This window comes from Colius striatus, chromosome Z, assembly GCF_028858725.1.
Source record: "Colius striatus isolate bColStr4 chromosome Z, bColStr4.1.hap1, whole genome shotgun sequence".
In the NCBI taxonomy this organism is placed as follows: Eukaryota; Metazoa; Chordata; class Aves; order Coliiformes; family Coliidae; genus Colius; species Colius striatus.
The window spans coordinates 34,270,514-34,322,996 of NC_084790.1; the positions used below are offsets into that span (position 1 = coordinate 34,270,514).

The 52,483-nt window shown below is 42.7% G+C and overlaps 2 protein-coding genes across 5 annotated transcripts; one reads left to right on the top strand and one right to left on the bottom strand.

The window, feature by feature from the left end:
- Positions 1 to 10,934: 10,934 nt before the first annotated feature.
- On the top strand, positions 10,935 to 22,271 carry CHRNA6 (cholinergic receptor nicotinic alpha 6 subunit). 2 transcript variants are annotated; one of them, XM_010204978.2, is made up of 6 exons: positions 10,935 to 10,942; positions 14,967 to 15,099; positions 16,913 to 16,957; positions 18,007 to 18,116; positions 18,226 to 19,213; positions 22,149 to 22,271. In XM_010204978.2, the coding sequence occupies exons 3-6, from the start codon at positions 16,931 to 16,933 to the stop codon at positions 22,269 to 22,271; spliced, it is 1,248 nt and encodes a 415-aa protein (XP_010203280.2). In that variant the 5' UTR covers positions 10,935 to 10,942; positions 14,967 to 15,099; positions 16,913 to 16,930. The 2 variants fall into 2 exon arrangements, with proteins under 2 accessions (XP_010203280.2, XP_061873819.1); XM_062017835.1 differs by lacking the exon at positions 10,935 to 10,942 and adding an exon at positions 12,300 to 12,444 and having other exon boundaries at positions 14,960 to 15,099.
- A 3,427-nt stretch (positions 22,272 to 25,698) lies between these two features.
- CHRNB3 (cholinergic receptor nicotinic beta 3 subunit) lies at positions 25,699 to 44,377 on the bottom strand. Of its 3 annotated transcripts, XM_062017833.1 has the most exons (8): positions 44,304 to 44,377; positions 40,780 to 40,889; positions 36,343 to 36,494; positions 35,274 to 35,318; positions 29,674 to 29,783; positions 28,914 to 29,443; positions 28,558 to 28,724; positions 27,027 to 27,255 (listed from the first exon to the last, which is right to left on the bottom strand). In XM_062017833.1, the coding sequence occupies exons 2-8, from the start codon at positions 40,832 to 40,834 to the stop codon at positions 27,121 to 27,123; spliced, it is 1,194 nt and encodes a 397-aa protein (XP_061873817.1). In that variant the 5' UTR covers positions 40,835 to 40,889; positions 44,304 to 44,377; the 3' UTR covers positions 27,027 to 27,120. The 3 variants fall into 3 exon arrangements, with proteins under 3 accessions (XP_061873818.1, XP_061873817.1, XP_061873816.1); XM_062017834.1 differs by lacking the exon at positions 28,558 to 28,724 and having other exon boundaries at positions 25,699 to 27,255; XM_062017832.1 differs by having other exon boundaries at positions 28,558 to 29,443.
- Between the last annotated feature and the right edge of the window lie 8,106 nt (positions 44,378 to 52,483).

A 52,483-nucleotide genomic window follows, 5' to 3' on the forward strand; every position in this document is an offset into this window, starting at 1 on the left:
TACCACACACTCCACTCCAGGTGGCTCTCAGAAACTGCAGTAGGAGCTGCTGCACACAGAGCAGCTGAAAATGCGGTCATGCTGATACTGCAAAAGCCTCTCTAAGACTCGGTTTTGGAGTTTCAGAAAGCAGGCATTCTTTATTGCAGCACTGAGTGCACAGGGTAGGTCCTCCTATCATACACACTGAGTTCAGAGCAACTTCTGCTTATATTGTTACATACATATTATATTTCTCAAAGTCGTCATACATATTATTTTCTCAGAACTTTATCTACATAGGGTCCATTCCTTTTGTGCATGTGCTCTTAATCACAAAGAGGGTCTTTGAGAGTCTTCAGGACCCTCTGGTGGTGGTCACCTTGATGTTCCTTCAGTCCTGAGTTTGTTCATTATCAGTTTATTTGTATAACTCAATTCTTCTTTTCACAGTTAGTAACCCTTAACCACAAAGTTCTGATATTTTAATTTGTGTCTTAGTCTGAGTCTACATTTACATCCTAGATATCTTAAGATAGTTGACAACTGCATCCTCGATGTCTGTATTTTAGATATCTTAAAATAGCTGAAGCAAGCATTAAGTACAACTTAATCTACCATAAATGGCAAACCCAAAATGTTCTACTTTAAGGCAGTGATGAGTGTATAGTCTTCTTTCAATTCCATTGTCTGTGTTCTTTCAAGGACTTAGAACAAATTTAACTTTGTTATTAATGTAAAAAAAGTTGGTTTTTTAATAGCATGGTTGCTAAATCACATGGCTAAATAAAATTATGAGGATTTCAAAAGTATCACCTTACTTCTACATGAGTAGGAATAGGCAGACATCAGAAAGGAAACTTGCAAATTCTGTGCTCCAGTAATGGTAGTTTTGTGTGCTACTGTTCAAAGAATGTTAGCCAGTGGACCTTTTGTGGCATTGAATTGCATTTCAAGGTGCTAAACAAGAAGAGGTTGAATCTAGTCACTTTCAACTAGAGAAAAGCAAAAGCCTGAGCTGCAACTGCAGTTTCCAAGTGCTACAAGTTGCAACAAGCTTTGTGTCAGCTTCTGTTTTGAAGCTGATCCAGGAGGAAATCTTTATTATTTATAGACCTGTTTTAAATTAGTTGGTTAACTTAATAATTTGTCATAATGCTTGGTAAAGAGAGTCCAGCAGACACAGTGAGATTTTGTGTGAATTAAAATTGTATCTGGTCTGACAGCAAGTTTTGGAAATCTATGATGCTTGTCACATTAAGGTCAATGATGGCTCATAAGTTTGGGTGAGATGCCAGTCAACATAGCGATTAATAAAAGTTTAGAAGCCTGCCACAAAAAAATGGAAAGGCAGAGGATTTACACATTCTCAAACACTTGTTTGTTCCACAGGATATGGATTGTAACCAACATTTTGTATGGGCTATGGACAGACAGAGGCAAAAATTATTATAAATCACAAAGTCCTCTGGAAAAAGGAGAATGGCCACCCTTTGAGTCCATTGAAAAGCTTTCATTGGCTTATTTTGTCTAAGGAAGTCAACAGTCCTCAAAACTGTATTTATTTGCCACTTTGAGAAAAAATATAGCCTTAATTAGACTTCTTGTGATTATCACATGAACTCATGAGGCAACTTATTATAAACTCTTTCAGTTAGGAACCACGTCAATAATTGAAGCAGGTGAAGAAAATCAAGGGCATTGAGTCACTACACCTTTCAAAACAAGGAATAAAGATGTTTTTCTCTGCCATATCATCTTCTCAGCTGTATATCCCATAACCAGTCAAGAAACTGAACTTCAGAATTGAATATTCTGGATTTCATTCTACCTTTACTCCAGCAAAGCTATGGTTTGTCTCTAATTCCTTTTATACCCATTTTGTATAAGACCTAATTAATGTTTAAACCCTTACCAAAGTCTTCCATTAGAGATTTACTTTATTTCTGGGAGGCATAGAGCCATCAGAACTAACATGTATCATTTGTTTGACAGTTTTATGGTTCAGTTGGAACAATTTGCAGAGCTGTCCATCATTATCTTCCCCACAGCTTTGCATCCTTTCTATTTTAGTCATGAACTGCAGAACAGAGCAGAGTAACAGGCCACTAAGTGATATGTAGAAACTGAAGGAATGAAGTTCAGAAATACCACTGGAAATACTTTGCCTGATGATTTATTAATTTGTTTTACTTTGTTTTGGAAAAGCTTAGCTGTAGTGCATTAGAAGAGGAGCTGTGCTTCACAGGCATCTCCTCAGCAGACCAGGACTTGCAATACATTTGTGTCATGAGTTTACACAGTTCTCCCCTTCAAGTAGTAGCACTAACTGTTGCTTCTTTGAAGCTGAGCAGAGAGTGACAAACATCTGTGCGGTCTTAGCCTGAGCTTGACAGTGCACTGTGGAAAGCTGGTAAAAGATTTTTTGCACTCTCTGAGTGTGTGAGTATCATCTGGTAGGGCAATAAAAGGACAGAAGAGAAAACACATTAACTCCAGCTATTGGGCAGCTCTGCGGGTGCATTGTCTTGCAAAACAAGGGAAAAGCCTGTGCCCTTGCTGCTCCAGGACTGGACAATCTTCATCAGTCTGTGGAATGGCTGTGCCTCTCCCATATGCTTCCCAGAGACCTCTTTAGGTGCCTAGAAACAAATGCCCAGACATACCCCCTTCCCCACACTACCTGACTTAGATTCACAACAGGCCTTATATCCTGACAGATTGACCTGTAGTCACAGTTAAACCATGAATAAATGGTGACAATTTGTGATAACCTTCCTATTTCATTGCCATTCCAAATGATAGTGTGAGATATTCATGCCAGCACTTCATATAGCTTCCACATGAAGCTCATTTGTCTTCTAAAAGAACAGTGACCAGTCCTAGGGCAGCAGCCTCTTGCCAGCTGCTCCACCATTTTATACAGTTCTCTCTAGAAGCATTTTGCAATGGCAGTAGGAGCCAAACAGCATGCTCCCATGTGAAAACAAAAGCTTGGAATTTGCCTCTCAGACTTGTATTCACACTTTGCCTGTTAGAGAATGAGAGAAACAAGTCCTGAAAAGTACGTGTGCGTCGTGGTACCCAGTGTAACACAAGATGAATTTGTCGAGTTGCATGAAAGATTGTTGCTGTTCTTGCCCACAGGTTTCAGGCCAAGGAGAAGGTATACGTCATACTTGTGGGCAGGTAATTCATGGGAATATTTCTCAGGCAAGGTTTCCCCATTTGTTGAGTGGTGGAGTGGATAAGTTCAGATTAAGTACTTATTTTCGAGAAACAGGACTCTTAAAATAATACATTAAAACTGTCTATTTTTGAAGTTCAAACAATATCTCAAAGCAGAACACAAGGTCATCTGGCTTTAGGGCTTTGCAGATCCTTCCTAAATAGACTTTGTGAATTCTTTTGCACAGTTAAACTTCTCAGTTTTACCACTTTCTGGAAATGAACAATTAAACTCCTTGAACTGGATCAGAAGTGCTTTTCTCAACAGTCCAAAGCAGTTTCAGCAGCTCAACAGACATGAGTGTTTCAGTCATTTGGGATTTTATGGGCATATGATTCTGAATATTATATAGGCTATGACAGAGCCTAACCTGAACAGGACAGAATCATCAGAGGACTTAGATCAGCACAGTCCATCAGATTCAAGTTTGCCTTGCACTCTTAGGGCCTTCTCAACCTATCAACATGATTAGTGAAGGTTTATTTGTGTGCATACACACAAACTGATAGTTTTTTATGTGACAAGCAACAAAGTATTCTGTGAGTATAGGCTACAAAAGCAGTAAAAGGCAGTAAAATCTAAAGATGTTTATCAGACTGGCTTTAAATTTTAATTTTTTTCCCCTCTCAAAATCAACCATTGTCTTTTCAAAGAACCTGCTCCAAAAAATACAAATTAAGTTACTTTAGAAATTTCTACTGGCCATGGAGGTGGCCAAGGAAAATGAGGTGTCTTTGCAAAGAATGTGTCTCTTCTTTCCATATGTACCTTATTTCAAATTTTGACCTTGTCTGGCTTGCAAGGCATCTAGATGTCTCTGAACTCAAAAGTCCTGTTGCCTGAGCCAGTAACTCCTGTTGGCTACTGAATTTTACCACTGAATTTGCACTCCTGAAGCCAACAGGTGTCCTGCTAATTTGTATTTACCTTCACCACTTTTTATTCAAAACTGGTGCATCTTTTGTAGTATGCATGAATGAAAGTTGGAATCTGCCCAGCCTGCTCTGCATATACCAGCTCAAGACATTCTTCAGCTTTGTTTGTTACTACATATTTACATTCCTCCTTTACACAGGTAATGCAGGCTTATTTAAGATGCTCTTAGTAATGAGCCATTGATAGTCTACCAAAATGCAAATCACAACAGTTAGTACAAGATTCTGCTGCCCAACTATATTGCTGATTACTATCAATGTTTTGTATCTGTTTTTGCATCATTAGATGTTCATAGGGGTAAGCCATAAGTTCCAACACAATAGATTACAGTATTATAGCTGCAATGCCTGAAGGCACATAGCACAGAAAGCTAACATAAGATCTGCTGCACAGTCTTTCAAGGCCTGCAAAGGAATTGTCATATTTTCCCACACTTCTGTCACCCAATTTTCTCTCAAAGAGAAGACAATTGTCATCATTAATGTAAGTCGGTCCTAGTCATTGTCCATCTGAACATCTTCCTTCTTTGGAAATTTTAGAGGGTGACAAGTGTTACAAGCATACAGCAATGGGGAGTCTGTGGCAGTCTCAGAGTCTGGAGAAGATCTATGAGGAAAAGCATTGTTATTCTGTTGTGTCAGATGAAACAGAGTGGAATGTCTCTAGCCTAACCTAATCTACTCAGAAAGCAGAGTTAGCTAGTCTCTGCAGAGCAGGTTCTGAGATGTCACTGTTCTAAGTCAGGCTTGGCAGCACCAAATCTTCCAGAGAGAGCCTGGAAATGGACACCTCATTTCTGTATATCTAGAGTTAGATGGAATTATTCCCCCATTAAGAAGATTACCTACTTCTGCCTGAGGCAAAACCAGGAATGGCTCAGCTCTGCCTAAACATAAGGCCTCATTGCAAAGACTGTGGCATGGCTACTGACAATTAGAAACTTCTGTGTAATCCCAAGTGTATGCACAAATCTTGTAGCCTGTTCCCTTCAGAGGTTGCCTTGTTCATCGTTAAGTTACATGGTAATACTTATGTAATTAAAGCAGATCATCTTCTGAAGGCTTTTTTCTACTTCCTTCCTCTCTCGGTTACAATACTTATTATGAGGTTGCTGTTATTCTCCTTTCTTCCTTTCAAATGCTCTTTCAGAGCACGACAGAAAAAATAGTTTCAGACCATAATGATATTAGGCTTTCTCCTTACACTTTTTGGCCAGAGGCACAAGAGTTATTGATGGCTCAGCCTGTCCTAGAAATGCCTGGATTCATAAGATTCACAAAACTACGCATTAGATTAAGTGCACAGCTCTGTGTAGCTGTCAGACGCTCATTTAGCAAAAATAAAGCATTGCTACATAAAGAAGGACAGGCAACTTTGTTGATGACCTCTGTGCCTCACTCACTAATATAAAGTCCATAGGAGAGATGAACAAGTCTAAACACCAACCAAAAGCAATATCCTACCACTTGCCTCTTGTTAACCTGAGTGCACCCATCTGTGCTTTCAGTTACAGAGTTACTGTTTTCTTATTGGGATTGCTCCTCACATTGCAGAGGACAGATTTTTAAATTTTCCCTTCTTTCTGAATTACCAGAAGATTCGAATCTTAATTTGTCATCCACATAAATGGGAATGGACAGCTAGTTTCCTTTGGCAGCCTTGAAGAGCTGTCCTTCCAGGTACAAACTTAGGGGGGACCCAAAAGGTTGAAAAATCATAGCTCAGGCTTCCCAAAGTAACATGTTTCAGAATCACTGGAGTTTTGGTTCTGGAGTTTGGAGTACCTTTGTTGTTTATACCTCTGCAGATGGTGATTGATTTAAATTCTATTAGTCCCACAGCTCTGTTTTTAAGTATGCTTTGAGAGATAGTAATTGATTAATGAATAAAATAGATTAAAAGTATTTTCAGCTGAAGTCTGGATTTTTGTCTAAGTGGTTCCATTTTCAGAAGGATGGCACCATTTTCTAAGGATAAAAGAGTTTTCTCCCTGCCCTTCATATAAACCAGCTTAGAATTGAAATATTTCATGTAGGAGTCATATCATAATGAGACTTCATGAGAGAGGTCAGTTTGGTCTGCTTGAAGATCTGAAGCTGCTGTATGTCACTACAGTCATGGCATGCTACTCTTCTCCTTGTGGGAGCTCTAACAGGGAGTTTAGGTTCATCCAGATACTTGTTTTTATCATTTCTAATTTTTTATCTAAAAATAAATTTAAATGTCTTGTGAAAATGTGTGAGGTTTTCCGACAAACTGTAGGCATGGCTCAGAAAAATAGCTCTTGGCTATTTAAAACAACACTGCTAACAAACGGCATAATCTAAGTGCAAGTTCTGTGGCACAGCACAGACTCAGTTTTAGCCCTAAAATAACACTTTTCACTTTCAAAGAGGACAAGATTCACCGGAATCTTGAACCAGTTCCTTCTGGAGAACAAAAGTGTTCCCTGAGAAGAATTCTGACCAAAGTTCTCAGCTGGTGGGAAATGCAAGCACACCTAATATGCTCTATTGCATGTCAAGGGTGTGACATCAGTGCTGCTCTAAACCTGCATGCTTTTATAGGCTTTCATGGAATCAGAAGAAAAACATTTACACAACTTCTTGGTTCCAGGTGGAATTTTAACAGGACTATTGCGGTTTGACTTACCAAATTCCTGCCCGTTTCCGTCATACATTTTGCTCCAAAATTTCTCAAGATTTTGCATCTTTAGTTTTTGCCAGAAGGACTCCTATGGACCAATATCCTGTAAAGTCTGGTGAAAAGCAGAAACAGGAGCTTAGTTTTAGGTGAAATTATGATTGTGAACATACCTGATTATCCAGGGAGTATCTCTTTGTGTTTTGTGTCCTGAAGCTCATATTTTCCAGGTCATTTTTTGTTGACTCTCACGACTGCTCAGTGCTTTGGTTGCTCCATGTATTCAGGCAACATAAAGATTTTTTCTTCTGTGCCTTGTCTCCTATGCCAGTTTAGATATTGACTCCTTTGAAGAAGAGCTGTCTCTCAGTGTGTTTGTGCAGACCCCATGCAATGTCAATCATTTTGACACTTAAATACTTGGCTGCCCCTTCATTATAGGGTGGCATCTTCACTGCCCATTGGCTTTGAGGAACTCCAGAAACCTTTAGTGGCATGTTGAGAAAGTGGGTGGTCATCGTACTCACTACTGTTGTCTTTTCCCTAACAATATTGCTACTTGAGCCATAATCCTCAATACAGGAAGAGGACATTAGGAGAGCCCTCTATGCTCATTGAATCCCACAATTAATCTTTTTGGGATATTATATCATAGCATCCCTTTACACATTTCTATTTATGCTTCTGCTTGATTTGTTTTTTCCCTACTTAAGAGATGTTAAATTTCTTAGAAGTAAAATGCTGGCCATATTAACATCTCTGGAGTCAGTGCAGATATCCATGTAGAAGTAGGTAGCTTCCAAGGGATGCTTCCCAAAATGGTGTGGTCTTTATGTTATTTATGTTATCACAAGTATATGCATAAATGAAGAGATTGTCTATCTCCATTATACCTCTTCAGAGCTGCTTCAAAATATGCCTTTATTTTCATTTTGGGATTCAGAAGAAATGTCATCTATAGCAAAGAGGTCAAAAGAAGGTACAGAAACATCTAATCCACCTCTCCCTACAATGTAGACATCTGTTTGCACCAATGAAAAGTACTTACATTAGTGAAGCATGGAAAGATGTATTTTACACATCAAAAACACACTTCCAGACTTGTTCTTTAGTAAACATTCCAAACAAAGATGATCAGTTTGAGTTTTAGTTCTTTGAAACAGATTAGGTTTTCTCAGCCTATGTAAGCCTCCAACAAGTTGTAAGACCAGTTTGTCCAACCTGGAAGTTACAAACTAAAAAAGTGATGTAATTTGACCCTATATGTACAATGGAAGATGCTTTGAGGATGTTGCCATCAGTGACACTTTAGCTTCTAAAAGATTGATCTTTGTGTTATACTCTGAGTACTGCAGTTGCAGTTGCATAGCAGCATCCTGGGAACAAGCATTCTCATTAATGTACTTGGCTACTCAGTGTGTAATGAACTGCCTGACTTGCCAGACTTTGTAGCCAGGATATCAGTGAGAGTCTGACAGCAGTGTTGCAATTCAGTCTCTTTAAAACAATTGAAAAAAGAAGAAAGGGCTATATCACAGAGGAAGCTACTAAACTGAAGATATCCTGTGCTCATCATATGGAAATGCTGTAATCTGTACAAGCTACAAGGCCTCTTCTCACTCATCATTTTAAAGCTAACAAAAAAATGCTTTCATAAAATGATTGTAAAGCATGAGCATGTTGCTGTGCACATTTGCACACTGTAGCTGTTGAGGTTCCATCCTCTCTCATTCTTCATATCTCTTGCACACTAGAAGCCATTGGTGAGTGCCTAGTGAATCAGAAAGCAAGTGCTGTGGGCATGAGGTCCCAGAGCTGAAGAGATTCCAAAGGGCTTAAAAATGAGTGAGATGTAGACTTTGCTGCAAGGAGTGCAGGAGATGCACCAGCTATATGAGTGTACTGCTCAGGGCGTGAGACTGAACTGTGTTAACACTTAAGTAAAGAGTAATGACTAGTAAGTGTTTCTGTGGTAGCTGAATGTCTGCCAACAAGGCAGTGAAAACTCCATTCCTAATATTCTCCTGATAAACACTCTAGTAGCATGATTTATTGTTTGTGGTATTCAGGAGTCAAACAAAACAGGGGAACCCAACTATGCTCAGCACTAACACAGGTTAATAGAAACTTTCTGCCCTGATGAGCCCTGATGTGATCAGCACAAATCAGGCAGGTACAACATGTGAAAGGTGAGAGCCAAGATCAATATAATACTGTATTCTTCTGTCTCCCTGGAACTGCTATGTCACTGCCCTATGGTTCTCAAGCTACAGAAGAAGAATTAAAGAAAGAATGGAGAACAGCAGTCATTGGTATTGCTTCTATGCAGCTATAGGAAATGATGTTAAGTCTCTAAAGAATGTAGGTTTTGGCAAGCCAGCAGGATTTTCATGTCAACCATTTATAGAGAATCATAGAATCACAGGGGAGCAGTACCAGGGCTCCCTCACCTTCACAGCAGAGAAGCTTCTCCTCATGTTCAAGTGGAACGTCCTATGTTCCAGTTTGTGCCCATTACTGTTGTCCCAACACTGGTCACCACTGAAAAAAGACTCACCCCAGCCTCTTGATATCCACACTTCAGGTATCTTTAAGTGCTGCTAAGATCCCCCCTTAGTCTTCTCTCGGCTAAACAGATATTCCAGTCCCCTGATCATCTGTTCCTGCCCTGGACCCTCTCTAGAATTTCCATGTCCTTCTTCACCTGGGAAGCCCAGAACTGGACACAGGACTCCAGATGAGGCCTCACCAGGGCAGAGTAGAGGAGGAGGAGAACCTACCTCAACCTGCTGGCCGCACTCTTCTTGATGCATCCCAAGATGCCATTGGCCTTCTTGGCCACAAGGGCACATTGCTGGCTCATATTTAGTTTATTATCAACCATTACTCCCAAGTCCCTCTCTGCAGAGCTGCTCTCCAGCAGGTCAATCCCCAGCCTGTACTGGTGCATGGGGTTGTTCCTTCCCAGATGCAGGACTCTGCACTTGTCCTTGTTGAACCTCATGAGGTTCCTCTCTGCCCAACTCTCAAGCCAGTCGAGATCCCGCTGAATGGCAGCACAGCCTTCTGGGGAATCAGCCAGTCCTCTCAGTTTGGTGTCATCAGCCAACTTGCTGAGGGTACACTCTGTCCCCTCATCCAGGTTGTTGATGAAGATGTTGAACAAGACTGGCCCCAGAACTGGCCCCTGTGGAACCCTACTGGCCACAGGCCCCCAACTTTATTGGTAACCACCCTCTGGGCTCTGTCATTCATCCATATCTCGAACCACCTCGCCATCTACTCATCCAAGCCACACTGCCTGAGCTTTTTGCTGAGAATGTTATGGGAGACAGGGTCAAAAGCCTTGCTGAAGTCAAGATAGATGACATTCACTGCTCTCCCCTCATCTAGCCAGTCAGTTATACTCTCATAGAAAGCTGGTCAATTAGGATTACCCCTTGGTGAATCTGTGTTGAATCCCCCTGATAACCATCTTTTCCTGCGTGTATTTTGAGATGTCATCCAGGATTTGTTCCATCACCTTTTCAGGTGTATGTCAAAATGTCAAATCATTCCACTTTGGAGTCATCTTGTTTTCAAATTGCATCTGACTATGTCATGATATGTCATCTTTCTACAAGTACTGGACTTTAACAGGAATGCATATGCTATGACTACAGCAAGCCACAGGAGTTCTGTGATGCTGCATGGCAATGTAATTCTGTTAGCCACAGTGCACCATGGGCAGAGTAAACTGAAGGAGGAAGTACAAGCTGGGTTGGATAAGGTGAGAGAACTGCAAGGCTATGGACCTGGATTGTTAACATTGTTCCAAGAAACTTTGTAACCTGGGAAAACCAGACACAAAGCAAAGCGCGTTTTTTGTTTTTTACTTTTTTGTCTTTGGAAAATGTTGGCAAAATGGAAATTTACATGAAAAAACAACATGCTGAAAACCATATTTTTACCTTAAAATCATTTGTAAGAAGAATTTATATCTAGCTTCAGATTGGAGATTCCTCATAGCCATTCATGCCTTGCAGTCTCTGCTTCCAACCACATTAGTTTGCTGCTGCTTTTGAAAGTGTAAGATCACTCCCAGCTCCTCAAACATTCTGGGGGTTTTTATTTATTTATTTGCCCATCTCTCTACTCAAGGCTCCCTGTCTCTAGCGAGCTCTGGAGCAGGGCTTTGTTTAGTACTCCTCCAAGATGGCCTTTTCATCCTTCAAAACTTGTCATGGGCAACTTTGTCTGCTTCTTCTTTATGTAGATCTCTTCTCTATACATACAACTCTTTCCTCTTTCTCCAGACTTCCAGTATTTTTGTACTCTTCCCTTCTAGAAGTATTTTAACAGCTTGTGTAGGAGATAAATCACTTTCCCATCCTGAGCTACAGAATTGCCTCTGTGTTCTTTAGTATGAAGTGTTCACTTTTCCTGTTTATGGCTTTCCTCGTCTCTCTGTACTTACACAACAGTGTAACTGCCTGGAAATCAACAGGGTTTCTGTTTTAATCAAATCATTCATCCAGTCACTCAGACTTGTTCATGCTGGACTGAACACAGATAAAGGAGATTCCCTTATGAGTCCGTTTCTGGGAGGCTGGATGGCACCAGGTAACTTGTGTTACCTTCCCCTCCTCTGCAGTCAAACAGGACGCTCGGTTTCTCAGACCCTTTGCCTACAGATTCTTTTCAAGCATTCCTGATGCAAGGACATGCACACATTTTTTAACTTCTGTGATTAAAAGTAGCACTCCATCTCAGTGAACTTGGCTGTTTTGGTATTTCTGTAACAGCGCCTGATGTTTTTCCTTTGTTCTACTGTTTCGTTTCCACACTAGCAGGATACTGGCATGAGTCAATGCACACACACACACAAAAATTGTAGAAAAATCAATGTTGTGAGCTGATGTGTCTGAGGGGAAAGAATCGCGGAATCACAGCGTGCTTAGTTCTTCCTGTCAGGTGGCAGTAATAAGTCTACTTGCCTTAGATATATTCACTACGAGTACTGTTAAGAAATTTTATCAACATCATGCTGTGCTTATTTCAAGGTTCAGATGGTTTCTGGTAGAGATGTTATAACTGTACAGCATTTCTCTTGCTGCAGAATTTGTACTCAGACAAGAAACCAAAGTTGTTTCAACTCTACGTATTCTGACAGACCCACTCAGGTGAACACCAGGCACTAGCTAAAGCAGATGCTTTTAAATGAGCAGAAGGCTGAGTGAATTCCTCCCCTAGCTCCACACTGGCAACCTTAATTGTTGCCTTCCCTCTCTCAGCACTCATCCATTACCCCAGAGGCAATGGTGCCGGTGACTGCAAATGTGAAAGTCACCTGACAGGATGGCTACCCAACTCCCTTCTCTCAGTACAGCATAAGATCTCCTTGCCTGGTGATTGTGGAAGCAACTCTGCAAGGCTTTGCTGTGGGCAGCAGACTGCGGAGTTTATCGCAACCGCAAAACTGAAATCCATCTTTGTACTGCCTACTTAGCGCCCAGGGGGCTCGTGTGTCTTCTTGCCTTCTATTTCTTTCTTTCCCCAACCTTTCTTCTCAAAAAGAAGCTCTATTCTGCTGCTAGCAATGCATCCAGAGAGGTGGCTACATCGTTGTTACCCTGGTTTCTGTATGTGGGCATTTGTGTTCATATCCTTGATTAAAGGTAGGCTCTCCTTGATACTAGTCTCTATGTTCTTGTCACTGTCTCTGCTTTTGTTTTCCTGGAATTCATTCAGTGTAAGGCTCCTATCAGCTATTTCTAACCTGAAGTTTGTAACACTTCAATAGTATTTTAAGAGAGCTAAAGCAATACTGATTTCCACATATAAAGCTCTTTATTTTGGTTTGATAACCAATTGAGGAACTAGTTCTACCAGGAATGAAAATGAAATAGGAGCTCTAGTAATTTCATTTGATGCTTGAATTTTGCAGTTGCTTAAATAATGCAGGCTAAAGGTGTGCACATCAGTACTCACACCTTCAAAAATAAGAACTTAATGTATTCTTGTTCACTGTTAGTGGTTAAATATGTCGGGGTGATTTCTGTGTCCAGGTCTCACTGATGTTCATCAGGATCTTTGCTTCTTAAGATACTACATCTTTTTTTAAAGTCTCACCTGCTGACAATCAAGACATGTATGAGTTACACTGCCTGTTAGCAAAGTATAAGGCTTTGCCTTAAAGGGGCACCAATGGGAAAAGAACCTGTAAATGAAATATAAAAATGAAAAGCCTAAATACTTGTCTGTTTCACTTATGTTATTTTAAAGCCTGGGTCTGTTACAAAGCCAGTGTGAAAATTTCAAATGAAATATTATTTTAGACTCATCAGCTTTTTAGTCATGAGTGTTTGGTAAGAAACTCTTGTTCTAACAGTTAGATACTTCTAGTCATAGTGTAATGGATGACGATGAAGAAGTCTGAAACTGAAATTGCACTTTTCATCTTGAATGACACAGTAGGTGACACACAAACATCCAAACTTTACAGATACTCCCAGTATCTTCTCTGGATGATGCTAAAATCATATAATCATGGAAGTTTTACTAGAATTTTCTTTCTGTACATGCAAGTCACCAGTAAACAACATTTCATCTTTTAGTTGTGGTAATCCCTGGAATCTGACTATGCTTTGTATCACCTTAGAGGTAGAATGTCATTTTTTTTAAAACATGAAAATGGTACAGTATACTTAGACTAAGCAACTTCCTGTGGGATATCTGAGCAACCACAGGCCCTTCTGCTCACAGAAAGAAATGTAAATTGCAAATTTATGTTCTACGCTGTGCCAGAGTCCACATTGCCTGACACAATCCACTTCTATGTTTAATATTTGCAAGCATAAAGGTTTTTATCACTATTGCATTCCTGATATGTTCTAGTGCAGTCTGGGACTAATGGAAAAACTTATGACATGTTTCTGAAAATCCAATTTTTTCCTCAATTGTATCAGTAACATCTTTGGCATCATCCTGTAGCTTTGATAATATAGCTATGCTCAATGTGAGGTGCAATTTATCTTTGCCTTACAAAGTATTTTGAGTTTCAAGTGCTGAGTTATAGCAATGTACTGAAGTAGCAATTATTCAAGGAAAATTTTTCTCAGCTGATGTTGCTGGAGTCACAGAATCACAGACTCTAAGGAGTTGAAAGGGACCTCAAAAGATCATCTAGTCCAGCCCCCCTGCCAAAGCAGGACCACCTAGAGTAGGTAACACAGGAACTCATCCAGATGAGTTTTGGATGTCTCCAGAGGAAATTCAACAACCCATCTGGGCAGCCTGTTCCAGTGCTCCATCACCCTCACAAGGAAGAAGTTTTTTGTTGTGTTTCTTTGGAATCCCGTATGCTCCAGCTTGAGTCCAGATCTTTCCTTTTGAAATCAATGTCTATAGCCTTTGGCATGGTGAAGATAACTGTTAAAGATTTGGGCTGTCTGTAACAGATTATGAGCATTCTTCTTGACATAGCAGTGAGGCATCTCAATGCCTGTTATGCACCTTATTCTCACTAGGCCATCTGGTCTGTCCTGCATTGACTGGGCATTACAGCTACAATCTGCTTAGTCCCAAAGAACAGCTCTGTGTTACAAACATGTATGTCATTTTATAAGAAATTTCAATACTTGTACTTTTTTTTTCTCATAGAAGTCAATAAATTAATTTCCTTCAGAGCAAAAAATTATGCTTTCTAGAGAGTTGAAATAGCAAACATGAGGATAAAATGTAGTCATAGTTTGTAAGACTAGGAAGCATCATTATACTCACCTAGAGTCCTTGACACAGGTTTCAATCCAGTAGTTTCAGTCTCAAGCTTTTTAATTTCAGAGTAAGTAGCTATGCTTTTACATAAACTCTCCATAAGAACTGGCAAAGATAAAATCCAACACATTTCTACTTCACACTATTTGGTCTGATATCAGGCCAAATGGATGGCCATAGGCTAGATCCAGATTAGGAGATATTTTAGTTCAGGCCATACACTTTCAGGAGACAGGGAGCAGTGGGCAACATCATGCAGAATGCTTTCAATTGTCAGCTTCTCTTCTCTGTGTGGTCCTGTGTTCACATGTTACATGGTCACAAGTGCAGAATCCAGAAATCTAGTGTGGATTAGTGTGTTATTCAGCACCTTCTTTCCCTCTTCCTTATCTCTGACATGGCTGTTCTTCAACACAGATACCGTAGCCTGCGAATCAGAGGAACAGTTATTTCACAAACTCTTCTCCCAGTACAACCAGTTCATCAGGCCAGTGGAAAATGTCTCTGATCCTGTGACAGTGTATTTTGAAGTGGCCATTACCCAGCTTACAAATGTGGTAAGACTCATTGCAGAGTGCGGCTGAGATTTGGAGGTGGCTGCTAATATAAATAAATCGCTAAAGCAGCAGTTATAATTGTGATGCATGCACCTACAACTCTCATAGCTGACATTGCCAACTGTGCATATGTATACACCTTTGCTGTTCTTTCTGTCAACTGAGTTGCTCAAACAAGCAGTTTAAACTACACAGGTTTGTTCGCCTGGTCTGTAGCATCAGACCCCTCTGCTCCAGGCAGCTTACTCTGATACCCAGAGCAGCAGTACTGAATGTTCACATCCACTCTCCACAGGGTTAGCCCACTCCAGAGATACCTTGCTATGACCATCTGGCATAGCATGTGGCCCAATTCTCCTGCAAGGCCAGTGTAATTTCCCAGGGATAAAAATATTTCTTTTTTTTCATATTTTTTCAGTCTGTTTTTGTCAAAATAACAGGAGACATGCAGCCTTCAGAGTAGTGTTTTATAGCACAAAGCTGGAGTGCACTCTATGCAAAGAGTGAGTGTGTCTGAGGCGACGGAGTTGCTGTGCAGGGCAGACGGACTACAGAAAAAGAAAAAACCAACCTTAACCACTGCTAAAGTCTGCTCTATGAAGTAAATTGTCACAGAACAGAGGCTGAGTTTCGATGCTGAGATCCCTAGTTGAGTCAATAATGAAGTGGCACGGAAACAGTAAGGAGCAATGCTCAGCAGTAGCCAGGGAACTAGGGTTGTGTGAGAGTATAAATGAAGGCATTGTAAGTCCTCATGGTGAAGACAGCTTTTGTCTTCTGAAGTTCCTTTGTCAAAGTATTTTGATGTATATCTTGGCAGGTTTCATCAGTTCTGTTCCACATTGTAGCACCTGGCTTACACTACTGTCTTTGATTTTTTTTTAAAAAAAGTGTGTGTGGGATGTTAATAAGTAAATCAATTGTTTTTTCTCAAGAAAGAGTCACGATTTTTAAGAAAACTTAGACAGTTTAACCCATAGACAGGAATCCTGTAAGCCTTTCAAGATATGTTTTATCTTTAGTACACAATGTTGAAGATTCACCTACAATGTTTTCTATCTTTGGCTTGTAAATATCTTAAATTTTTTGAGTCCACATCCTTAAGAACTAAGAACTACCCAAAGGAATATTCTTGCAGATATTTTCATTGTGAATGTCAGCTTGAATTCATACATATCCATAATATGGGATTTTCTGAATGCTTTTAGGCTGAAGGCTGGTTAGAACAGGATCTTTTGTGCCTCTCACAGCACTTTCCTGATTCATCACTGATTTGCAATAGCAATAATTGCCTGAAAAAATACCATCACAATACAATAATAACCTAACTTAGTGCTGGTTGAGTTCATCTGCTCTAGAGGTTTGCTTAGAAATGCAAGAACGTTGTGGTATGGGTGCCATTTTCCATGAATCCTGACCAATACTGCACTGTGTAAACAGAATTTTTTAAACAACCCAACAAAATCCAACAAAACACATAGCCACCAACAGAACACTATTCCTCTGGTACTGATCAAACCAATTATAAGTTTTATGTTCTCCAGGTACCCAAGCCCCTGACAAAATAGTGCAGCTCTTTGTATGTCTGATATTTGTAGAGCATAATTTTTCAGTAGAGCTTTAATTTTTTTTCAGTAGAGCCACACATGTCTGTGCACAATATGTAAGGCCCCTGAAAATATCCAGAACAAAATCTGATATGAGTTAATGTGGAATTCTAGTTTCCACTTTCATGAGAATAAGCTTGCTGGCATCTCAGGATACTGTAACTGATTTATGGAGTAAAGATGTGTATGCTTGTGTTTCTTTCTAGGATGAAGTCAATCAAATTATGGAAACAAATTTGTGGCTAAGACATGTAAGTATTTCTGATACATTTTGCATCAATATGATTAAATGAGTGTTACCTTGTAAGCTATATCTGTAGAAGGTGTGTGTTTTGTAACAAGGATTTTAAGGTAAGAATAAGATCTATTAATCAAATCCACATTTGAAAAAGTAATTTCTTTATTTTTATTTCCAAGAAGTTTTGTCTCCCATTTTTCATGCATGTTATATTCTCCTCCAACTTCATGATGATTGTTTTATCTGGTAAATCTAGTTGGATGTAGCCAATAAACAGTGATTAAATACACGGCTTGGCAGTCACAGGTCATCTGCATAATGGAGATTCCAATCAAAACATTTATTAGCAAAATGAGCATTTCTCCATTTTGTCCTGATAGTTTTGGCATTTATACATTGAAAAAAAAGACATAAACTACTGAGAAAAAGAAGCCAACTTCTACCAAAACCAGTTTCCTTCAGGCACTGAAGGCTTCCTGTTAAAGACACTGTGTTGAGGAACAGGGTCTACAGGGCAGGCAGCAAGAGCTCAGAGCATGGCCCCCTGGCAGGAAACTAGACAGCATTGCAAGAGAGCAGCTGGACATTCCCCACTGCCCTGGACTTCATAATTTTCCACCCCTGTGGAACTAATAATGACCCCTGGCAACAACTGCCTGTTAGTTTGCATGTGTACCTCCTGTCTCCTACTGGCCTCCTTTAACCTTCAGGAATTACTCTCAGGACAGCAGCATCAAGACCTGTATTTATTCTCTGCAGTGAAGAGGCACAGGGAAGGACCTCTGCTGATGCAGCAAGACAGAGAGGAGATCTCAGCATGTAGCAATGGATAATAATTGGCATTCTATCCCCTAACACACAGGAGGGAGTAGCTATCAACACAAGAAATATTAATATATGTCCAGTGTTTCTCCAAGCCATGGCTTTGTTACTTTTCAGACCCCTTCTACGTATGCTGTACTGTAAGCTTTTTATATGGCTCATCATCATACAGGAAGATTTGAGAAGGACATGTTCACTGATATTAGAAGGTTTAAAAATATTTGTCCATTCTTCTTTCAGATTTGGAATGACTACAAATTGCAATGGGATCCCAGAGAATATGATGGCATTGAATTTGTTTGGGTACCAGCAGATAAAATTTGGAAACCAGATATTGTCTTGTATAACAAGTATGATGAACCCTTTTCCATTTAGTCCTTTCCCTTCTCTTGCAGTGTCGTTGAAAGACATCTTATTTTCATGGTAATTTTATTGTCCTTGCCCCATTTGTCCTTCTAGTGCTGTTGGAGATTTTCAAGTTGAAGGCAAGACCAAAGCCCTCCTTCGCTATGATGGAATGATCACCTGGACACCACCAGCTATTTTTAAAAGCTCCTGTCCTATGGATATTACTTTTTTTCCATTTGATCATCAGAACTGTTCTCTGAAATTTGGTTCGTGGACCTATGACAAAGCCAAAATTGATCTTCTGATAATTGGATCCAAAGTAGATATGAATGACTTTTGGGAAAATAGTGAATGGGAAATAGTTGATGCTTCTGGCTACAAACATGACATCAAATATAACTGCTGTGAAGAGATTTACACAGACATAACATATTCCTTTTATATTAGAAGGCTGCCAATGTTTTATACCATAAATCTAATAATTCCCTGTCTCTTCATCTCATTCCTAACTGTGTTAGTTTTCTACCTGCCATCTGACTGTGGTGAGAAAGTGACTCTTTGCATCTCTGTGCTCCTTTCTTTGACTGTATTTTTATTGGTGATCACAGAAACAATCCCATCCACCTCTTTAGTAATTCCTCTCGTAGGTGAATATTTACTTTTCACTATGATATTTGTGACCTTGTCAATTGTCATCACAGTGTTTGTCCTGAATATACATTACAGGACTCCAACCACACACACAATGCCCAAATGGGTAAAAAAAGTCTTTCTTAGTCTGCTTCCCAAAGTCCTGTTAATGCAGAGGCCACTAGAACAGCTGAAAAAAAACATCTCCAGAAAAAACAAAAAGGGATTAGCCAGTACGTCAGGCAAGTCAAAACACAGCAAACACAAAGACACCAAATTACACAAGGAGCAGGGATGCAGTCACTGTGAAAAGACAGCTGATCTCACTAACAGCAAAAGAAGACAATTGAGCCATCAGTCTTTGAAATGGATGGCAGAGCACATGGAGTACTCCCCAGAAGCAAAGAATGTTATTAGCAGCATTCAGTTCATCGCAGAGAACATGAGGTCTCAAAATGAAACCAAAGAGGTAAGGCAGGTAACCACCCTGCATGGCATGGAGCCATGCATGCAGCAAGTGGAAACGTGATCTAGGAGGAAATGGAGTTGTAGGGTCTAGAGAAGAAAATTTTGACATCCATGAATGAGTTTCTTATAGAAAGGGAGGAGATTAATTAACTACTGGGGATGGAACAAGTAAACTGTTCTCACCTGTCCTTCTTTGATCCTCAGGGGATAATTAAAGTAAGCAAGATAGGTTTAGGCTAGACATGAGGCTTACACTTCCAAGGGGAGGAAGAAAAGCATAAGCCTGTTGCAGCCAGGAGGAATGAGTTTTGATCAGCAGTGGTCCAGGCAGAGCTCATTCTGTCTTAGGGCTGTGGATAGACTAAATGAGGCCTTTCAAGATCTCTTAGAACCCTATGTCTGTAGATTCTCAGAAGCAACCCGCTTCATCTGCTCACCAAATGCTCAACTTTAGTAAGCAGTGATATCTCAATACTTTGTGTGCTATTTGCCAAAGTGAGATGCTTTTCTGTGTTAGTAATGGAGCAAGGAAATTTGAGAACTGCTTTTTAAAGAATGGGGATTGTCTAGCAGCGTAGAAGTTAATCTAGGGAAAAACTATTCTCAGACAGTGACAAATCTGATAAAGATACTCCTTTCAGGATGCTATCTATGTAGTTTGTTTCAGTCTGATGTGTTCTGATTTTTTGACAGTAATTTCACAGATTGTGGCTTCAGCAATATGGTATTTTCAGGTGTGACAAATATGTATTGAAATAAAAGTTGAGTTTAGGAGGAAGACAGGTGAACAAAAACACACAATAGATGCACAAAGACAGATATAAAAAGAAGAAAGAGAGAGAGTGGTTTAAAAATAAGTCTAAAAATAAGAACTAATCGATTGGCTTGTATGAGGTTATAAATCTTTCATCCTGAGATTACTGTCATAGAAAATTATGCACATTGGAATTTAGAGAATTTTGGGGCAGGTCCTCAGGTGTAAACACAAGCAACTAAAAGCAGCTTCAAGAAAGATTATCTGACACCCCCCCACGCCCCTGCCTCCAGGCCTCACAAGGAGCAGGATTTATCTAACACTTCAAGATGTTTTTAAAAAGATCATAGAACATAATGAAGCATTTATTTTTTTATTTGTCATGAAGTGTTTCTTTTGGTTTTGAAGGTTTTTAGATGCTCTATGGTGGCAAAATCCATTTAAAAATTAAATACTACCATATTTGTATTAAAAATGTAAATGCTTTGTGAGGGAGATTTTGAGGGATATTTATTCTTTCAGAATATTTTGTGAAATCAGAACAAAATCACAGAGCTCCTGTGCAACCTAAAAAAATACATTTTCCCTTTTTTGTGTCCCGCTGAAGTTTCATCTGAAAAATAAGTACATCCCTTTCTGAATAACAGGCTACAGCTAAGGCCTGGTAACTGAATTCTTGGAATGAGAGGGTAATACATGCTAGCCCAAAGTAAAAGACAGCTAGAGGGATTGTGGAGTCTCCTTCCTTGGAGGTCTTCAAGACCCACCAGGACATGTTCCTATGCAACCTTAACTAGGTTGACCTGCTTCTGCAGGGGGGTTGGACTAAATAATCTCTAAAGGTCCCTTCCAACCCCTACCATTCAATGATTCTATGATATCAGCACACCGGAGAGTGATGACTGAGCTGAGCCTTGGTTAGTACCTATGCCCCTAATGTTTTGCTTGACGCTAACATTTGAGCCCTTTATTCATGTCCATATTCATCTGATTTCTCCAATGTACTCCAAAAAGAAGAGGCTTTGTGTGAAGCAGCCCAGATAGAATGGCACCTTGATTATATAGTTCGTGATAGCTCTTTCATTGCCAGTTTTGCTGATTCACATTTTGCAAATCTCTCCTGCCTCATGGTATTGAACTTTTAGTCTGATGTGTGTATCTTACCTTTCCAAACATATTAGGGATGAGAAGCTGGGTTTTTCATTGGAGAGAAATCCTGTCTCTGGGGAAAAAGAAGCACTTTGTTCTCAGGAAAACACTGAAGAAATGATTCTGCAGACTGCTTCTGCCCCAGTCAGACAAAAAGCCATAGGAGTGATACTATGCACTAGTCCTGTGTAAATGAATGCCCTTTAAACATTGCAGCAACATTTACAGCATCTGGAGTTCCTGTTGCATATTCTTCCACAAGAAGTACAGCAGTAGCCTCTTGGAGGAAAACATCAAGAAACTGGGAAAACAAGTGGAAGATCTCTCAGCAGACAGCTCTTAACACATTACTAGTTTTATATGAGTGAACACTCTTCTGATACAATGGTCCCTGTATGTAGGTGCAGTGTAAAGGACGGCATGTGGTTCTGAGGTGTATCTCCCAGGCACAAAAACAATCCACTCTGGCCTGCTTAGCACACAACACTATGGTTTGCCCAGTCAAGGCCTTTGCTTTGCTAATCCGTGTGTCCAGCCATCCAGTCTGCTGAAATTAGTGGGAATCAATTGGAGTGACAGTGTGGCAAATCAGACAGGAATAGCAAACTGTTTCTTGCATGGCCTGTCAGGGTGAGTCCTTTGGCAGGGTCTAGTGATGTGCAGCTATGGTGATTCTCTCTGTTAAACCACCCTGCTCTGCACCCACCATGGGGTCGGGTTCCATTTGTTAATGTCAACGTCACAGGCAAAGCTTGCCAACCAACTGGAATGTTCAGAAAAAAATCAGCAGGCTAGGACAATGTTGACTATTCTCAGCCAAAACTGGTAAATACTATTAGAAAATCAGAACACTCTAAAGATATTTGAGTACTGCAGCAACTATAAGCATGACAAGCAGCGTTCTTGACTGCATATATGTTCTTCCTTACTTTCAAAAGCACAAGGGACGCTTCTACTGTATTACATCAACTTGTAATTGTATGTAATATTATGTGAAGTTTATAATTTTTTGTCTTTTTTTTTTCTCTTGCAGGTGGAAGATGATTGGAAATACATAGCTATGGTGATAGACAGAGTATTTCTTTGGGTATTTACAATCCTTTGTGTGTTTGGAACTGCAGGGCTCTTTATCCAGCCACTAATAGCAGACACATGACTTGATCTACTGCTTTTTTACCCACATGTTTCATTTTTGGTTCAGAACTGTCCCTTATATTTTTCTCCCCTTACATGATGCCTCTGCTCATCACCTTCTCTGCCACAGAGGAAGGAGAAAGAAAGGGAGGGTTCTCTGGGAGTGCAAACAACCTAGAACTGAATGAGATCTGAAAATAAGAGATATGAATGTGTCATCTTTCTATGGCCGAATGCCTAGGCATTATCTGAATGCACCACGGAAAACCAGAAAATACCTAAACTCTCTGTGGCTGCTGTCTAAGGCATCCACATTTGAAACCTAAATGTTTCTAAGACTTTTAAAAACTAGTTCATCTGCCACTTAAGTTTGTACATGACCAGTTCCATTTACTTCCTGATACTGAATACTAAGACCTTGATGAGATACTCTAGGATTTCTAGACCACTTTCCACTCCACAGGTTCTGCTCTGAAAATCCTTGTTTGCTCAGGCTGAGATATAAACCTGACAGGGAAGTGTTTACTCCTACTTAGCTACTCATCATGGACAAAGTTGGCTTGATAGTACTGGATTGATCTAGGTTTTCCTGTGTTTTTAAAATCCCAGATCAACTTGGATTACACACATCCCAGTGCAGGAAAAGGCTGGCTGTCATGAATCCTGTGCTAAGCTGGGTACCTTGAACCAAACAGCTCTGCAGCAAATTTCCACTTGCTGTCTCCTTATGGGTCATTGCTGTGTATGCAAACCTGTAATGATAGGAATGCTTCCTTTGGGGCTGAGTCTGCTACTGTGTAACTGGCTTCCCAGTCCTAGTGCACTTAATCCTGATATGCTTTGTAGGTGTGCATCTGATGCGGTTTCTGTACTGCGTGGACAGTTTACCCTTGAGGCCCTTGACTGTTTAGATTTCTATTGGTTTTGTGCTGAAGGATGCTTTTTAAAAGGCACCATTCCAAGTAAAGCAAATGTCTTCAAAAGTAAAAAAACCTTCTCTCCTAAACAAGGCCCTAAATTTAACTGTACAATGTCACTGCAGCATTTTTAGTGTCTGTCATGCATGAGTCTCTGCACTGACCATCACTAATCCTTGGAAAGTATGACTCTCTGTTTCTGAAGTCCTTGACTGGCCTTTTAGTCTTTTCTGATGGTTTGTAATAAAGAGAATAGAACTGAATCAATGTATAAGTCAGAGATAAAGGTGAATATAACAAGAACGCAGCTGTCTTAATCCAGTAGTTGAAATACGTAATGTCAAGAGTTTCTAGAAGAAAACCATATCTTCTGTAATCCCTCTGAATGTTACATTATTATGTGGTGACCGACAAATGTATGAAGAAACATAATTTGTTTTGTCAGCCTGTCAATTAAATATCACTCCTGGGATATACTTTCTTGAAGAATTTGTATTTTTTTTAAAAAAAGCTTCCTGATACACAATGTGTTTAGAGATGGTACTAAATGACATTTACTATACAGGCTCTTTAATCAGAAAAGACAGGAAGGGAAAGAAAGGGAATTTAAAGAGGAGATCTGCATTCTGAGCCTGAAAAATTCATCTCTGCAGGAAAGATATCTGATTGACAGCATTCACTGTTGAGTCTATGACAATACAAACAATGAAAATACTGTGGCTAAAGGTGTACTGCGTTGGTGTGTTTAGGCATGACAGCTATGTTCTCAACCAGTAAGCTGACTTTAGCAAAATCCCTGGCTTTTTGTGAAAATATCCACAATTGTACAGCACCCCATCCCCAGGTAAGAGGCCTACATGCCCCAGCACCAGCTCTCTGTCTTTGTCATTTACAGTACACAGTTCTCTGTCTTTTCTCTATACCTCAAACACAAGGTCTGGACAGGTTAGTTCATCAACCTGGTATCCTAAGAAAGTAAGACTTGCAAACTTATGTTCTGGTTTTTCTGTGTACTATTTCCCCCTCCTTCCTCATATCCAATGACTTTTGGGTCCTTTTTTGCCATTCTCAGTTGTGTTTGGCACATTCAAGTCTGTTAGCCTTGCCTACTCCTGTCAGCTTTGGGAAAGTAGTTGCCTGATGAAAGATAGTGAGAGTGAGCTACACAATAAGCATCTCACCTGCAGTAGAAGGCTGTTCTGAGCAGATATGGAAGAGCTCACACATTTTTGCTTATCCCAGCTCCTGTTGGGGAACCTTGTAACTGAAATACCAAGAAAAGTTTCAACCAGAGCTGGTGCTATCCCAGACACTGAATGGGGTTGTACACCACACACATCCATAGCAGAAGTACCCATGTTCATTACAGGGCACACAAAATGATGTGTCTGTTCTTGTCCCATCAGCTCCAAAGTCTCACCAGCAACACCCCCTATGATACGTCCCAGTGATGTGTAGCTCTGGCAGCAAGAAATCTCCTTTCCTTCTTCCAAGTGATGGCATCTATGAATTCATTTTAGAAGCACAGCCATCTTGGTGAACAGATGATATATATGGTCCTGCCAAGCAGTGCCAAGGCCCTACCAAAGCAGTGTCCAGAAATCAAGGTAGCACATGGAGCAGAGGAAAGGAGATCATCAGAGGAAAGTCTGCCTGAATACCCTAGTTGTGTTTTTACAGTGGCAGGCCAAGTTGTGGGAATGCATTTGTGGGTCAACAACAAATAGATTCAGGGAAACTCAGAAACAGTCAATGCGAGGAAATAATAAGTAGAGAGATTATGTATGTAGAAGTCTCAGATGCAAAATAGAGGCCAAAAGCCATACCTGTGCAGTGCTCATATACATTTCCCATTCCAAGCCCTGGTGACTTTTACCAGTATAAGTCAGAAAAACTAGCCTGTCATCAGCCACAGCTGCATGAGATACAGCAATGTGTTGCCTGTGGGTAAGCAAACAAAATGTCACAACATGAGCGCAGGACCATCTGCCAGATAAACACCTGAAGCACCTGCCCAGAAGAGGATTTTGTCACCCTTCATAGCTAACAGGCACATCCCTGGAAGCAGCACTCAGACGGAAAACCTATCACTAATTGCTTTCAAGAGTCTATAAGTGCTGGAAAGAAGAGCTTCCTGGCTGTTTTCCTATGGATATTTCACAGTATTGGCCAGGGAACAAACTGACTTAAGCAATACAAGAAGAGAGAAGCAGCTGGTAGCAAGGTCAATGTGTGTTTCATATCAGTGTCTTATGTTGAAACATCTATCTGTATGTTAGACTAGATGAGTCTGTTCTACATTCCTGAAATATAACAGATCTGAGTGCTCCTTCCTCAAACCCACACAGAGAGATAAAATTTCTAAGTACTTCCCAAGAATGTGATAGCCCCTCCATTTGAATAGCTTTGAGACAGGACTTTCAAAATGGGCCACAATCTAGATGTCATTGACAACAAAACAACAAAGCTCAGCTTATGAGTAGTCTCACCCCAGGAATCATTTACTAAATACATGTTTATTAATAGTGATTTCGCAAGTGAACAGAACTTTCTGCAGCATCTCCACAAGATGGGATGATATTAACTACCAGATGCCTGATGTGTATACATACTCCAAGCACAAGAACGCTTCTAACCTACATCCCAGTGAGGGAGTTTCAGGGCTAGCTAAAGCTTTAACACCACATTCACATGCAAGTTGTCAAAAAATTTATCTCAAAATCCCTTACTAGCCTTGAAATATCTGCACGTTCTGAATGGTGTTGTCTAAAGCACTCCATGTTAGCAAAACTTTGCCCCAGCAAAGTGGTGAGAGCTTCAGATGCCCAACTTTTATCAAGCCCTGTTTAAACATTTAAGAGCTGTCTCTCTAATCATGCAGGAGGATGAACCAAAGAGATGTCATTCTGGAGTTCATTAATCACTTGAGGAATGTGAATAAGCCCACACCTAAAGTTGTATCTTCCTGGTAGCCAGGAAGATACAGCCCACAGCTCTCAGGAGAAACTCTGCACTTCTGTGCCAACTGCAAGTTTCATTTGCCGAAAAGGGCATCTGCAGCTTTCCTCCAACTGAACCGTTTCAGAGGATCACTGCTGCCTTACAGCGCAGCATAGTCACCTCTCTCCATGCGATATGCTTTGGGCAATCTTCCACTTGTGAACAAGCTGGTGCAGGAATCATAGATTCTAAATGCAGAGCATGGGGAATATCTTTCATTGTTCAGCCTTTTGGTACATTACAGAGCAGCAGCGAGAACAGAAATATAATAATACTGAAAAGTAGGTAACAAACACCTTCCTGCTTCCTGGTGGCCAAAAGGAGAGACAAAGTGTGCATACATAAAGACTGGTAGTACAGTGGTAAGATACACTGTTGAGCTGAACCTTCAGCAAGGTGAGGTCACAGAGAGGAGGTTTTGAACATACCATATAAAGAGATATTTGTACTTTTTCTGATGTACCTGCTGTATGATTCTATGACAGTTCTGATGTGCACAAAGTGACCTGTAGAGACCCTGTGGTTTTCCCTTGGAAACTTAGATAAACTGAGCATTGATTTGTTTTCCTACTATAACTTCTTTTATAAGGTAGATTTTTAACTGACAGACCTACCTTTTAGGTATAATGATTGTGCCAAATGTATTATTTCCAATTTCAACTAATAATTTGGGCTTTATTGTAATATTACCAAACTACTACTAAAACAATTGTAACTCAATTGTGCAACCCCAGTTCACATTAGGACTCACAGCTATGCACAAAGACCGTCTTTGATCTCACCCAAATCTGTAACTTGTGGAGCTGTATGAAGACAGAAAGCACTAGCCAGTGCCCACTGTTCCCGTTCCCTTCCCTTGCTGTTGCTTCCCATCCTATATAACAGAGATTGAGCTCGCAGGCACCATCATCCTTTGGCATTGCGCTTGCTGTATTGCTGCCACGTGACTGTTTTCTACAAAGCATTGTTCAGCCACATCTGTAATGCAGGTGTAAAGATGAGAACTGAACCCGTCACTGACACCACCAGAAATAGCCACAGGAAGATCCGATCCAGGACTTGAGCTATAAATTTCCAGTCTTGGATAACCTGAGAAAGAAAGAGGGAAAACAAACAGAAACGCTAATGAGCCTAGTACTTTGACGATACTTCTATGTATATTTCAGGTCTAAAAATATGATTTAAAAAAACCAGAAGTTCTTTGTGTACTGTACTCTAAAACAGATCACCTTTTCAGCACCTATAGCTGCGAGTCACTCCAAACCCTCAAGCAATTCCATAGTTTTACACACAGTAATCAGTCTTCTTTCAACCTGTGCAAAAGCTTTCACAAAGCGCATATGTGAAAGTTTGCATAGTCAAGACTGAAGATGGTTTTATAGTGAACTGGGTTTTTCTCCACAAAACTTGACCTCCCTTAAAGTGACAGAACTGGCTCTAGCACACCACTTTGATGTAGACTTTCCTTCCAGTAAATGTGGTCCCATTGGCTAGTGTTTGCTTAAACGCTCTGTCCATTCAGGTTGCGTGTGCTCAGGAGGAGGGTTTTGCATTGGGACTACTGGCACCACCCTGCACACACAAAAGGGCTCTTTATAAAACCAATTCAAGGGACCTTTTTAAAAAAAAAAAAATTTCAGCTTCAGGCCTCAGTCATGGACACTGTATACTCACATGCTGCATGTTTGACTTACTGTCCGTCTTTCTGCTGAAGTCCTCTCAGGACAGTTTGAACAAAGCCCTGGCTTTTGCTAGGAGGATGCTGGCAGAAGTTCTCCTCTTTCCATATACTGCTAGGTGCATTGCTCTGCTACTCTCACATAAGATGCATTTTTTATACATACAGTAATTTGTCATTTTAATAGCCATGTGGGTTCTTGTGAGGAGGAGAGAGATGGTAGTTAGAGGTGCATCTGTACTGATGTTAGCAAAAAATCTAGAAGACTCAAAACAGAGCAGCTACACTATGTATAGTTGCTATATAGACCAGGACTGAGACCTGGTAACTGCTGCGGGACCTGCCTCTAAGTTTTCTGAAAGACATACTTTCAGAGCATGTGATGGGATAGAGGTTTTCCATATTAATGTCCAATGCCATCTTAAGAAAGACAAGGTTATTCAAATAATCCCAAAACACGAATTGCTCCAGGAGAGGCTGCAGTGGGCTTTTGTGTCTATGAAGAATGGGGACTGTCACAGCATAATACGGTTCTCCTTGAAGCAATGTATTTTCCCCAAAACCCATATTATTTATGAAGCTGTGGAAGATCCCAAGACACATGATGAGCACAGGAGGAAGAGGAAAAAAGAAAGGCATGCAGAAAGGGAGAGAGTTTGGAAGCTATTGCTGTCAAAGAAACTATGATCCCTCCTTACTCTCTCTTTACCTACCTGTCTGATGAAATGCTCCTTTTTAACATGCCTGGAAATATATCGGATGGAGTCAGATGCCTTCTCCAGAAAAGCAACAATAACTTTTTCTCCTTCTTCTTCCTTGTATTTTTGCTTCCCTGAGAGCTTTGATTTCAAGGTGGTTTCTTTTTCTTTTTCTTCAGTCTCTGAGAAAGAGTAACGATCTATATGGCCCTTCATGCAGAGCAGCTGAGGCAGCTTCTGAAGGAAGAGCCTTTTAACCCAGGGAGCCATGGGATGATAAGTTGCAGAGGAGCGGTGGTGGACGTTGATAACAAACACAGTCACAATAATAGAGAGGGTCACAAAGATCATGATGAACAGCAGATACTCACCAATCAGGGGGATGACTTTGGAAGAAGAAGGGATTATTTCCTCAATCACCAGAAGGAAAACAGTGAGGGAGACTAGAACTGACGTGGACAACGAAAGTTTTTCTCCTTCATCTGAAGGCAGGTAAAACACCAGGACAGTAAGAAAAGACAATCCCAGGCAAGGGATTATTAAGAAAAGGGTGTAAAACAGTGGAAGGCGTCTAAGAACAAAGGAGTAAGTGACAAATGGGTAAAAGTACAGCCCATTCTTCCTGTTGCCTTTCATACCTCTGGCATTTAAGATCTCCCACTCCCCATTATCAAAGAAGTCTTTCCTGTCTACATTTTCATCCACTAAAACCAAGTCCACCATATTGCCATCATATGTCCACGACCCAAACTTCATGGAGCAGTTCTGTCTGTCAAAGGGAAAGAAGGTCACGTCCATCGTGCAGGAGCTCTTATAACTGGCCGGTGGAGTCCAAGTCACCAATCCGTTGTACCTCACTATGGCTTTGGTCATCAGAGATCCTTCAAAACGTCCATCAGCACTGGGAGTTGGACAGCAGAAACATTACCAAGCTCAGGACTTAGTTTTCCCAGTCCTAACCATTTCTCCCCACCCCCTGCTAGATCTGCTTTCCACCCATTACCTGGAGCATAAGGCGAGCCAGCATTCATAATGCCTAAAGAAACAGCCATCTGGTAGCACACACAGGTGTCACAGGGGCTGACATGCCTTACCCAAGCTTTGGCCTAAGATCAGAGAAATGCTACTCACTTTTCAAACAAAACAATGTCAGGAAGCCATAGGGACTCAGAGGGGACACGGATGGCGGTGATCCCACCATATTCCTCTGGATTCCAGGAGAGCTTGTGGTCGATCCATTCCTGTAACAAGCCAGCAGAGTCCTCTGCCCACTCATACACGCAAGAGCCTCATTTCTCCTCATACCACCTGCACTAGTGAAGCTGCAATGTGCAGCTCAGTGGGCAGAGCTCGGTGTAAGAGTGCTCAGCTGCAGGAGGAATGCCTGTCAGGCACAGCTGAGAGATGTTCAGCCCCACAAGCACTATTTCTCCAGCCATAAGTGAGCCCCAGCAACCCATCTCTTTGCAGGCACTCTGATAGAGCATGTGACTCTCCACCCTGCCCAGACCACCTGAGGGTAATTCAGAAGCACCCAGCCACTTCCCTTCAGTACAGCATCTCTCCTTGCCTCTGAGAACAAGTCCATGGTGTTTTTGACTGGCACTGATACCACAGAAGAGCCAGCTGGGATGCCTACTGTTGCCAAAGTGACAGAAGAGTAACCTTTAATTAATTTGCAGTGGAGATTTGGGGTTTTTTCAGTGAACAGAATACAACATCCACTATCTGTACACTGTCCTTGCAAACCAAACCATTGTTCTTTCATTAGAAAGATCTGCACATTGTTGTAGGAAAAGCACCACAGCTATTGCTACCAAGTAATATAATAATGCTGTTGTTTACAACAATTACAGTCCTGAAGGGAGAATGCTGAAAAAGCCAAAGGAGGGGGAATGCTGGTTTTTTCCATCTTTTGGAACTCCAGAATATTTTTGTTTCGTTTTTCAGATGAGGAACACCTAACAAATTGGTTCTAGCAACGTAGGTATTTCCAGAGAAATGCAGTGGAATAGCAGTTTTCGGATATCTGTTCATTACTGAAGGTGATTTTCCTCACAGGAACAGCAGCAACAAGGATTTAAGAGCTGTAAATTCTGGTTAATACCAAGAAGCAGAAGATGAACCACTCTCCATAAAGCGCCAGCACTGAGAACTCCCCAGGGATATGAAGGCCTCAGATTTCTCTGAGCAATTTCCTACATGACTTAAGGATGAACCAAAAAGCAATATTCTCTGCTTCTACTCCCATCATATTTTTCCCCTCTTACTTCCTCAATTCATGGAATCATAGAATCAAGAAGGGGTTTGAAGGGACCTTTAGAGATCATCTAGTCCAACCCCCCTGCAGAAGCAGGTCCACCTAGGTCAGGTCACACAGGAACGTGTCCAGGCGTGACTTGAAGACCTCCAAGGAAGGAGACTCCACAACCCCTCTGGGCAGCCTGTGCCACTGCTCACTCACCCTCACAGTAAAATAGCTTTTTCTTATATTTAAGTGAAACTTTTTGTGTTCCAGCTTCATCCCATTACCCTTTGTCCTGTTGCTAGATACAACAGAAAAGAGTGATGTCCCACCCTCCTGACATCCACCATTTATGTACTTATAAATATTAATAAGATCCCCACTCAGTCTCATCTTTTCTAGACTAAACAGCCCCAGTTCCCGCAGCCTTTCTTTGTATGAAAGATGTTCCAGTCCCCTGATCATCTTGGTGACCCTGTGCTGGACTCTCTCAAGCACTTCCCTGTCCCTCTTGAGCTGAGGAGCCCAGAACTGGACACAGGACTCCAGATGAGGCCTCACCAGGGCAGAGTAGAGGGGGAGCAGAACCTCCCTTGACCTGCTGGCCACACTCTTCTTGATGCATCCCAGGATGCCATTGGCCTTCTTGGCAACGAGAGCACATTGCTGGCTCATGGTTAGTTTATTACCAATCAGAACTCCCAGGTGTCTCTCTGCAGAGCTGTTCTCCAGCAGGTCAATCACCAGCCTGTACTGGTGCATGGGGTTGTTCCTCCCAGATGCAGGACTCTATGCTTGTCCTTGTTGAACCTCATGAGGTTCCTCTCTGCCCACCTCTCAAGCCGGATGAGATCCCACATGCTTTTCACAGCTATACCTACAGGCATTTGTTTTTGCAGTCATTTACAGTGTAACAGCAAGCCAGAGTCTCAATAGAGACATAAAGATAGACAGTGAAATGAAGTGTCTTCCTCTTCAAGGTGCAGGGAAGCAATGGGTAGAAAATCATAGATAGGTTACTGTCCAAAAATCTGGCTCAAGGCACAAGCAAAAGAGGCAGCTGTTCAGAGTGGTACCACGGCAGGATTAACAGCCCCACTATCTGCATCAGAAGAGAGAAGGACTCACTCTCTGAAACATCCAAATGGCTGACATCAGCTGTCAGGCACAGCCCTCCAGCCCTAGCTCATCCTAATGCTGAAGGAGGGATGGGAGCTGTCCACCTGTGGAAAGAGGGGTCACTGCTGCTTTTAACCTTGGCCTTTAAGCTTAACCTTTAAGCTTTTCTCTGTGGATGAGTGTCTACCAGATGTGTCCAGCAGCCTGGGCTGTAAGGTGGGCACAGACTCACATGTGCCCTAGTTACATCTTGTGCAAGGTACAAGTGAGCTTAGGTTGGAAATATACCTTTTTATACAAGGGAACACTCAGGGCAGATAGCATCAGCCTGCAAAGTCAGCTCATAGCCCACATGAACACAACAGAAACAAATACCCTGTGAGCCACCTTGAGATTTGATCATCCCTCCAGAGCTGAAATGGAGTAGCCCTTTGGCTTGGGTTATTTGCTGTATCTGCAACACTCCTCCTTCACCTCTGCCCTGAATTGATTTCTTTCCCAACTAAAGTGCTCTTTCATGTCTGCAAGCCAAATGCTTCTGTGTCTTCTTACCAGAGCAGAAAACAGATTGAGTGCAGATTTTGAAGATGAGCAGTTTAAAACAAGACTCTCCCTATGAGGATATGCTGACATGAACTGTAGCAGCAGATGTAAAATGCCCTTTCCTTTCTTCTCCCTTTATTCCAAGAGGCTCCAGACACTCCCATTGTTCTTCCTTTCCTCCAGTTCTGCCAAATCCGCATCTCTGGGCTTCCATTCAAGTGCTTAATCCAGAGCAAGCAGACCAAGAAACACTGGACCCTAACTCTCTGTCCTTGCTAGTAGACTCCATAGCTTGCCTGAACTCAAGTACCTTCTCAGCAACCACGAAAATTTCTTTCACCTTGTGTGTGTGGCCGTAAGCAATAAGTCCAAAAAAAAAAAAGAAAAAAAGAAAAAAAAAAAAAAGAACCCTTGGCTATAAGTTTTGCTCAGCTAAGAAAAGCCAGACTCTTGCAGAGAAATTATGACTCTGATTCCCCCTCAATTCCCCCTCACACAGTCAGGGTGAGGACCAGAATTCCCTGACCTCCCAAGCTCCTGCAGAAGGAAAGGATCATTAGAGTTCTGGACTGTTTTAGTATTTTTCACTTTTCCCTACCTAAAAGAATAAATTCTTTTAATTCTTCTTAGTTTTATGGGCCTTTTGCTAGCTGTTGTGAATGCATGACTCCCAAATCAGGACACCTGGGTCAGGCCATGGGTATTTACTGCTCAGATTGACCTCCTAGGAACATATGCATATGTGACAGTCACAACCCCTGTCTCACTTATTTTCCACTCCCTTTGGGCCTTGATGTTCTCAGCCCCTCATGTGGAGAAGGTTTATTAGAAATGGTCACAACTAGTAAGAACCCAACTCACCAATTCTGAAAATCATGGTGCTGACTTATCCTAGGGAGCTGCCCTGACTAAAATCTGAGCATGGTTTCCAAAGGAACTCCAGAAACATCAGTGTGTTTACAGAGCTGACTCCTGGGAAGGTCCTTCTTTTAGCCACAGTATAAGGCAGAAGGGTCATATAAAGTGGCTTCTTCCCATCCTTGTCCTCCCATGCACCTGAGAGGTAATGAGTGAATGATGACACATCCCTACCTCCTGCAGCATATTTTCAGTAACCTGCAGCAGAATTTGACTTCCCACACTAAGAGTAGAGACACAGGCTCCAACCTATGACTATGGAGAGGTCAGTGCTGCAACACAAACAGTGTGTTTGATATGGATAGGCTAACCTGAGGCATCCCCATGCAGGTTCATGCAGAGGATGGGCAGATGTCTGCATAAGCATCACAGGCCTAATACCCTTAGGAGGCCAGGACTTGCATTTGGTCTGATAATGCAAGTCAAAACTTCAGGTCCATCTCCTTTGTTGTCACTGTAACCTGGGTGAAGATGTCATTCAGCATGAGGGATTAAGGCTACCACAGGGCATAGGAGATTTTGTTACATTGGATGGAGCAAGCAAACAAGTCTTTCTAAGAAGAAGGACGTGGTCAGCCCCGGAAATATTCTGTTACAGGCTGCAAAAAAAGATGTGACATTTTTCTGTGTACTATTAAAAGAACAGAGAATGAGGAGAGGGAAGTGCGTTGATTCCACACCTGCAGACTGCAGGGTTTGGACCTGCAAGGGAGATGAATGCTGTAGCCTGAAAGGAGAGAAGACGGAAATGGGGAAAGCACAGATGAGGGAGTGAGAGGTCATGCTTGTAGGAGGACTCTGCTCCCTGCTCAAGGGGCTACTCAAGCAGAGTAAGAAAGCCACGATTTGGCCCTGTGCACATGAAGGGCTCTGCAACTGTGGCTGAAGCTGGGAAAAATGTAACCTCACATCTTTTTCAGGGCAGTCTCCTAGCAGCTAGATTCAGATTAGCAGCAAATTTCACCAGCAAAAGGGGAAATTCCTATCCTCCCTGCAGTGAGGTGAAGCCTGAGCTTCTACCCCTTCAAGGGAGAGACTGTCTTATGTGGCCTTTAGGGGTCCTGTTCCACCCAGAGGCTCACACTCACCGCAGCACTGCAGATACAAGACAGAACAAAAACTCAAGTGGGTTTCTCCTCCACCAGCCCTGCAACCCCTGGGAAACACTTCCTATGGCATCATTTCAAGCACAGATTAGATTTTATGTCTTCTGCCTAGGATGACCTGACATGTTTATAGATACTAACATGGCTAAGAGACATAAAATACTTGTCACAAGGTCAATAAACTGGTGCAAGGTAATCTAAACCAAATACAGACTTCTTTGGGAGTGAGGAAAGGAGATCTAACAGTTTGACTTGCACTTTTCCTCTATTTGTATAAATTATTGTCACTTTCAGAAGCAACTATATTAGAGAGATCTGATTTGTTTACCACAGACTTCACTTGGGAGTGGGAGGTAAAGTGGATGTAATATGCTGGTATTTTCTTTCTCTTAAGCTGAAGAAGAAATCTATCCAATACACCACTCAGGTTGGGCAAGAGAGACAGTACTTGTGTGATCTCTAAGTCTGAGATGGGATAGTCCCTCAGGACACATACAGCATTCCAAAGATAGCCACTGGCCTCTCATGAGATGTTGCTTCCCTGAAATACAGCTAGCTTGAGCACACAGATGGGGCACAGGCCAGGGAGAAGAGAGTACTCTGCTTCCTAAAGGCACACCTAAATGATTTTTTTCCACCTTTATGCATTTGCTGAAGTGAGAAAAGTAAAAACTTCAGGAAAGGCAACATGGTGCTGCTTTTGTCTGGCCACTTGGCATCAAGGAAGGGGACCGAAGGCAGGGTGAGCACACATCCAGCAGCCTCACACTGAACTGGGAGGTCTGATTTCATCTATTTACCTGCTTCAGCCACACGTTGGTTGTCATCAACTGATTCTTCTCATCCTAGGGTGACACAAGATAGAAAAGACTGTAATACCAAAACAGGCAGCAGAAACAGACTCGTTCTGAGTCCAGCCCTGTGCCAAACAGAGAGAATCCCTATGGTCCTGTTTCCCCATAGACCCAGGCTCTTCAGTCACTGTCGGAGGAAGTAAACCAATTGTCTAGGTGCTGTTCCCACTCTTGCTGAAGCTGGAAATCCAAAGTCTGAGGTTTCACAGCAAGCCGAAGGAGAGGAAAAGAGCAGGGAGACAGCAAGTCTCAGCCAACAAGTAGGGCCAGGACACGGATATTTGCAAGCCCACAGGGTAGCTCATCTCCCCACACTGCTCAGGCTGTAGTGAGTTTGGGAAGACACAAGCTGAAACGTCATCCTGAGTACATAAACAAAGCACAAAATTAGAGTCTCCCACATCACAAGGGGATACTGTCAAGGGCGGGGGGATATGAGCAGCACACTGTTAAGTGAGTACCTCCAGGCCCCGTGAAAATTCAACCGTACTTTGGAGTGATGGAGGGGAAAGGGAAGGCAAACTTTCCACATGGGCAAAAACACATGGAATTGTCTGGTCTGCTTCTGGTCTGTCTTATATAAGTGGCCAACTGGGTCAAGATACAAGCTGCCTTTGGTCTTAATACATGCTTGCTTAGAGTCAACAATGTCTAACCAGGTCTACTATTCCTCACTCTATCAGACAGCTATCTTGTCATTAAATTGCAAATGTGGGTGCCAGGAACTGTCTGGTATGGATTGTTTAATTAATATTTGATGCAATGAGGCCTTATTCCCTAAGACCAGCAGGGAAAAAGGATCTTCAGGTTTGCTGCAAAGCAAATGAGTCTTGCAGTCTGTGCTGTGTGTGGAGCAGGAGGTCATATATCATCACACAGCATTTTGCTGCCCAGTCATCACTTTCTATTTCATGTGTCAGGAGGCAAAAGTCAACAGCATCACTAGCCCTCCCAGGCGGTTGTATGACTGTCTATAGAAGAAGGAATGTTTTAACAAGTCAGATACAAGACTTACCACATCCACAAGCTGTGATATCTTTAATCCAAAAAGGACTTTGATAGTGTTATTGGAGTTTTCCACAGGGCGGACCCATTTCTGATAGCCTTCAAATAAGTGCTTGAGGAGTGCGTCCTCATTCTCAGCAACTGAGCTGAAGGCAGCCACATCTAGAAGACAGCAAAAGAGAGTGGGGGCATGCCAAAAAGCAGATGTGAGGAAAGGCATGCCCCAAAGTGAGGCAGAGCAATGATGTGAGATAAATTTACCTCTGGGCATCTCATCAGTCAAATCTGTAGGAATTCAGATGCACAGACTCTCAGTACAGCCAAGGTGAGGGGAGAATACGGCAAGTTAGCTCAAGCCCAACACACACACAAAAAAATAATTGACCACAGCAGTAAATACTTTGTGCTAGGTTTCTGTTTTCTGTTGACTTTTTGTATTGAGTCAAGGTACTAGCCCAGTCATACTTATTACCTTTTAGAAAATCTGGCAGCTCAGAGCATCAGGTGTTCTCTTTCACTCTGAGTAGCAAATATCCAACCTGAAAAATGCCACCATGAGAAAGACTTCTATTTTTTCCAAATCCTGTGGTTTACCACACAGAGCTGAGGCCACAGGGGAAATCTGGTTAGGCAATCCATGGCTGGCTGCCTTGCAGCTAGAAACAGCATGGGCATTTCAGGGCCCGGGGATTTCATTTGCACTTGTCTGGATTCTATAGCCTCTCTGAGATGGAAACTGCCCTGCACAAGGATCAGGCTGGTGGGAATCTGGGATCATTGGAAGCTACAGGGCCTGTAAGCCAGATCTGAGGAAGCCTCATGCAGCACTTGGGAATCAATTCTCTTTCTGGGGCTAACCAGAAGAAAGCAGCTGAATTCTCCCAGTCAGAGAGTGAGCTGAGTGAGCAACAGCATCTGTGGAGCAAAAATCGAAACAAACTCTTTTGGAAGCAGCAGAAGCTGGATGATGCAGTCAAGGTAAGGTCTGCCTACAACCAAGCACAGAGCCATCATGGTCTGTATCTACAAGTCAGGACTCCATCAGTCTCCACCACCGCACTCCTTCCCCCCCTTGCCACTATAAAAGGGGAAGGGAATTTCAGACTCTACATCCTTTGCCAAAAGCCAGCCCTGCTCCATGATGTCAAGGTGCTGATGTGACCTCTACTTCTTTTGTGCACACACAGAGCACTCAGAGATGAGAAAGATTCCACCTCTCCTCAAAGGCATCATGAAGGAAGAGAAAACTCACACTCATTGGCCCTGTGCCACAGCAGTCACAGTCAATACTGCCATGTCAGCAGTCAAAGGGGACTCACCAGACACTGCCTGGGGCCTGCCTCATCTCTCATCCCCGTGCTCTGGCAGCCCCACTGAAAACAAGATGCCTATGCCTGGTTTGCCAGGCAGCAGGCACAGGAGGGGTTTGCAGGCAGACTGTCAGGGCTGAAGGACCAGATGATGAGAGAGCTCTGGATCTGGGCACCACTGAGGGGCTCATGCAGGCTGTGCAGTGAACATTGGGATGTCAAGCAGCCCCCAGCAGCAACCCTGTGCCATGGAAAGAGTGGAAAGGGTATCCAGGTCCAGCAGCACATACAGAGAGAAGGCAGGAAGCAGAGGGTAGTGCTCTACCATGTGCAGACGAAAGGGCATGACCATGGATCACTAGCCCTGTCCACTTTTCCCCAGCAGCTGCTGCCTGTCTCCTGGGTGATAGAGACAGGATCTATATGAGGCCATGGAAAAGGGGAGACCTGGCAGGAAGAAGCACAGGTGAGGGACTGCCTGAAGGAAAACCTGCTCCCACATCACAGCTTCCCACTTGACAAAATCATTCCCTAATGTTGCCTGGGTTCTTTCAGCACAAGGTCCATTGTCATCCCCCCGCTTCCCACCACAGTAAATGCCCACTCCTCTTTGAGAAGCTGTAAACTCTCAAGCTTAATGATTGCCACTCACAGGGTAACAATTACTTCATTGTCAGGTGTTCTAGTATAGGCTGTGGGTGTCCTCTGCTCTTGGACATGAGTTGTGGTAAGCTTACCAAAGCCTGGGGAGGTGGAGGCAAGCTGTTCAGAGGGAGCTTTCAATGCTCCTTTCTGCCTGCACTGCCCCACAGACATGGATGGGTTCATGCAGCTGTCACTACAGTTTACAGCTGCCCCTGTGGTCACATTGTGTCTTTATGCTCTGCCATGAGCCTCTGAGGTATGCTTTTATCAACTGGGAAATGACAAATACCACTTCTGCTTGCCCCAGGGTTTATTCTCATGCTGGGTTTAACCCTAGCTCCACAACAGCAAATGAGGGACAGTCTCCAGGAAATTTGAATGGCCTACCAAAACAAGCTAGACAGGCATTGCTTCTGCAACAAAGAGAAAGAGCATATTTCTCTCCCATCACTACCCACAACCTCAGTGGTTCAATCCTCTGACATCTAAGAGTCTTCACAGAGCCCCTAGTTCCCATCTTTTTTCACTTTCCCTTTCGGAGGTTGACAAGACTGCATAGTTGTTAGACACTGGAAATTTAAACACCAGAAGGCCATTGAAGAGCAAAAAAGTATAGAGCCAAAACATAAAAGATCAACTCCTAGCTTCATCTTAATGCTGGAATGCATTGGTCTGTGTTAATTCAATGCTAACTGCCTGCACGGGCATCCCATGGGCATAGTGTCGATTGCCGTCTCACAGCCCATACCTCCCACAGAGCACAAGGGCCCCCGTGCTCCAAGAAAGTATAGCAGAGGAATGGTAAAGTTGGCTTTGGGAATGGATATGTTCATTCTCTGCTGCTGGGGAAACCACAGAAAAAAGTGAAAAATACTTGAGAAGTCTCGCAAAGAACTAAGCCAGTAGAAGCAAGAGTGCTGTCTTTATAAGAAAGTCTCACTGCAGTAGAATAGTTTAAAATCATAGAATCAAGAAGGGGTTTGAAGGGACCTTTAGAGATCATCTAGTCCAACCCCCCTGCAGAAGCAGGTCCACCTAGGTCAGGTCACACAGGAACGTGTCCAGGCGTGTCTTGAAGACCTCCAAGGAAGGAGACTCCACAACCCCTCTGGGGAGCCTGTGCCACTGCTCCCTCACCCTCACAGTAAAATAGCTTTTTCTTATATTTAAGTGGAACTTTTTGTGTTCCAGCTTCATCCCATTACCCTTTGCCCTGTTGCTAGCTACTATAGAAAAAAAAGGATGTCCCAACCTCCTGACACCCACCCTTTAGATATTTATAAATATTCATAAAATCTCCCCTCAGTCTCATCTTCTCTAGACTCAACAACCTCAGTTCCCGCAGCCTTTCCTTGTATGAAGACATCCAGTACCCTGATCGTCTTGGTGACCCTGCGCTGGACTCTCTCCAGAAGTTCCTTGTCCATTTTGAGCTGAGGAGCCCAGAACTAGACACAGGACTCCAGATGAGGCCTCACCAGGGCAGAGTAGAGGGGGAGAAGAACCTCCCTTGACCTGCTGGCCACACTCTTCTTGATGCATCCCAGGATGCCATTGGCCTTCTTGGCCACGAGGGCACATTGCTGGCTCATATTTAGCTTATTATCAACCAGGACTCCCAGCTCTCTCTCTGCAGAGCTGCTCTCCAGCAGGTCAATCCCCAGCCTCTCCTGGTGCATGGGGTTGTTCCTTCCCAGATGCAGGACTCTGCACTTGCCCTTATTGAACCTCATGAGGTTCCTCTCTGCCCAACTCTCAAGCTGGTTGAGATCCCGCAGAAGTATGTAATGAGAATGAAGATATATTAAGTAGGGAAAAAAAAAGTCTAATAATCAAGCCTCATCTAATATTTAAGCTAAATAACGCCATAGAGAAAATGCTGAACAAAGTAGCACTGCCTCTGAAAACCACAGGGAAGTGGCCGTAGGACAGATGCATCCCTGAATTTAATATATGGTGCATAGAGAAAAGTTGGGGAGCTCCCTGGCAGGTTGCTGCACGTATAAGTAACTTGGCACTGTTTGCCATCTCCCCTCTCCCCCAGATTCCCATTTCTCTCTGTGGTGTGAACCAGGAGTTCCCCGCAGGAGTGGAAGAGATGGAGCAGGGAGTCTGCTAAACAAACATACAAAACATGGATAAATATAAGCAGGACACTTAGCCTTTCATCAGCTCCCCGGAGGCATTTCAGGTTTCCTCCTGGTGATAGAGGCCCTCCTGTAACACTCTTTAGGAGAGAGAGGTGAGATTAGGGTTTTTTAGTTAACTTCTACCCCACTCCAGTTATTAAAACCTTGTTGCCAAACTGGCTGTGTTGACAATAGAAAGACTGCAGCTGATACAACTCTGTATTGCAAGTCAGACAGTGTTAAAAAGAGGACCAGGGGAAGCTGGCATCTACCTTGTCTCAGCAAAAAGTAGATAACTGGCTAGCAGAGAAAAAGATTTTAAACATCAGCAATTGGCTTGGAAGGAGAAGAAATTGCACTTACCTGAGCTGCTCAAACACAGTACAATCCATACAAACAGGCAAAGCATGGGCACCATGGTGGCTTTTTCTTTAAATCTGGTATTTTGTTTTCATAAGCAAACCCTTCTGATCCTAGGAGGAGGTGAAAACAATCTAGTTAAAAATCAAGGCAGGCAGGCAAAAGAGCACCTTTCAAGCTTATCTTCCCTCATTATGATGCTCTCTAAAGCACACTTCATTGATTTTCAGTCAGCTGTCACATCTCCTAAGGCTAAAACAGGACTCTGGGTCCTAAACTCTGACTGATTTGTCTGTGGCACTACTTGGGCAGCTATAGCCACAGCAGTCTAGGAGTAGAACTGAGGCAAGGTTTTTAAGGAGGAGAAATGTCTTTATTATGCTGCCAGTTCCAGCTGGGGGAAAAAACGGCCTGCAGATCAGACCTAAAGATAGATTACATGCCTGCAAGATTGTTTGCTCCACTTATATCAGTTGATCTGACAAGAGGCAGCCTCCCTACAGACCTAATTTAGCTTATTCATTTTTCATATTACACTTGCTGTTTCATAGCCATAAAATGGATTTTGGGAGGCAAAAAAACCAGTAAGATATAGGTGGGAAAATAGGGCTGATTTCTAAATTTATGTCTCATCACTCATATATAATACATCACAGAAAACAGCACAGAAATGCTTGCACAGTACTGGATAGAGGCACTTCTCTAGGATGACAGATCATGGCAATGTACTTTATAGAATGGAATTTCCCTTTAAGCAAGGACGAGACAAGTGTCAGGGGAAACAGGCTCTGGGGTCAGAAGAAAGGGTGAATGCTGAGGCCATAGTAACACTACTGAGGTTGGGATGACCAGGAACCAGCAATTTCATTGTTTGAACCTGACTACTCTGCATCATTCAAGAGGGACCAGAGAGTGATAAGGAAGCAACCTCCTGCTTCAAAAGGCCCAAAGGCCTAATTACATAAAGTCATCAAACATCTGCAGTAACTGGGGGAAAAGTAAAGGCAGCAGGGGGAAAATTGCAACAACTAACTCAATTGAAGACTAAAAAGATGTGCCCTCCCAAGTATTTATACGGCAAGGGAGGCTAATTTAAATAGAACTAACCAGTGGAGGAAGGAATGGTAATGACTAACAAGTGAGAGTAAATTTAGGCAGAATCTTGCTAATTAAGTGACAGGATAATTACATGAAAATTCTGTTCTGTGGTGTGCTAGCTTTGTGGAATGACCATCTAGTACACATCTCAATACAAATATGCAATGAAGCAATACATCAGCTCTGAGTGTAGGTTGGCTTATTGAAAGCCAGGCACTGAAGCCCACTTTGTCAGGCAACATTTCCTCTGTAGGTCCTCCCTAGTGACACCTTGGACAGGGAGCCTTTCAGAAACCACCAGAAATTGCTGACATCAAAAGGGATATGGGTTATGCTTCTCCTGTTTCCCTGCCACTTCTCTCCCAAGGGATATCAGAATCTTCTCAGTTTTCTTCCCAAATGAAAGTGACTCCACCACTTCCCTCCAAATAAGAGGTTCTATCCTTGAACTTTTAAACTCAAAGGAAGAGTGGTGTAACATTCTTCTATTGTGCACCCTGATGTGAAACCCTTCCTGCTTTGGTTCATTCTTTGGATATTCTTTCTGCCTCCATGCTGGCACAGTAATCCCACACATTTGCTGCAAACAAAACTATCCATGGTTATTTACAGATCCTTGGAGTTTGTTTTCATGTACTGATACACATTCATAACCCAGAGAAATTTAATTGCTTGCTGATTTTTATACGGGAAGCTGGGGGGTTTTTTCAGCAACAGCTGGGCCCATTTCTTGCAGTGGCCCAGATTTTGCCACAGTCATAAGATATATGACTCAGATTTGCCTTATCTTAGGTTCTCACAAAGGATTGATAACTGGCAGCTGTAACTTTATCAGATTATTCAGCTTCGTGTAACAAAAAAGATGTTTTTCCAATGTGGCTCAAAGTCGTGCTGCTGCTACAAGCAACCTCTGTGTAGCATCCCGCCATTTCACTAGTGCTGCTGTGCCCTTACAGCCTGCCTCATCTGTAGCTCTTGGGCAGGCCACCAGCACCAGCTCAGTGAGTTTGCCTTTTCAATTTCTGTCCTACACACAGGAAATCTACAAGGGCCCTAGTTAGCCCCTCAGCTCTGCCAATGTTCACCTGGCAAGGCTGGAGAAGCACTTGGTTTTCTCTGCACCTTTCCTCATCATAACTCCAGAAAGCAACTCAAAAACAACAGTGCTATCAAGAGACTGTCTTTAATAAATTGTCTTGTTATTGGCAGCTGCTGTCACTTCCAGACTGCTCAGTTTACCTATTATACTTAGAGCAGACACAAACACATGACTTTTTGAGGAGCAGTCCTTTTTTTTATGTTGGCATCAAGAGAGCAGAAGACATTTGGCTGGAGTAGTATGGACAGACACCACCAAAACCTGCCATAAAGTTAAGTCTGGACTAAGCACAATTATCCTGCCAGATGCAAGCTTTTCTCCAACAAAGCTACCCCTTTAAAATGTTCTATGCAGGCTACACTATGCTTCCCAGCAAGGAAGTACAAGCTCCTGTACAAGGCTCAGCACCCTCAGGTATCATCCACCATCTTTGCTGAACCACAGTTTCATGACTGCAAGCCCACTGACATCTCTGATTGTAATTACTGCCTGAGATTACACCCAGGCATGGCTCTGTTAGATAATGCCATCTCACAGACTGGAGAGAAGCTTGTTTTCATAAAGCTTTAGACTGCTGCCTTGATTTAAAATGAAGTAAATCTATCAGCTGGCTATAGAAGTAGGTTTTTTGCTACTACACAGTAGTTTCTTGGAGGAAAATACAGTGCATACGTTGCCTCCACTCACTCTCTAGATTGTGACAAAAGGTAGTGAGCTAGCTTGCCTGACCTTTGTCTTCCAATGCTATCTGGCAACCAGGGGAGAAAACTGAATAAATGAGAAGCATGACTGGGGTGCCAGTATTTAGGATGGAGCCAGGCTCCCTGCAGCTTCCAGGGGAGGATTGAGTCACCTTTGTGCCATCTTGCAGCAGACAGGGTGCCAGCAGGCAAGCATCAGTTCCAAAGGGCTGAGACAGTTTCTGGAGCTAATGTATGGTGGGAAAGGGCAACACTCTCGGAGCTTCTCCTCCCACCCTCTCTACTCTTGGTCGTCACTGTCAACAGACACCTCTTCCTATGAGCAGTTTCCTAAAACGTGCATCTTTTCCAGGTGAAGGATGTTTTTAAATCAGCTTGCCAGCAACTTTTGCAGCACCAGGCACTTCCAGATGCCAGAGGGCACAAAGCTTGCAGACAGCCAACACCCTGCCCGTACACCCTGAAGCCCTTCTTGTCTGCTCCAGCTCCCTGTCCACCCCAGGCCCCTTCCTCCTCAGCTTGCTTACAAGTATCACTGACCACAACCCCTTTGAGCTTCTCTCTCCCTTCTGTCTTCCCTCCATCCTTTCCTCCTCCCCCGCACACCCTTTTCCCACGGGGAGCTGCACCTGCTTCCCAGCGTCCTTCATCTCCAATGCAGCCGTCGCTCTCGTCGTCCTCTTGTTTTTCTCTTTTCTGACGCCGGCAGAAGGCCCCGGCACCTACTCGGCCCTCTAGCCGGCAGCCTCCTGCTCTCCCGTGCGGCTACAGCACCACACCCCGGCAGGATCTGGGCAGTGCAGGCAGCACCGCCTTTGCTGGACTGCCCGTTTGGAGGGACCTGCTTTGTTACAGTCTGTGGATACCTCGGGTCCGTCGGACCTGCTTCGGCTACAACGCAGATTGCATGCTATGCGATCATTGTTTAGGAGCCCGATATAGCTCATGAACTTTTGGAAACCCATGCTTTGAATTACGTATGTGTAGCTGGAGTGCTGCATAATGTTAACTGTGGCTAGATAATGAGCTCTAAAGGTAAGAAACAACTTTGCTCTTGCTCATGGACTTATTTGTGGCATTGATTACAGCTTTCCTCAAGAGATTTAAACTCTTTCACAAAGCAGGCAAGGAAAAAATAAGGTCTTTGTGTCAATTAGGGAACAAACAGCCGGGAAGCAGAGACAGGGCTGATAGGAATTTGTGACAGAGGCTGCCAGAACTGCACTTCCTGTTTCCATGACATTTATGTGAATGCAGGCTTGAGACAGCTTTGAGTTGCTGTGCCTTCTGACACAGTCCACACAACTGCTCGTTGCCTGTAAAAACATTCTGCTGCTCCACTGGGACAGGAGACAACGCCGGAAGTGTGATCTTTTGGAGGTGCACAGGCTCTTCACCACTGTATGCACGTTAGCATTTATAATGGTTGGTACATTCCCCTCTGCATTAGACTCTCTGTTGTCCTTCTTCAGTTCTGATTTACAGTGAGGTCTCATTCAAGATACAGCACCATGCCTTGAGGTTCTGTGGTCAGCTCCTGCATTTTTGTGTCAGTAGCTAACTGCAAAATATGATCATTTTGACAACTGTTTAGTCTGAGTTGATAACTGTAAATGAAGATATAGCTTGGCTCAGTTGTTTTCTCAGTTTGTCTTTCCATTTTATGAAGTGCATACCTGCTTTGCTAATTACTTCTCACAGCCCATATTTCACCTGCAGCATCATTGTCTTTCTGTTCACATGACAAAGCTTGAAAGACTTCAGGGGTCAAGACTTTGCAGGGTATGACAGAAAACACTCTTTTGAAGACAACTGCTCTGGGAATGACAGAATGTTCATGTCTGTCTCTGCATTGACCTCTCAGCTTCTCATTTTCAATGATAACACCTGGTGGCTGGGAGACCATATCCCAACACAGTCTATGACAGGAGAGAGTGCTGTTGTCCTCTTTTCTGCCTTTTCCTTCTGAACACACATCTTTTAACCTAAGGCAGCTGTAAAACCCAAAGGGCAAACTGTGACACATCCTAAGATGCCTGAATCTTGGCAGCAGCTTTGTTCATTTCATCCACTTCTCTTGGGATGCAGTAGCACTACCACACAGCCAGAATGGTGTTAGTTGACAGACTGCCTTTTTGGAGACACTGCATCTGGTATGGGGGGGTGGGGGACTCCCTCAAAGGTACCATAGCAAACCAAATGCTTTGTCAGATATTGCATGAGGTCTACACTTTACAAAGTGGGAGTTTTGGCACAGCACTCAGGACACTCAGTTGAATGGGGCAGCTTCTATGAAGGGCATACATTTTATTTCAGACCATCTCTGGTTAAAAAGCACAAACTCCTGCCTGGGTTTGAGGGCATTTATTGTTTATAATCTTCTCCTGTGTTAGCAGAGATGGTTGCTTTGCAGGTCCACATTGTCAACCCATGATTCACAAGATTTCTTTTTAGCTTTAGAAGTACATCTTCACAAGCATTATAACTCTCTATTGATCAAAAAGATGAAAACACGACGGATTTGCTATGGATTCTTGGTGGCCCATATACTTTTGTCTCTTTCTCCATTACTCGGTGTTGTTCTGGTGCTTGTGTTTATTTTATGATGTTTCAATAAAAAGAATTGCAATTGCTATCGTGCATTTTCCTCTGCTGCCCTTTGCAACCTGCTTAGACTACAGAAAGAAGGTTATTTCCACAGTTAACAAGATATCCATCTTGTGCATTTTCAGTATGTTCATTGGGAGTTGCATTTCTGTGGGGAAATGTTACATACTATACATGCAAATCTGCAAGTACACAACAGTCTTCTCAGAATGTGCTTCAGGAATACAGCTGTCATACTCAGGGTTTTTTTTACATTGGGAGTTGTTCTAACTTCTTTTTCTTTTTTTTAAAGCTGCTGCTTTTACAGAAAATGCAGCAACAGCACCAATTGTCTCAGATACATTCAGCCTCGTGAAACCTGGGCTCAGAAACATAGCTACTCCACACGGGCCAATAAGCTGCAGGACAGATGTCCGCACCTTCACCTTTAGCTTTCAGAAATAAATTGGAAGAGGACAGGAGGAAAAAAAACCTAACAAAAACATGTGTTATAATTGCTGGCCAAGGTGGCCACTCTTTAGTTGATTCAAACTTACTCTGACCATTTCCTTTCACCCTGAGGGCTCTTCAGAAACTTTCCCCTACCATCCTTTGGGTAGCAGCATGCTTTGTTACCCCTTACATGCCCCTCCTCTCAAAACCAGAGACAGAAATGTTAAAAGGCTCCCTCTGTCTGACAAAGTGAAGTATGGACACCTCATTCAGGCACTGCTTTGTTAAGATTTTACATGCCTCACTTTATAGGTGCCAGCCAAATAAGACAATGCTGAAGTTCTGTAAAGGGAAAACAAGCCTGTTGCATTCAGAAATGCTTCATTTCAAAATAGAGGTTGGGTTTGCTTCAGTTAAGAGCCACTGGCCATGTAAGCATCTTCAGTTAACCAAGATCCAGGCTATTTGGTCCTCCTGTGAGCAAAGCCTGTGATGTTTAAGATGCATCTGTATTTTGCATTATATCAAATGGCTGCAACTCTTGCTCAGAAGCTCTGGGACTCTGGGCTGTATTCAGCCTACACTCATATTTTGGAAGGCAAGAGCAAAATCTCCCTACTCAGCTATGTTACAGCCCAGAACTTTACAAAGTGGGAGTTTTGACACAGCACTCAGGACACTCGACTGAATGGGGCAGCTTCTATGAAGTGCATGCATTTTATTTTAGACCATCCCTGGTTAAAACACACAAACTGCTCTGACAGCAGCCAGTTAGCAGACTCCTGTCACAGTGGTCATGTTAATCAGCATTGTAAAGCCAGTTTTTCCAGGGGAAAACTGTGGCAGAGGAGTTTGCAAGAGGTTCTCCATTTAACACTTCTCACTAACTCACTTCTGTCCTCTAGTCAGCCACAGCAGGGCTCAAGTCAGCCCACTGCTGTTCTGAAGACTGCCTCCCAGTGGTTTGAGCCGGTATGTGAGCCTTCTAGCCAGACATGCCTGCTTGCCATGACGACTCTATTGCTTGGGTTAATATCAAATAATTTATAAGGAATAATATTTATTCATTTTAGAAGTTTCTTAAGATTAGATAGAAACATTCCCAGGTAGGAATCAAAGATATAAAATGCATAAGACCATTGTTAGGAACATCTGTGGCATATTTTGGGCTTCCATTTTCACTGGCTCATGAACAGGATAGTGCTTTTAAATATAGACACACAAAGCAGCTTTCACATACAGTAACTTCCAAAAGTTCCTATCCATAGTAACTTATTATATGAAACTATTATTTCCATATCAAAAGGAGATATACTCCTCTTGAATGCCTACCAATGTAGTGTTGTCTATGTCCAGGTATTTGCTTAATATATTAAAGTTCTTCACAGCTGTGCTCGTAGATATATATCAACAAAATTCAATTGGACTTAGTGGGAGAAATGGAACAATGGATATTGTTGATTTTTGGAGGTTTTTTTTCAATTTTCATACCACAAGTCCAAGAGCATTGAGTATAGAAGAAATAATAGCCTTGGCCATACATGCATAATAGCCTTTATCTACAATAGAATAGTTCTGAGTGAGACCTATTACCCTGAGTCTATGTAAACACTTGATATTAAACATGAGTATACACAAAGTACAGTGTATCAGATGCCTTGTGCTTTCCAAGTGGAGCCAGAGTATGGTTTTTATGTTACCTGCAAATACTACCTTTTAGGCCACATATAATCATAGCAGAAGAGGTGTGAAGGTCATGCTAGCTAGCAGAATGCCCTGTAATTATTTGGTGGCTTATGTAACCAATAAAATAAATCTTAAAACTGTCTAAATTCACCAAATAAAGTTTTAAGAGAGAAAACTGAAAGGTTGTGAGATCCAAAAAGCTCTCTGTGTTGGATGTCAACACTGATATCCAACATTTACCTTGCCTCTGACAAGTCAGAGAAGCTGAACAGAAACATCAGACATTTACAGCTTTATCTCACTAGAAAGTGTAATGGATGTTACTTTAAAAAATGTTAAAAACTAGATTTACCTTTTTTACCGTGTCAGAATAATTTTATTTCCTATAACTGTTGTAATGGTCTGTCTGTGACCATTCAGAAAAATTAACCTGACTCAAGGTATTTAGGTAACTTAATCTAATAGCAGACAAAGGCTGGGCTGGAATAGCTTCCTGAATAGGAAGCACAGCCCAAGAGTTCATGTGTATTAGTAGGTAAAGGCATGTATAACACCACAGACAAAACGCTCTGTGGGTGTCCTGGTTTAGGCCCATCAGGGAACAAAAGACCACGATTAGCCTCAAGTACCAAAGACCTGAGGATTGCCAAAGGGCAGGGAGAGCTTAATTGCCACTTAAGGTTCAGGACAAAACAGACCAGGCCACTCGGCTTGGGGAAGAAAACAGAAAATAATGTAATGCAACATCAACTAAAACATAACCATAAAACCCCAAAACATAACCAAAATAAAACAACACAGGGTGGTACAACAATGAAGAGTCCGACCAGCCCTTTAAGACCACCTTCTCCCCACCCCTCCCCTCTTCTCAGGCTCAAAGCCCTGATCCCGGTATTTTTACCTCCTCTCCCCCTGAACAGCCCAGGGGGGCAGGCAGTGGGGGTTTCAGTCAGTCTATTCCCTATAGCTTCTGCTGTTTGTCCCTCCTCAGGATAGGTGGGCTCTGCACCATTCCTCCCTGCAAGTCCATGGGGTACCTCACACACACAGCAGCCCTGCACGGGCTGCTCCGATGTGCATTTATCCCAAAGGCTGCAGCTCATCTCTGCCTCTCGTGTGGGGCTGCTCTGCGGCGCGCAGGCTCTCCAGCACGGCCTGGGCCATGGCCGCCTCCTCACACAGTCCCTCGACCATCCGGGCTCACTCACACGGACCTGCTGGTGGCTCTCGGTCCTGCCATTGGTTGTAGGGGTACAGCCTGCATTCTCACCACAGCTTGGAGAGGGGTCTCTAGTCTAGTGCTCCTCCTTCCTTCCTTCTTCCTTCTCTGACTGTGGGGTCCACGTGGTCACCTCCATCTTGTATCACTCTTACACCTCCTGACAGCACTTCAAATTCCCATCCCGTGATTGCAGAGGAGCCAGATTGGCCCAGCCGAGCCGGAGGTGGGTCTGAACCCAGGAGCCTGGGGAGAGTCCACAAACTCTTTACCGGCTCTTCACCGCAACCCGCTCCCCCTGTTACCAAGTAAAAGCTGCTCCTTGCTAAACCATGACAGGGGGTTACTCCCATGGTGCAGGGGGATTGGGACTGGGAAGAGGTCCAGCTCTGTGAAGGAGAGCTGACAAATGCAGGGCCAGACTCCGGCAGGTCACTGGATGAATGGGAAGAGTACCAGGGCACAGCTTGCAATGGCTCTTGTAGAACTTGCAGAACAAGTGCCACCCCTATTAATTTCCATTAAGGCCCAAAAAGGCCTTTTAACTGCCTCAGACCCTAACAAAACAAACTAGGCTGCTGTTACCATTCTCCATGTTATTACTTATTTGTCCTCACCTTCACTTCTAATGCAATGTTTCTGCCTGAACCTACATTTCAGTCATCCAACAGACTGGTTTCATAAGGTTTGCAACATTTCAAGGCTCTCAGCAAGCCTAGAGGGCTTGATGCATTAATTCCAGATGCATCAGATAATCAGCAAAATTGAAGGAGGCAAAAAAAAAAAGAAAGACTGCAGGAACACTTGGGAGTTCAATGCCTTTGTGGGTAATGAGAATGACCGTTTGCCTACCAGTGCCATCAGACACCTTTATTCACTCAGGTCAATAACCATTTACCATTGCAGCTGGATTTTACCTTACCATGATCCCACAGCAGCACAGTAGACCATCACAACGCTGTGGAGCCTATCTCCCATTGTGAAATCACAAGCAAACAGTATCTGAAACCATTATTTCTTTAGTTGATGAAGGACAATGCTGCTTAGTCCGGCCTGTGACAGTGACACTGCCCCATTGTGCCCTCTTCTGCACAAGGCTGATGAGCAAAACCCACAGTGGACTTCCCAACAATACACCAATACCATTTTCAGCAATATGAACGAGAAAACTCATCCCTGTGGGACTCAGCAAGGTTTTGCTGAAGATATTCAGAATTACACTTTCAGCATTTTGGCACAGATAGGACTTTTTGATTTCTGTGGGAGGAAAGCTACAGCAGTGGTGAAGACATTGCTCAGAAAGTTCTCAGCTACCCTGAGAATTGCTGAGCTCACTTTTCTCTCTTACACATCGAGATCAAGGGACAAGTAGAATAAAACTAAAAACTCACCTTAAAAGCATAAAGTAAAATCCATCAAAATAATACACAAGTCCCCTGTTTCCAGAGGAAGTCAGGTTAAAGGAGTATTTTTGGTTGATGAGGACTGGGTTAAGGATCAGTTGAGCAATCTGGATGTACATAAATCCACAGGCCCTGATGGGATGCACCTGCAGGTGCTGAAAGAGATGGTAGAAATCACTGCTGGACCACTCTCCATCATCTTTAGTAAGTCATGGAGAACAGGACAGGTGCCTGAGGACTGGACAGGTGTAGAGGGCAGGTGTAGAGTCTTGCATCGGGGAAAGAATAACCCCATGTACCAGTACAGATTGGGGAATGAGCTCTTAGAGGGTAGTGTAGGGGAAAGGGACCTGGGGATCATGGTGGACAGCAGGATGAGCATGAGCCAGCAATGTGCCCTCATGGCCAAGAAGGCCAAGGGCATTCTGGGGTGTATTAGAAAGGGGGTGGTTAGTAGGTTGAGAGAGGTTCTCTTCCCCCTCTATTCTGCCCTCATGAGACCACATGTGGAATATTGTGTCCAGTTCTGGGCCTCTCAGTTTAAGAAGGATAGAGACCTGGTGGAGAGAATTCAGCCCAGGGCCACAAAGATGATGGAGTGAAGCATCTCCCTTATGATGAAAGGCTGAGCAAACTGGGGCTCTTTAGCTTGAATGAGACTGAGGGGTGATTACATTAATGTTTAGAAATATGTAAAGGGTGAGTGTCAGGAAGATGGAGCCAGGCTGTTCTCAGTGATGTCCAATGATAGGACAAGGGGCAATGGGTACAAGCTGGAATATCAGAGGTTCCAAAGAAACACAAGGAAAAACTTCTTCACTGTGAGGATGATGGAGCACTGGAACAGACTGCCCAGGTGGGCTGTGGAGTCTCCTTCTCTGGAGACATTCAAAACCTACCTGGATGAGTTCCTGTGTGACCTACTCTAGATGGTCCTGCTCTGGCAGGATGGAGGTGGACTAGATGTTCTTTCAATGTCCCTTCCAGCCTTTAATATTCTGTAATTCCTCAAGCCAAACTCAACCATAAGCAGTCCTCAGTTGAGACATGTTTTTCATTTCCGTGCTGTTTCCAACTGTGTTTTGCGTAGAATCATAGAATCATAGAATGGTAGGGGGTGGAAGGGACCTTTAGAGATCATCTAGTGCCACGAAGTTTTTGGCTCTTGGCCTAAAAACCAGACTCGAAGTCTGCAAACCAGGCTCAAAGCCTGAAACCAGGCTTGAAGCCTGAAAAATGAACCAGAATCGAAGTCTGAAAAACCAGGCTCAAAGCCTGAAACCAGACTCGAAGCCTGAAAAATAAACCAGACTCGAAGTCTGAAAACCCAGGCTCGAAGCCTGAAAAACCAGCTCCAAGCCTACTTCATGCGGCAATCAACCCAGGGTACGATTCTCAGCTGGGTGGGAAGAAATCAGTCCTACTCAATGTGAGTGATAGCAGAAATCTTCTTCTTTATTGA

What these genes read in the sequence shown, in the direction of transcription:
- CHRNA6 (XM_062017835.1), top strand. Translation starts at nt 12,366, where the DNA reads ATGCATCCAGAGAGGTGGCTACATCGTTGTTACCCTGGTTTCTGTATG. An exon ending in TTACCCAGCTTACAAATGTG is followed by an intron (nt 15,100 to 16,912) that starts GTAAGACTCATT and finishes GTTTCTTTCTAG; the next exon opens with GATGAAGTCAATCAAATTAT. An exon ending in CTCAAAATGAAACCAAAGAG is followed by an intron (nt 19,214 to 22,148) that starts GTAAGGCAGGTA and finishes TTTCTCTTGCAG; the next exon opens with GTGGAAGATGATTGGAAATA.
- CHRNB3 (XM_062017832.1), bottom strand. Translation starts at nt 40,834, where the DNA reads ATGGTGCCCATGCTTTGCCTGTTTGTATGGATTGTACTGTGTTTGAGC. An exon ending in ACTGTGTTTGAGCAGCTCAG is followed by an intron (nt 36,495 to 40,779) that starts GTAAGTGCAATT and finishes GCTGTCTTCTAG; the next exon opens with ATGTGGCTGCCTTCAGCTCA. An exon ending in AGGAGCATTTCATCAGACAG is followed by an intron (nt 27,256 to 28,557) that starts GTAGGTAAAGAG and finishes TTTCTTTCTCAG; the next exon opens with GTTATCCAAGACTGGAAATT.